The following is a 72,089-nucleotide window of genomic DNA, read 5'->3' as shown; positions in this document are numbered from 1 at the left end:
TTTCTTCACATAATTTATGGAAAATTTATGTTGATGAGGAAAATAACGATGGAATTTTTTTAGGGTTTGATTGTTCTCTGCGGCTGATGTTTCTGAACAGTGATCTCTGCCTTGGGAATTGTGTATTGAATGCTTATATATGTTAATTTAATTAGGGTTTTCTCATTTTGTTTGCAGGCCTATTCTGAAATTCTCTATTGGGCTTTTGCAACCTCTGATTTTCTGTTCTTAATGAACCGTGATTTTGTTATGATGTAACTACGATGAAAATCTTTTACCGAGCTTCTGATATAGTGAAGTAATTTTCTCTTTTATACCTCCTTTTATGAACAAAAACTAAGTTTTGTGATTTGCAATAGGAATGTTTTTTAGGCCCATGATTAATTTGTGACATGTGATTGATTTGTGACATGTGATTCTCAACGAGATGGAATAGTATTGAATGTTACATAGACTACAATTTAAATCTAATGAAATTTAGTACTGTGATAAATTCTGATGAATTTTTGTTGAATCAAGAATCCATCTGCACATTTTCAAAAACTGTTTCCCCACATCATTTACTCATCAATTTTTCCTATCATAAGGAAACCTTTCTTTGTTGCGATTCATATAATTTGGAGTATGTATCAGCTTATAATTTAGCAACTATTGTTTAGTTTAGGCATTCTTATGAACAACTGAATAAATAAAAAATTAAATTAATATTTGGATTGATGCTGAGTTTTTCTTGGGGAACAGTAGTTACCCAGTGCATACTTCCATAGTGGTAGAATTAAAAACAGAATTGTCATAAACAATATATAAGGGACTATGGTTTTGACACAATCATAGTAAACTATAATCTTCTTTAATATTCTTGATCAAACTGTGACAAGTACTATGGGTCAGCAGCACAACTTGAATATCTTCCTCACGATTATTCCAATCAGTCCAGAGGGACTGCATTCAAAATTGTTCAGGGTCACAATTTCTGTTTAGGGGTAGTATATTGATTTTCAATTTTCACTTTCGAATCTCTAATATAATTTTTATATTTCAGGATTTACCTTCTTTGAGTTGATCTCTTCATGTTGGTTCTTGCTTCACGATGATTGTCAATGTTAGATCTGAAGGGTTGTTGTTACTTTTATTTGAATAAGGGTAAGTTTCTGTGCTTTTTTTCTCTCATCAATTTATGTTCAATTTTTAGTGGTGTATTGAGTTAGAGTTTTTGATTATTTGTGTGTTGGCATTGTAATATATTGTTATTGTTATCTATTTTTTTAATGGTCTAAATATTTTGTGAGATTTGGGCAAGCCATGATGATTATCACGTACTTTGCAAAATTGTTCAGGGTCACAATTTCTATTTAATGTTTAATGTAATGGCAAGCCAATCTTGGATAGTTCCTTTTCTGCGTTTTTTAGTGTAGTATTCATCATTATTTACGTGTTGGCACTTTAACATTCATTGTATAGGAATGTAAATATGTATAACTGTTGTGTGGCTCTTTTGAGTTGTTATATACGTTGTCAATTGCGGCATAGTGGGCATTGGCCGTTGTTGGAAGTGTTTAGATAGCAGTTTGCTGTACTAGCCATTGTTGAGCCTTGATTGAAGATAAATGTTCCGAAAAAATATTTGTTTATACAGTATAATTTAGAATGTAGATATGTATAAACAATTTTGAATATTGATAACTACAATTTCTGTTTGGTTATTCTTTTCTAAATTTATGAATTGTTTTCCTTTGTCTTATATTTCCAGGTTTTAGTAGATGCCTTTGAGAAGAAGTAGACGTCAACTTTAGAGGTCGAGTATATGAATATTCAAAAAGATAGAGACAAAGCCATTGAGAAGCTCATAGAATGAGGTAAATTCAACTTCTTCTGCCATGGATTTCATTACATGAAAAAATGGTATTTGGAGGAAGAAAAAAAACATCTAGCATGCTGCTATGTGTCAAAAGAATGACAAAGGTGTGTGGTTCAGAATTTGAGAGAAAAGAACATGCATGTATAAAGGTGTAGAGTAGAAAAAAAAGTTTATTATAGCTTTATTTTTTATACTTTCATGAATGATTATATAGACAAGTAAGAATTGTATTTGTTAGCATACATATAATGTATGACGACTATTATAGCTGGTGGCTCCAAAAAAAGTTTATTATAGCTTTATTTTTTATACTTTCATGAATGATTATATAGACAAGTAAGAATTGTATTTGTTAGCATACATATAATGTATGACGACTATTATAGCTGGTGGCTCCAAAATAGATGTTTAATTCTATTGACTATTATCAATCATTATTCAAGTTCTATCTCTTCGTAGTGTAAGCACATATTGATCTTGATGTGTTTAGATATATTAGTTTTAATATAAAGATTATTAAAATTGTTCTTTTGTTTAATTCATTTTGCCAATATTTTTATTTTTAAATTATTTTTAATTTAAGATACAATATTTCTTAAAATAATATATAAAAATTTGAAATATATATTACTGATGTACAACAATTTTGCTAAAATAGTTTTATTTTTCTTTCTATCTTTTCAGTTTTTGTTACATTTTAAAAACAAATGTGCGGAATATTAATAGAATCCATACATTTATAATACAATTTTTTTTTTAAATTATAGGCATGCCCGACAGGCTGAACCTATTTTTCTAAAGGGCCAATAAAATATTTACTCAAATTGAATAGAAATTATAGGTCATATATTTAATGACTTCTAGGTTATTTGCATTCCAAAGATTTGAATATGTTTAATGACTCTGAGTTATTTTTTCAAAGACTAATCTCAATTTGTTTATAATTAAAATTCAAAATTTTTTAAACAACTAACTTATAAAATAAAATACAAGAATAGTAAATCATTAAGAAATATTTGACAAAAATAAGAAATTAATTGATTTAGTACTGTAATATTTTAACATTTTTACGATGAGTTTTTTTATATATATATATATAGAAATGGTGTATTTGTTGTATTTATAGTGGTCTTAAATGTTAAGAAGTGCAAAAACAAAATTTTATTATTCTTTTTGCAAAAACAAAAATTTGAATGTTTTGAATATTTTAAATTTTTTTAACCAGTCAGTAATTAAAGTCCCAAATGCTTCTTCTGACGAATTAAATAACGATAAAATATGTTGTATACGTTAATTTATTCAAATTAATTTATTCCAATTACTTTATTCAAATTATTTTATTCAAATTACTTTTTAATATTTAATTTTATATTTTGATTTGGTCTTAACAATATGCAAATCATATTTACACTTATTAATATATAAACTAGCCTATGATTTAAAATATCTTGACTTTTAATAATTATAAGTATAATATATTTATTTTGGGAAAGATAATATATTTATTTTTAACGATGAAAATTTGTTTTTATATTTAAAAAATTAGATCATTTAATACCTGTTACCAAATCAAATAAATATAATCACATATATTATATTTATTTATTATTTATAACAATGTACAATCCATGTGAATACACCGGTAGATGAATACTCATGGTAGATTAAATTAATATTTATATGAAAATTATAATTTCAAATATTTTTTCTTTTTAATTTGCGTATCTTTTATATATATTTATTAACCATCGTTATATATTTATTTATTATTTATAAATTAAATTCATTCTCACAATCATTATGATTATTTTTAAAACATATCATTAATATTTAATTAATATATGATCATAAAATCATATAATATCAATAGAATCCATAAATTTACAATTCAGAAAAACTTAAAAATTATAGGCATGTCCGACGTGCCGAACCTATTTTTCTAACGGGCCGACAAAATTTTTACTTAAATTGAACAAATATTATATATCATATGTTGTAACGGGCCGACAAAATATAGGTTTTTTAATCCATATATTAATTTTTTTAATTTTTTGAAATATTTAACTCAATTTGTTTATAATTAAAAATCAAAATTTTTTAAACAACTAACTTATAAAATAAAATACAAGAATATGAAATCAAAGTGAAATTTTTTTAAACACTTTAAAATTAATGTTATGTTTCTATGACATTCAGAATTTCAAATATTATATTTTTTTAACCATCAAAGCACTATATTTATTTAATATTTCTGACAATATTGTGCGACCTGTACGAATACACGTGTAGATGACTAATCAGTTATTTTATTTATTTTTAAACTAAACTATACATTTTTTTACGGGTCGAGATTACTTAATTTATATATCTTTTATATACTTTCTTAACCATCACTATACTATATTTATTTATTATTTACAATGATATTGCGTGATCCGTATAAATGCATGGGTAAATGACTACTTAATTATATATAATTTATATACTTTTATTAATCATATATTATATTTATTTATTATTCATTATTACATTTGCGCGACCCGTGCGAACGCACGGGTAGATGACTGCTTAATTATTTCATTTATTTTTTCTACTAAAGTATATATTTCTAACTAAATTAAATTAATATTTATATAACAATTATAATTTCAAATTTTTTTCTTTTTAATTTGCGTATCTTTTGTATATATTTATTAACCATCTTTATATATTTATTTATTATTTATAAATTAAATTCATTCTCACAATCATTATGATTATTTTTAAAACATATCATTAATATTTAATTAATATATGATCATAAAATCATATAATATCAATAGAATTCATAAATTTACAATTCAGAAAAACTTAAAAATTATAGGCATGTCCGACGTGCCGAACCTATTTTTCTAACGGGCCGACAAAATATTTACTTAAATTGAACAAATATTATATATCATATGTTGTAACGGGCCGACAAAATATAGGTTTTTTAATCCATATATTAATTTTTTTAAATTTTTTGAAATATTTAACTCAATTTGTTTATAATTAAAAATCAAATTTTTTTAAACAACTAACTTATAAAATAAAATACAAGAATATGAAATCAAAGTGAAATTTTTTTAAACACTTTAAAATTAATGTTATGTTTCTATGACATTCAGAATTTCAAATATTATATTTTTTTAACCATCAAAGCACTATATTTATTTAATATTTCTGACAATATTGTGCGACCTGTACGAATACACGTGTAGATGACTAATTAGTTATTTTATTTATTTTTAAACTAAACTATACATTTTTTTACGGGTCGAGATTACTTAATTTATATATCTTTTATATACTTTCTTAACCATCACTATACTATATTTATTTATTATTTATAATGATATTGCGTGATCCGTATAAATGCATGGGTAAATGACTACTTAATTATATATATTTTATATACTTTTATTAATCATATATTATATTTATTTATTATTCATTATTACATTTGCGCGACCCATGCGAACGCACGGGTAGATGACTGCTTAATTATTTCATTTATTTTTTCTACTAAAGTATATATTTCTAACTAAATTAAATTAATATTTATATAACAATTATAATTTCAAATTTTTTTCTTTTTAATTTGTGTATCTTTTGTATATATTTATTAACCATCTTTATATATTTATTTATTATTTATAAATTAAATTCATTCTCACAATCATTATGATTATTTTTAAAATATATCATTAATATTTAATTAATATATGATCATAAAATCATATAATATCAATAGAATCCATAAATTTACAATTCAGAAAAACTTAAAAATTATAGGCATGTCCGACGTGCCGAACCTATTTTTCTAACGGGCCGACAAAATATTTAATTAAATTGAACAAATATTATATATCATATGTTGTAACGGGCCGACAAAATATAGGTTTTTTAATCCATATATTAAATTTTTTAATTTTTTGAAATATTTAACTCAATTTGTTTATAATTAAAAATCAAATTTTTTTAAACAACTAACTTATAAAATAAAATACAAGAATATGAAATCAAAGTGAAATTTTTTTAAACACTTTAAAATTAATGTTATGTTTCTATGACATTCAGAATTTCAAATATTATATTTTTTTAACCATCAAAGCACTATATTTATTTAATATTTCTGACAATATTGTGCGACCTGTACGAATACACGTGTAGATGACTAATTAATTATTTTATTTATTTTTAAACTAAACTATACATTTTTTTACGGGTCGAGATTACTTAATTTATATATCTTTTATATACTTTCTTAACCATCACTATACTATATTTATTTATTATTTATAATGATATTGCGTGATCCGTATAAATGCATAGGTAAATGACTACTTAATTATATATATTTTATATACTTTTATTAATCATATATTATATTTATTTATTATTCATAATTACATTTGCGCGACCCGTGCGAACGCACGGGTAGATGACTGCTTAATTATTTCATTTATTTTTTCTACTAAAGTGTATATTTCTAACTAAATTAAATTAATATTTATATAACAATTATAATTTCAAATTTTTTTCTTTTTAATTTGTGTATCTTTTGTATATATTTATTAACTATCTTTATATATTTATTTATTATTTATATCGACTTTGCGTGACCCGTGCGAACGCACGGGTCCTTTACTAGTTAATAATGAAAATAATAATCATTTTAATATACGACAATAATACTACTTGTCAAAAATTAATTCCTATTAATCCTAATAAAGAAGTCTAATCTAATATTTCTAATTTCTAAAAAAAAACCTAATAGTGAAAATAACTAATAAAATTGAACTAATAAAAAAAAAACTAAAAATCTAATAATGAGAAATATGTCCACAGTGAAAAATAGAGTAAAAAATAATGTCAACAGTGTAGTTCGAACTCAAGACCTTTGAGGCTAGTAACTCCTTAAACATACTACATTGCCAATTGTGCTATTCAATTTGTTCAAAATAAAGATGCACTTGAAAACATGTGAGGTGTCAAGCAAAATTTGTTTATTATTTAAAATATACAAATAATTCAAAGTTACTGTTACATATATTTTTTTTTAATAAAAATTATTGTTAAAATGTTAGTAAAATTGAATAAAACTTATAAGATCAAAGTTAAAAATAATATAAATGTTAGAAATAAGGCAGACAAATTTTGGGGTATGACAGTTTGTACTAGACCCGACATAGCTTACGCAGTCAGTCTTGTAAGCAGGTACATGCTGAATCCTGGAAAGGCTCACTGGCAAGCATTGAAGTGGATTTTAAGGTACATAAATGGGTCTCTGAATAGAGTCCTAATTTATGGTGGAGCCTTGGGTGAAGATAGTAAAGCAGTAATAGAAGGATATGTCGACTCTGATTATGCAGGTTGTATGGATTCCAGAAAATTTATTTCTGGATATGTTTTCACTATGTTTGGCACTGCAATTAGTTGGAAAGCAACACTTCAGAAGGTTGTTGCTCTATCAACCACTGAAGCGGAGTATATTGCCCTAACTGAAGCTGTGAAAGAAGCATTGTGGCTTGAAGGTTTTGCGAAGGAGCTGAAACTTCAAGGTCGAGGTATCACTGTTAAATGTGATAGTCAAAGTGCAATACACCTGTCGAAGAATTCAGCCTATCATGAGCGAACGAAACACATTGATGTGAGGCTGCATTTCGTCAGAGGAGAAATCGAACGTGGAGAAGTCCAAGTGCTGAAGGTTTCGACTGAAGACAATGCTGCTGATATGATCACCAAGACATTGCCGAGTTGCAAGTTTTTCCACTGTATGCAGTTGATAAAGCTGCATGAAGAAAGTTAGTTTGTTCCTTGACGTTGTAGAGTTAGGTCCAAGGTGGAGATTTGTGAGATATTGGATCGAACTCTAGTATTGTCGAAGGGTAGCTTCTTGGTTCGACAGTTCGACAGAGTTAAGCATGAAGTCGAATGATTGTTCACATGCTGGTGTCGAAGATGGGTCTAGCATGCAGATGTCGAAGATGCTAGGGTTGTTAGCATGTTAAATTAGGTTTTAGTGTTTAAACCCTAATTTGTTAAGTTAGCTTGTTTATTAAGTTGGCTTGTGTAATGGGCCTTGCTGAAAAAGCCCATTAGTTAGTATGTTAGGTTTTATTATAAATAGCATACTAGTCTCTCATCATTGCTAAGCTGCAAATCCTAATTTAGGGTGAGAGAGGTTATTTGTTATTCTTGTAAACTTGTAATCTTGTTCTAAGAGAAAGTGAAAGAATAACAGTTATAACCAATTATTGTGTTCCTCTTCTTCCGTGTCCTTTATTCTTCCTTGTTTTAAACTTTGTTCTTGGCATTGAATTCACAACAGAGACAAATAAAACTAAGTAAGAAAATAAACTTCATTTCTTTTCATTGATATCTCAAATATGTCAAAGACACTACATTATATAGTGTCACTAATGGATAATCTAACAAAAGACCTAAACACTAAAAGCCCACTTAAATGATAATTGAAAAGCCCAAATAAAACATAAAAAGATTATAACTAATAAATTAACTTAAATAATATATTTCTACCCTCTATCATTGCTGACGGGTTCACTTGAACCTTGTCCTCAAGGTTCTAATAAAAAGTAAATTTTGTTATTTTTTTATTTGAAAATTATTTTTAAAGACAACTAAATTTTTTTTCCAGTTGGCAAGCACTAGTTTTAAGAGAGAGAGAAAACATGCCCTTGTGTTGTGTGATGATTGAGACACATGAGGAAACGTGGTGATGTTGGGTAGGTGAGAGCATCCACATCCATACTACTCAAGTTAGTGGTATAAATGGACCCTACTTAATTTATTATATTTTTTTATACTTTTACCACATCACTAAATTTTCCAAACAACCATACCACTCACTTAAAACTCCAAATTGGGACCCACTACTCTCACAATTTTTCAAAACTACGGTGGTATTCTGTAGAAATGATGGTTTAGAAGTTTGGTCCATTTAAATTTAAATAATAATATATTCTGACACTTATGGTATAAAAAAAGGAAAAACACCACCGATGTGGGTGCTCTGAGGACGTGAGGTAATGGATAGGTGAGGTAGTGGGTTAGAAACAACAGTATCCCAAAATTGAAATGCATAGGAGGGACATATCATATAGTCTTTTTTCCTAAATCCATAACAACACACAACTTTTTCTTTCTTTCAGATATCATCTCTATTCCGTCTTTTTCATTTTTTCTGCTGTGTTTGAGATGAAATTCAAATCATTGACATGTTTTACCCATAATATTTGCAGGCTCTGATAGTTTCATCGATTGAGACAGTAAACCTGGTGGTTTTGCCGGTGGTCTTTGCAATTCTGATAGTTTCTCCGGTGACGAAAAAAGTGAGTTTTTGAACTTTAACTGAACAAGTAACACCGAAGACGTTTGTTTCTTTTCGTTTTGAATTGATTCCGGAGACACTGTCGGAGATCTTGCCAAGGATATCGTCGGAGATCTCGTCGGAGATGCTGTCGGAGTTGTTGCCGGAGATGATTTCTGATTAGAAAATATTCCAATTCCTTCTTGTTCTTCTGCCGGACGTATTGGGGAAAACGACGACGGAAAAGTAACCGGAGACAACATCACAAACTCCGCCGGAGATGACTTCAGATCTGGAAAAATTTTGATTCCTTCTTTTTCTTCTCTATGTCTCTGAACAACATATTTTTCTTTCAATTTTTCTTGTGTTTTTTTGAATGAATCTGAAATATTTTGAATCTGCAATTTCAACTCTTCTCTATATTTGTTTTCGATTTTCTGAGTTTCTATTAAGTATTGTCTTAGAGTTTCTAACTCATGAACAATTTCTGGTTGTGAAAAGAAATCTTGAGGTTGAAGTGGAGCAGAAACTATATGTTGTTGTTGGTATGGAGTGTATGGAGTGAATGTTGAAAATGGAGGATTTATATGTTGTTGTTGGTATGGAGTGTATGGAGTGAATGTTGAAAATGGAGGATTTAAGGATGCAGGATATGAGTATATGGGTGGTGGATATGGGTTAGATGATATAGGTGTTGTGGTTGAAACAATGGGATAATAAGGATAGATTGGAGGAATGCTCCATTGATGAAATGTGGGTGTGAAGTTGGAATACTCCATGGGAGAGATCGAGTGCAAGAATGAAAGCACCAATGTTAAGAAGCTAGAACTACACCCTAACAAACTAAGGAAAAGCTGTAAAATAAAAGAGACAAATAAAACTAAGTAAGAAAATAAACTTCATTTCTCTTCATTGATATCTCAAATGTGTCAAAGACACTACATTATATAGTGTCACTAATGGATAATCTAACAAAAGACCTAAACACTAAAAGCCCACTTAAATGATAATTGAAAACCCAAATAAAACATAAAAAGATTATAACGAATAAATTAACTTAAATAATATATTTCTACTCTCTATCAAGAATTCAGTTGCACAAAGTGATGCAAGCTTTGTCTTGTTCTGTTTGGCATGTAGGTTTTGGACAGAGTGGTAGAGCAGCAAGAGTGTTGCAGAGATGGAAAAAGGATCTCGTGAAAAAAAGATTTTTGTTCTTGTCTTTTTTTGTCTTTTTTTTTCTTTTTTGTATTTTTTGTTGACTTGTGTATTATGGGCTTCCCACAAAAAATGGGCCTAGACTAAAGAAAAAGAACTCTCTCTTTTTTTTACTCAAACCTAAGAATAAAAATTAAAAAAAAAAATAAAAGGAAAAAGGTAATACAAATAAACCATTTTAAATCTTAACAAAAATTCAATCTAAATTTATAAATTGAATTAATATTAAAATTCAAAATCATAAAAGGTTAGTAACAAGTGAATGAAAAATATTATTAAATCATAAAATCGAATGCGTAAAATGAACATATGCATATATTTTTTGATATTATTTTCTCAACTGGATGTAAAATGTAAATGGACAAATGATGCTATATAATTTTATTTCTATGCAAAATGAAAAGTTAAGGCAAAAATTGGGGTACGACAGTCATGTCATTCGAGTTGCACGTGTACCATCCATAAGAGAGGAGGATGCCGAAGCACATCATTTAAGATTTTCGACTTTGAAGGGTGGATAGTGACCTTGAAATACTTTAGGATACAAAAGTTAAGCATAGAACAGTTTAAGACTTTGTTAGTGTGATTACCTGAGAGAGGGACATTAGTAGAGATTGAGGGAATTCAGGTTTCCTAGTGAATGATCTTATCTTCAAATCTTCTTTGGCTTGTAACCCCCCAAATAATATTGATGATGTGAATAATGCAACAAGAAAAATTAATCTGACCTTGGGGAGAACAATCCATATCCAACAATTTCCAGCAAGAATTAATGTTGTTGATAGGAAAGTGAATGTTGCAAGTGTTTGAGAACCAGCTCCATAAGTTGCAGAAAATTTGCATTCAAAAAAAGTGTGTGGAGGATTCCATATTTTAATGGCAAAATGAGCACATAAAAGGGATAGCCAATCCTCTCTTAGCCAAGTTATCATAAGTAGGCAATATATTATGATTCAGTCTCTAGATGGGGTAATGTCTTTGAGGGAGGAAATGTTAGGGCACTAATAGAACTTGTTCCACAAGGAAACTGATTTAGGTTTATAAAAAAAGTCATAAGTTTGTTTCAAGATGAGGTTGCCAGTGAAAGAACTTGTCCACACTCTTTTATCCTTATAATCATCTAAGGAAATGTGACAAATGGAAATTCCTACGAGAGAGGAAGAAGCATGTGATGAGTGGGAATAAATAGATTAGGGAGTAGTTGGAAAAGAGAAAATAAGAAAAATATAGAGGAAAATAAGTGTAAAAATAAAGGAAGACATGGGGACAGAATACACACTTGGAGAGCTAATTGATAAAAACTCATCTTTGAGGAAAACCAAGAATTTCAACGAACCAAATTTGAACTCTCTTATCATGTCAAACTACCTTATTTTATTTCGGAAAAATTCAAAAGAAAGAAAAATAAAATAAGCATATCAAAAAGTCAAACAGGGATGCCACCAAGCATCAAATTAACATACCTTTTGGCAAAGCTTTAGAGAAAGTATCGGTTTATGCAAAATTCATGAAAATGTCCACTAACCATGAAATGCAAGCCAAAGTATGATGAAAATATTTCTTTAGCATAAGAGTGTACTGCAATCATCTAACGCAAGTATCCACATAAACTGATTGAGTCAAGAGCAAGCATCAATCTGATTTTATGATATTGGATATGCCAGGAGATTCAAAAACACCATTGTTGTTGAGTAGACCTTTTGTAACAACATGCATAGCCTTAATTAGTGTTGATATGATATAATTAATTTAGAGATTCAACAAAGAACAGGTTGTGTTTAATGTGTTTGAAGCCATGAAACATAAAGAGGAAAACCTCAATGATATAGAGTTGACGTAGTTGAAGATGTAGTCGAGGAAGTGTCTCCAAGTGAGTTGCCTTTGTTACCTACTGAATATATTATGGTGAAATCTATTGACACGAATGAGGAAGGACAAGATAAATAAGTCGAGGAATATGTGCATGTCATATCAAAAAGTGAGACTTTGAGTAATCCTGAACCAAGTGTCTTAGTGGCAACAAAAGCTCAAAAATCTAAGATACTTGAAGTGAAAGAGAATCTTCCACAGTTAAAGCCCAATCTCTTGAGAAAACAATCGAAATCACCTGATCAAGTTTGGAGTCTCTTATCTAGTTTGAAAAAAGAGAAACCTACAAGAGTATTGAGAAAGAATAATGGAACACGTGGTTGGAACAAATGTGATCTAAGGGGAAGAAATACGACAAATTTAATGCACAAGACCAAGTTTAATTTCAAACCAATTAGATACACTAATACAAGTTTGAAGTAAGAACTTGGTTAGATAAGTAATCAATCAAGTTAATGACCTTAAATAAGTGTTGTATGTGAGGCAACCCACATATTGATGTTATTTAGTAACTCTTTTATCATCACTGGCTGTCAATGGTTTGATAAGCACAAAGCTCTGAGGAAGATCATGGTTATGAAAGAGTTATTTAAGGACAAATAACAGTGTAAGTTTGGGGTTATGATGACACTTTGTCATCGTGTAAATTTTATAAGCATTTGCACAAGTTTTGATGATTTTTAGTGGTTTATGTTTCAATTTTATGAATAAATATGAAGAAAATTATTAAGTGAAATAAATAATCAAAATGTGGAAAAAGTGAAGAATTGTGAAGAAAAAAAGGTCATTTTCAGCATAATTTGCATCTTGACGTTTGTCTGGTAATTTGATAATGTATAAAGTTTTATAACTCGGTAGGAGGTGAGACTTTTTACAAAAGAAAGCTAACAAAGAAATATAAGCACTGAAAAAATAGTTTGCACGATTTTAAGCATCATGTACACGACGGGGCACGAAATTATGGACACATTTTTAGCGGTTTAAAAGGACAAAAAGTACACTTTTGCAAGGGTTCTGAATTTGCATGACAGAAAGTGACGACCATGAGTTTTCAAGTACAAATTTTTAGAGTATTGGAGAAGCAATTGGAGACATTATTGTTCATTTATTGTCATGTACTCTTCATCTAAACTCATGGTAATGTCTTGCATCACTATAAGTATCTAGATTTCTCTTGATTAGGTATTAGTACATGAACTTAATTTTACTCTGTTCGATCATATAATAATTTGATTTTCTAGAACAATCTGCATGGCCTTCATCCACTATTCTAGAGCAGTCTTCTTGGTCGTCATATGTGCGATGAATTTCTTCATAGCTGATGCTAAATTTGCATCAACCATGTTGGCTCGTGATACCAAATTATTATGGTCCTTTATCTTGGATTGTGTTGACACAATCCTAAATGCGGTAGAAGCTTTACTTCAACCTAGGATGAAGGCAGAAGCAGACTCATCCTTGATAGAGTCTCTTCCTTTAAATAGGATTACAGTAGAATAAGAATCCCTAATAAAATTATATCAATGACTACTTTTTCCTAAAATTATTATCATTTAAATTTAAATGTTAAAATTATTATTTAATAAGTAGATTTTATTATGACCCCTAAATTCTATCATAAAAATACTAAAATTTAAAAAATCTGAAATACTAACTTACTAAAAATAAATAAAACAATAAATCATAATTAGCATAACTATTAATAAGTAGAAATAGAGGTCCATATTACCGTCCCCAGCCTAGTGGTTGAGGTATTTATAGAGGTTACTTGAGCTTGGATCCTTGTATCCATGAAACGACTAGTCTGCTCTCTCTTGGACCGTGGAGCTGTTATTTTCCCTTCTTCTTCATGAGAATGTGGCTTTCCCTATTTGATTGAACTTCCATACTGTTAACTAAGACACGTCAATCCCAATGTTTCGTGAGTGGACAACAAATGGTTTTATTTAAGACCACCATAAGACGAATGATTTGATCAGAGGACAAACACTACAAATAATAGGTGAATGATTCGATCAAGGGGCGTGTAAAAGAGTTACTTCGGACAATATGTTGCATCACATGTCCTCGACAAGCTTTATACTATTTGTCTCTTGAGGAGTCTTTACAAATATACCAATACAACTGAAGTCGAAAGAGCCTATATAAATATCATACCATATGCTAACATAGTAGGTTCTTTGATGTATGATACGGTCTGTCCCAGACAAAACATATCATATGCAGTGAGCCTTGTAAGTAGGTACATGGCCAAACATGAAAAGGCGTACTGACAAGCCTTGAAATGAATCCTAACATACACAAAAGGATCTCCGAGTAAAGTTGCTTGTTCATGCATGTTGTAGTCGAAGTCTATTCATGCATGTTATAATCTAAGTCTGTTTATGTTTAATACAACATGCAATTTAATGATGTTGTAAATATGTATGTCATGTAATTATTATCATACATTAGATACCTGTTGACTTATTTAGACTAAATTGCGTGGATTGACTTGGTGAGGACAGCATTGGATTAAATGACACGGAGCTTCTTAATTACTACTTTGTGTTGTACTGTGTAGTTAGTTATAAATAAATGATTATCCTTTAACTACAAAAACTTTTAACATACAGAAAAGAAAAAGAAAAGAGTGAATAAAGAAACAAAGAGAAACAGTTGAAAAAACGAAAGTCAGTAAGAAAGCGAGGATGAGTCGGAGAGGAGATGAAGAATACGATTATCTCTTCAAAGTCGTACTCATCGGCGATTCCGGTGTCGGCAAATCCAATCTTCTTTCCCGATTCACTCGCAACGAGTTTTGTCTCGAATCCAAATCCACCATCGGCGTCGAATTCGCCACTCGCACACTTCAGGTCTCTCTTTCATACCACTATTCATTATCACTAGATCTCAGATCTCGAACTTCTATTTTGTTCAGATTCAAAAAACAGTTACGATTAGTATCTGATGTGTTGGTTAATTGGTTTGCAGGTTGAGGGAAGAACTGTGAAATCTCAGATATGGGACACTGCTGGACAGGAACGTTACAGAGCGATTACGAGCGCCTACTATCGCGGCGCACTCGGAGCTCTTCTTGTATACGATGTCACTAAACCTACTACATTTGAAAATGTTTCTAGATGGCTGAAGGAGCTTCGCGATCATGCTGATGCTAACATTGTGATTATGTTGATTGGCAATAAAACCGATCTCAAGCATCTCCGTGCTGTTAACACGGAAGATGCTCAGAGTTATGCGGAGAGGGAGGGTCTTTCTTTTATCGAGACTTCAGCACTAGAAGCGACTAATGTGGAGAAGGCGTTCCAGACAATTCTCGGGGAGATATACCGGATTATCAGTAAGAAATCGCTGTCGTCTTCCAGTGATTCTGCTGCTGCTGCTGCCAATGTTAAAGAAGGTAAGACCATCGCCATTGGAGGATCCGAAACTGCCGGTACAAATAAGCCCTGCTGTACATCATCTTGAACTTTTTGTTTTTTCATTTTCTTATTATTTTGTTTCTATATTTTGCTCACTATCAAGAATCAAGGTCAGCATTGCTTATTGTTTTTGTGCCTTATCATGCTTTTTCAACTTTGTTTTCAATTCGTATGCGTGATTAGTTGAGTAATCTGTATTATATCAGTTGATTTATTGTTTTTGCATCTGCAACTGATATAGTGCATCTGTTGTTAGTTTGTGGCTATTGTTTAGATAATTTTTGAGCATTTATACATGTGTTTAGGCATTTGTACATGTGTTGGGTTAACACTTATATTTGGCAAGCCTTTGGATGGTTTAGAAGGATTAAACATGATAATTGTCATGTAATATGTTTACCAATGTGGATAATGAGCATAAATCCAGATGTGTTTTGAAATTATGGCACTACAGGAAAAAAAGGCCTCCTGTCACGCCCAGAAAACCGAGGCTATATGCAAAATAACCGTGGCGTAACGCTGAGGCCACGGTTTGGCCACAGAAATCCAACTGTGGAGTATACGGCCGTGGCCTAAAGTAAAGTCCACGGTTTTTTAGTATAGACCACGCCTTTTTTACAACCGTGGCTTTTTTAGGCCACGGTTTAGGTAGCTTGATTAAGGCCGCGGTTTGTATTTGCCATGACTTAAAAACTGTGGCTATATGGTAAAGCCACGGTTTCATTTTAACGTTTACGACACAGTATTAGCCACAGTTCTGTTATGACCACAGATTTAAAACCGTGATTATATGTCAAAATTAAAATCTAATTATACAATAAAACATTAAGCCACAAATTCAAAACAAAAGCGATAAATCTACATCAAGTGACGCTATTGATGACTAATAAGTCTAAAAAATATAAATAAGTTTTGAATTTCCATTGTATTAATCAAACTTTTGTTTTACAGGGTACAATTTATCATAGAAACTCAACTCGAGCATCATATTCACTTATCAGTAAAATATGAGTCATATCTAACCAAAATTAATAAAAAAGACGGTGTTGTAGTGCTTCTCTTCAGTTCTTTGAATGCCGGAGACGGTCCTTTACTGAATGTGTCTTGACTGATGTGGATGATCTCTCTACAAAAGTGTAAAAAGTTTCTGGACACCATTCAGATATAGCAACTTCACTATATAACAAAGATTAAAATGTATTAGCGATAGCTTTATTTCAAGAAGGATTTTGAAGAAAAATTCCACGTGTAGATGAAAAAATGATAAAGGCTAACTATAAAAGATATATTTATAGAAAGGAAGCAATTTACCTCTTTGAATTCAGTCATGGCCAAAAAGAGGACATTTCGCATGGTATGGTACTGTTAAGTTATTAAAGTTAGAGAAAATCAATATAAAAAAATGCAAATGTAACCCCACAGTGAATAAATAAAACCAGTATCATAAAATGTAGCTCTTTTATTAGTATTCCAATTATAACTATATAAGAAAAGGTATCAATAATGAGAAAAGGGAAAACCACAACTCCCTCCATTCAAAAACTTTGGTTGTGTAAGCATTTTAGTTTTGTTTCAAGACTTTAGGTATTTTGAAAAACCTCAAAGCTTTAACTGGTAACAATCCTAATGATGCTGTCAGGAATCTAAGAGCAGCAGCTAACATAATTGTATAGGTGACTCATGCCTTTAAAATTGAAAAAGTTGACAGTATGATTCTTAACATGTGTGCCCTAACCTTAAAGGACCAAAAATCGAGGATAACAAAACAAGTATGTGTTTATAACCAAAAAGTTTAGTCTAAAAAACTTGTCGTTTGTATGGTATTACTAATAGACCAATCAATACATAACTTGGATCCTGGAAGTTTTCAGTATAAACTTCATAAGGAGAAATGGAGTTACCAAAAGCATATTCATTCTTTTGTCCCGTCTCCGAAATCCATGACGAACAAAATAAAGAGCCTGTAATGTCAAAAGCGAACTGAGCTAGCATTCCATGATTAAGCTTTAGAAATTAGAAAGCAGAATCATCAACTACCTGAAAGGGAAGAAGAATATCTAGAAGTCCAAATTTCCATAATAACCTCAAAGAAGCTTCACCAGATCCATATGCTAGCATATAATTCATTTCCATCAGAAGCCTACCCTAAAAGGCAAAAACAGTTAAGGAAGGACACCTAAGCCGCATAATATTATTGTCTATGTAAAGAATAAAGCAGAGAGAAGAAATAACATTTTAAATACCTTATCAAGTCTTAATACTGAATATAAAAGATTTTAATAGAACGGGCAGTTTCACTTGAAAATTGAAAAAGGATGTATAAGTTGACAGTATGATTCAATTCCTAGATTGAAAAAGGTTCAAAATGAAAACAAGCAGAGGATACTATTCACATACTGGTTTTTAGAGTAAGATCCAAAGGAGCCTTCTTGCCAGGTATATGACACTTAGAGAAGGAATAACATTTTAAATACCTTATCAAGTCTTAATACTGAATATAAAAGATTTTAATAGAACGGGCAGTTTCACTTGAAAATTGAAAAAGGATGTATAAGTTGACAGTATGATTCAATTCCTAGATTGTAAAAGGTTCAAAATGAAAACAAGCAGAGGATACTATTCACATACTGGTTTTTAGAGTAAGATCCAAAGGAGCCTTCTTGCCAGGTATATGACACTTAGAGAAGGAACTTCCTGCAATGGTTAGCGCTGAGTCTCCGTGTCTTTGAGATGAATCAGTAGCTACTCCATTATCATCATGTGGTTCAAATGAGGCTAGCCCTTTCAATGCTTTTCCCTATAAATTTTGAGGAATTAACAAATTCATGATATATCCTACAACATTCAAAATGAACATAAAATGAGGAAAAGAGGTTGGTTGCTTCATCTTATACCATGTCAATAACTGCTCTTCCAGAAGATCTATCAACTGAAAGGTCAACAACACTAAGAAAACTAAAGCAAAATCAAATTGAGGCAGCAGATTTCTCAAATTGAAAGATCTATCAACATTAATAGCTGCTCATACTATCTTTTGTAACCTCTCTTGAGGCAGCAGATTTCTCAAAGCTGAAATCAAATTGAGAACAAAATTGAATGAAGATAACATCAATAATTGAATGAAGATAACAACTGAATAAAGTAAATAACAACATTGAGCATGTATACTAACCTTTACATTTTCCTTCCCAGGCGCAACTCTAAACCTCGGCTTCTTGGCAGAAAATACATCATCAAGTCGTGTGTCATTGTATCTCGGGGCCTTAAACAATCCTGGTTTTTTAAATCTATTACTCACCTCAGCAGCTCTACAAACATAAAGTGACAAATCAAGTAAATCCTCAGCAAACTATAAAACAATGAATTGAGTAAGAAGCTATTGAAACTAACTTCGAGGAACCAGCCGAGGTCGACGATTCATCAGTATAGTCCACAAAAATCTCCCGCTTCAACAAGAACCAAATAGCAAAAAGTCCAATCCACATGCAGAAGTTTGAAAAACAAAACACAAAGGCAACAACAACCAACAATAGTATAATTTCACAGTTGAAAAGCATACAGAGGAAGGCAGAAGAGGAGAAAGCAGAATTGCAAAAGGTCAAAAGACCAAGTACCGAACCTGAACATATTCGGAGAAATTCTCATCTCCGTTGGAAATATATTTCGTTCTGCTCTAATTTCAAGATGTTGTTCTCGTACATGATGCCTTATCCCCTTTAAATTGCCATTAGTGATGCTTGTTCATTAGCTTTACCTGTAAGAAATATTTGCAGCCAAATGAGATGAATTCCAAACAGCTTCTATAACAAATTTGACTTAATTATTGTCGTTCCATCCAAAGATCCAGTAGCAAGAATCTGCGTGAAGTATTATCATGGCAGGGTTAAACTAAAGTAGATAACAAATCCGGATTCTCATCAAAATATTAATCATACATACACTGGTGTCCCATGGATCGTAGGATACTGATGTAATAGATCCATACCATTTTCAAGACCCACATATCAGAATATAACAAGTGCAAATTTGAGAAATCGAAACTAGTTAATAATTCATATTTGATAAGAACTAGTTAATAAATAAAAACAATGAAATGAGAAGCTACTTCACAATCACAAGAAACAGTTTTTAGTATTGTTACCTCGAGAACACCGTGTTCATCCTGTACTTTTCGGGATCTAACAATGTTGCTACAACTCTTTTCCGATTTTCAATACCTTCGAATCAAAACCCTAAAGAAGAAAATCAAAACATAATCACTAGCAGCAATGGCTTCCACCAAAATGATAGTTCTCGCAACAACGGAAAAACTCTTCGCCATCATATCTGGAAATGATTTAAATAAAAATATAAACAAATATAAAACTGTTGAATCAAATAGAAAGTGTTGGATAATAAATCTTACATTGGAAGACAGGGATAAGTAAGAATGCAAACCCCTTTGTTCAGCTAGCAGCTCAGCAGGAGGTTCTTCTCCACGAACCTTAGCTCAATCAATTGCATCCTTTTTCCTAGATTCAGCTAGCTCCCATACATTACAAAGCATTCAACCTGAAGATCTCCCATACATTACAAATCTGTTAAAACGAAATAGTAAATTAGAAGGAACAAAATATGATCTACCATCTTTGGAGCACCGACGAGAAACGGAAGAGATTGAGGATCCGTAAGGCGGTCCCACAAACTCTTATCATTACCAATCTTCCGGAGAGAACCGCGGATCCTCTTCAAAACCCTAGCATGGACGTCATTCTCGAAACCAAAATCACTGGGTAGTGGTTCGACATCCGCTGAATCATCGACGGTGTCAGTGGCCTTGACGATGTAACAGGGTACTAGCGGGAGAGGAAGGTTCCCCAAATCTGGCAATGGTAAGAGATAAGAAGAGATTCGGTGGAGGAGGTGAGTGAGGATCTTTGATTTTAGGGTTTGATTCGGTGGAGGAGGTGAGGTTGAATTTAGGGTTTGGAACAAGAAATCTGAATTGTCAAATGAGAGGTTTTTGATTGAAAATTATCTTTTAGGGTTTAGAAGAATAAAATTAGGTTATACTATGACACCTTATTATATTTACTTTTTCAATTTTTTATTTTTTTTAATCTAAAAAAAATTAGAAAAAAATAATAATTATGAGAGGGAAACTAAAAATAAAAAGAGGGAAATTTTGGCGGGTTATATTTTTTTGGGCTTGAGCCACAGTTTGAAGTGAAAATTATAAGGCCGTGGTTTTTCTTTGAGGCGTAAAATATCTTCAGTTTCTTAACCGTGGCAATTGAAGTAAAGGCCACAGTTTCATACTCCGGATTCAGTATTTTATAACATAATTCTACGCTTTGAAAACCCTGGCCAAATCATATATGTGGCCACAGTTTCTGAGCTGTGGAAAATTTTAGCGTGGCCGTAGGCCAAATTTCTAGTAGTGTGGTGTTCACAATATGCTCAAGTGAATTGTAACTATTTTTAGCATATGGATTTAGAGTCATGTGCACTATATTTTATTTTCAAATTTGTGATTTTTATTTTTTATTTTTATTTTAAACTCTAAAACTAAATTTAAGCTTTTAAACTTCTTTCTAAACCAATTCTGTTGGTAGCAGTGCAAGGGACATCAAATACATGGAAATCTAAACTTTAAACTATTATAGAGATAAAATCTGTGCTAGATAGCGTAAATAAAGACAAGTTAAATTAGCAAAAATATTACTCTACATCTTATAACAAAAAAAAAAATTATTCATTTGACTATTTACATTAATCAAGAAAATTGTATAAACTTAGGAAGAAACAATACTTTTACTAATAAAGGGAGGGAGAGAATAATACTTTTAAGAGAAACTGATATTCATTGATTCAAAGTGTTATTTGGCATTTGGTGGTCTTATATACAAATAGAGGTAACTAACTTAGAGTAAAATACTCTAACATAATACCAAATAAATATAAATTAATTTATAATTGAATTTAATTGGACTTTGTCTCTTGTGTAACATTTTTTTGAGAAGTTTTTGTTTAGTTTGTGAGTTAAACTAGTAAAAACTTCCGTTGAATTTGTGAGATTAACTAATCAAAATTTTTGTTTGATTTGTGAGTTTAACAAGATGGAAAAGGTTTTGTTTGGTTCATGAGATTGTCCTGTTAAAATCTTCGTTTGGTTGTTGGGCTCAAACCTGTCTATAAGCTTTGGTTTCAAGATTGTCCTGGTGTAATATTCCGTGTTTGGTTTGGAGGATAGTTGTTGTTAAACTTCTGTTTGGTTGTAAGAAGGTTCGTGGCTATAACATATGAAAACTCTTAAGAAGGTTCGAGGATATATTAGAAACTCTTAAGAAGAAATTCTTGAGCACATGAGTAGGTTGAATGGTTAGACCGAACCTATATAAATTCTAGTGCAATTCTTACAACTATTATCTCTTTATATTTCTATTATTTACTCTATTTTTGTTTCCTTATTTATTTCGCTGCTTATTTTCTATTTGTTTTACAAAATTGTTTAAAATAATTTAATTTATCAAAGAATTTTTAATTGAACATCATTTTCAAACCCGCACAATTTACTTCATTCTTGTATTTGGAGTCACTTGTCCAATAAGTAGCATCAGAACCTGACTCCTGTTATAAGACTAATCATTTTAAGAGGAAGAATGATGACTACAAACACTTATTTTGTTTTTAACAAAGGTCTTTTCATAAATACACCTACACCATTTGATGGTGAAAAGTTTGAACGATGGAAAGCAATAAAGAAATTTTTTATTGAAGCAGATATTTTTAAATGTGGAATTTTATTATAAATGGTCTAATTATTCCTTCTTATTACATTAATAATAAAGTAGTGAATAATCCAAATAATCTCTTTACAGAAGATGATAAGATAAAAGTTAAACTCGTTTTGAAAGTTAAGTACTTGATGATGAGTGCTCTAAGCACTAGAGATTGCCTTTTTTATTTTAATTTTATTTCACCGAAGGAAGTATGAGACAATCTTGAAATGATCCATGGAGACTTCCATAAGATCAAACAAGAGATAATTGTGGATCTATATGCTTGCAGGTATTATGAAGATGATTCAAAATGGTGAAGTTCATGTATAAGCAAAGCTGCAAGTCAATTAAGTAGTTGTTTAGTTTTGATGATGACAACACTTAATATCAAATGATATCCAGTGAAGTCAATATCTGTGGAAGATAGCTCAAGTGGTCAAAGATGATTAAGATAATTGAATAAGATATCCTCTTGAATCAAGTTTCGTGCTTGAAGATCAAGACATATATTTGAAATCAACATTATGGTCAAACGACATTCAAGTGAAGACTTCTATCTTTAGGATCAATCTTGGTTTATATTCTCAACTCTCAGATGATGGTATTCAATATTGAGATATCTTAAGCCTTACTAAAAAGAATCAATGCTCTTGTATGATGCTAAAGTCAAAGATAATGATACCAATACATGAAGCTTCAAATTTGTGAAAGAGAGGAAGTGTGAAAGCTCATCTGGTCGTGTTTGTCTGAGTGACCGGTGTTTTGTAAAAACACCCGGGCATTTCTGAAAATATTATGGCTAAATCACTCACACTAAAAAAATTGATAAGCCTTTCACTTTTTATTTAAACCATCTAAAAATGTTTTTACAACCTAGACATATGATTAAGGGAGAGTCTAATTGATTGGAAGTTGTTTCTAACTGAATAATTGATTAGATTAACGGTCTAATGCTTGGTTGAGTCTTAATGTTTTGTAACAAAAATAAAATTGAAGATACGATATGATTCGGTTTTTCGTCCTCAACACACATCCATCCCTCGATTTCTTTGAAACAACACAAATTTCATATAATTTCAGAATTTGTGCCAACACCCTAAGTGCTCAAAGTTAAATTAAATGGCTACCAAGCATGATTTAACGCAATTAAGTTGGGGTTATCAATCAGCATGATGAGAGCTGCCCAGTGTTAACAAGAAGTTGAAGAAAAAAATGCAATAGATTACAAACCCAAAGCTAATCCGGGGATCTCTCTCTCTCTCTCTCTCTCTCTCTCTCTCTCTCTCTCTCTCTCTCTCTCCCTCCCTCTCTCTCTCCCTCCCATTCATTTGAAGTTCTAATTAGCTTATGATGTAGAGCTTTGTGGATTATTTTTGCAACATTTTATTCAATTATTTATTCCTCCCTTGAAGCTTTGGTTTAAGTTGGTTTTATAATGATGAGAGATGAAAATTTTGGTAGAAATTAGGAGGGAAAGATAGTGAAGTCAGAGTTGAAGTTCATTAGAAAAAACTATTAGGATTTGGACTGAGTTTTTGTGATTCCTGTGTACTTTGTAAGGTTGAATTGTAGCCTTTGATTATTGGACAATATTTTTCAACAAACACAAATGTTTCCTCCTCTTACATTTGGAGTCACTTGATCAATAGAAACTCTACCAAAAAAGACCACTAAGGAACAGACTTAACTATCGATTAAATAAATAATGATATACAATATAATTACTATAGAACATACTACTTCAGAATACATTGCCACGAAATATTATCAGCAGATTTCGTGGATTGGGGGTGACCTTCCTGGGATATAGTTGAAAGGGATGGATCATTAGAATACCATCTTGACCAAAAGAGATAGTTGAGGAAGTTTTGGAAACTGAGTGCAGCTAGTAACCAGTAGAAAAGGTCTAGTGTGTCTTTGTTGATATTGTTGTCATGAAGCCAACCACCAACACCATCACCACCTTTACTTGAAGTGATTTTATTCACCAATGAAACCAATACTGAGCTGAAATAAAATCGAAACGAATAGGAGCAATATGTAATTGAAGTCAGGAATGTCTGCATCCCTTTCAACGACTGTGTGTAGAAGAACTCAAATAGTCCAACTGCAGTAAACATCTCTGACATGCCAAATATAATGAACTGTGGCGCAATCCAAAATATCGACAAAGTTTCGTTCATATTCAAAGCTGCATCCCTTCTCTTTTCTCCATAATAGCTGCGGATACCATAAAAAATGTAACCAGAAACAAGCTGTAATACGGTGAACTGACTTTTATTTGAAAATGTTGCGGATAGCAAGAGTCGCCACCGACTTTTATTTTATCCAAACAAATTCGGAAAGGCAAAAAGAAACAGAAAAAAAACCTTTTAAAAGAAATCTAAGTTCGGGGGGTAATTTATGCAAAGGGAAGGTGTAAGGCACCCTTTGCATCCATGGTTTTCCATGGGCTCTTAATTGCTTTGCTTGCTCGTTTGTTTAGAAAATGTAGATGAAAGAAATAGGGACTTTAGCTTGTGAATAAGCGTTGCCCTTTTGAAAAATTATGAGAAAGAATATAATAAAAGGTTTGAGCATTGCAAGGCAATTAGGGGCAATTACCTTAAACTCAGATGATAGGTCTCTTTTTGCCTTTCAGAATGAAAGGGTTTATCCTTGCCATAAGAGGGCAGGAAGCCTTTCGTTTGGAGGTTGAAGGGTCATCGAAGCATCCTTTGCCAAAAGACTGTCCCATGCCATAGAGAGGCAGGTAGTCTAAGGCAAGGATCAGAATAAGCCTTTTCGTTAGGCAGCCAGAAGATACCTCAGCCTTTTTCCGTAGGCAACTTCCGAGGGTCGAGGTCATTTGTGTATCGAAGGCAGCATCATTAGGGTCGTGACCTTTTTATCGAGGCAACATGGCTGAGGTATCCTCGAATTCGAGGGACGTGGCTTATTCTGCAAAAACACAAAGGCAACAGGCAACAAGGCAACAAGGCAACAGAGAGGTTACCCAAAAAGGGTGCGTGTGTGCAACAATCACGTGATTATATTCAGATTTTTATCTTTTAATTAGTTATTCTAATTCAGTTCAAGGCTTGCACTCCCTAAGATTACTAACCACGCAGTATATAATAATATAAAGCAATAAAGGGAAGGGGAAAATGAAACCAGCGGAGGAGAGGGGATTTGTAACCAGCGGATATAAAATAATAGGTCTGAACAAGTAATAATTAAATAGGGTTGAGGTTTTAGGATTACCGACTATTCGAGCTTTGGCAATTGGCGAACCCTGGAAAGAAAGAAACATGGCAAACAATAAAAAAAAAAAGGGGTGAGTGCATTGTCAAGTTCGAAGGCAAACTTCATTAACCACAAAGAAAGTAGAATAATAAATTAAAGGTAGAAATAGAGATAAGGTACTTAGCTTGGCCTTTGCCTGACAGGGTTGAGGGCAAGGTTTGCCAGAAGCATCGACTCTAACCATTATTAGGAATGAGCAAAGAAACAAATAAGGCGTGAGTGTATAGGCAGTTCATTGATATTTAATTTTATCCCTAATTTATTAAGGAAAAATAAAATAAAAAAAAAATAACGATTATTTGAATTAGATACGAGATAATACTTAGCTTTTGAATTTGATTTGATATGGTTGCTAAGGTGCCTTTAGAGTTTATCCTGAAAAAGGCAAGGCAGAAGGGATGAAAGCAAAACAAACCCTAATATCAAAATAATCTAGATATAATTTAAATTAAATTAGAATTAAATTACTTAACTTCGAGGTTTGTTGAAGGCGCGTAGTCGGAAGGCGTTTGAAAAGATAACCCTGAAAAAGGCACAGAAGAAGAAGATTTTAGTGTATTGGAATGTTCGTAATAAACCCTGATTAGGTATGATTTTAATAAGAAAATATGAATAATTTAATTAATTATTGGTCTCGCGACCTAACTAATTAAATCAGGATAAGAAAATAAAATCGAATGTGAATTTTTTGAAACAAATAAGAATTTTTGAATAACCATAAGTAATCAAATACAATTAAATAAATAAATAAGTGAATAAGAAAAGTAAAATAAATATTATATATTAATAAATAAATATAGTAAAGAAAACAAGTATTATAAATATTTAAATAACTAAATAAATAAGTATATAAAATAAATAAATAAATATTTATTTATTATAAAAAAGTTTTTGAAATAAAAATATAATAGCTTTTATTTTATTAGGGAAGAAAGAAAGAAAGGATTTCAAACAATAAATATATATATTATAAACTAAATAAATAGGCTGTATAATTAAAATTAAAAAAAAAATTCTAAAATACTTAACTTCTGATCAGGTGTGACACGCGTGTGCATTCCATGGTGCGCCTGCAGGCTCAGATCCATTGGATTGACTGGATGATCAGATGGAAGGCTGCGATGATGAGGGAGCACCATAGCGCGCACCGAATCCCAGGGTACAAAACTCTTCAACGCGCCTTTTCTGTTTGAAATCAGCCAATCCCAGGACGACACGAGGTCATTCCCAACCTCCAGCCGTCGTATTAGGTCTGTAAATGGTCTATGGCTACAGACGCGTTCGTAGCTACAAAGTGCTTCATGCGAATACCTGCAAACATACCTAAAAATATTTCGCGAGGCCATGGATGATCTCGTCTCGGTCTCACGAATCCAACCATGGCCTTAATTCGGCGTGAAAGTCCCTGCACAGAGAAACCCTAAAACGAAGCCCTAATCTCCTACAATGGCATATCTCGATACGAATGTGCAAACAATACACAAACTATACAGAAACTTTAAGCACAACATACCAAACATTATGATGCAATCAAAACATGCATATGAGCCATGGATTAGAGTAATCGAGCCAATTTTCAGATGAACAAACCGTGAGTCATTACCTTGTATTCTTGGGATTCTGAGACTCGATTTTGATTGCAAAAGCTTCCTTAGATGTTCAGGTATAGTTTGCAATCAACAGGATCGTTTGAATCGGTCTGCAATTGAGAATTGAAGTTTTGATTTTTCTTGAATTTGAAGACTCGGATTAGGGCTCTTGGACTACAAAAATTCCTCCCCTAATGATCTGTTCCACTTGTGTATATATACTAGAAGGATTTAGGTCAACAATTATAGAAGGAATCGAATTGAATCAAAGATTGCCATTAGGGAAAATTTGATTGAGAATTTTGTTCAAGAAGTTTCCAAATTTGGTTCTAATCTCAATCTTTTCTCTTTTCACTTATTTTGCACGAAAATATATATATAAATGAGCATGATTGTGATTTGGATTTGATTCAAAACAAAATTTTTTTCAAATCTTTTTAATTTTCCTTAATTTTATTGAATTTTAAGTGAATAAAATTCTTATAAATTAATTAAAATCAAATAAATTCGTGGCAAATCATTTATAGGTTCTAGATGGATTATGAATCAAAATTGAATCAAAGTTTCTTAGGCCCATTTGCAAAAATATTTGGATTCCTTCACATTTTTCCTTCCAAAATAACCTAACTTTGACAAGGTCTATCTCCTTCAATTTTTGAGGTATGGAAGTGTTCTAAGACATTTTGGAAACCTTAGAGAGTCCTCTAACCAATATCTTTGGTCTCACATCAAAATCTTTTTCCATTCTTATTTTATGCCCTTTTGAAAAAAGTATCTTTTTGTTGACTTTTGAAAAGGACCTATAATGTATGAAGCCATATCTCTCAAACCATCGACCTATGGGCTCTGATTCTTGGACCATTGGATAGAGGAATTAATTCCCTTCAAAATGAGCTTTGGTGGGAATTTTTCTGATGAAGTATGAATATTTGGTGAATTTTCAAAGTTTGGTTGCCTTTTTTAGTTCATGCCCAAAATAGTAACTCTTGACTTTTGACTTCTCTGATCTTTCCTTGCATCATCATGATCAACCCTTGATCAAATGATGGTTTTAGGGTTATGAGGATGTTGTTGACCAAATATCTTGAGTTTTGACTATATATTGACTTGAAATGACTGTTTTGCCCTTGAGAGTCGACTGTTGACCTAATCATGATTTGAGGGACCCAACTTGTTCTGTTTGACTTGAAACTTTGCACAGAGATTCTTTGGGATGTTGGTGACCCTATGGAGCCACCTTGAGCCATTGATTCAATGATTTCCTTTTAACTGACCTAAACCCTAGTTCAGAGCCTTGTATAGGGGAGTGTGTTTTAGGAGCATTGTGTTTTGATTTGGTTTTGTGCAGGAGAAGAGTATGGGCAAATTTTGGGGTATGACACAAGCCAATTCCTATTCTCTACAAAGGTGAGATTCCTGACTCACGACTTGTTATTTTTCTTACAAATGGGACAAATAAAGTATCATGGAGAGGGACTATAACAATGAGCAAAACAAATGGAATCGCCTGAAGTGATGCTGAAGGGATATGAAATGATTTTGTGATATGTTTGTCCATGGCACTTCCTTGCTGGACTGAGAATGTTTGGAGTTGTGCCAAGACAGTGTTGATAATTATAGTGCATGCAAAAATGGGAATAACATATAGTAATATTTTTGCTTGTTCAACTTGTTCAATATTGCACAATCTCCAAGGGCTTTCCTTTGTGTTGTTCCCCTCTTCTTGTAGACAAGCCTTCTCTAAAAACCTCAACTTATTGCTATTTTGTCCACAAATTTCTAATTTGGTAGATGGAAATTCTTGTTTCTTTTCAGAATTGCAGCCACACAAACCTGATCATATTATCATATAAGGGTCCTTCATAGTTATATAAGATAATAACAAATGAGATATAAAATACATACTTGAACAATCGGGACAAAGATGGTTGGTTGTGGAGGCTTGTTCTTATAATATGGAGTAGCAGCATTAGTGCTCAATGAGGGTGACTCGTAGAGTTTATCCGTTATTTTGGGTCGTGTCGGTCATGCTCTGATCTTGTAACACTGTGGGAACGCTAGTATAGAGTCTTGATTATAACTCTATCTATTTTTTTGTATTTATTTTATGGGATATTGCATAGATGATGTTATGCTTATCCGTTAAAGAATGTTCCGCTGTGTAGAAATATGATGATGATAATTTGATAATTTGTTCCTAAGTGTGGCAAGACCATTGACTTATGATAAATTGATTTATTTTAATTGTGGCACCCTTGTTTAAATGTTTTACTCTGAATTTTATATAATTATTGTGGGGTTTAGAAGGGTGTTACAATTATAGTATGGGATGTAATCGTTGAAATGCTTGAGAAATTCTTATTCTGTTGCAATATGCATATTGATGAAACATGAAGTTTTCAAATTGTGTTATAATGTGATCAGTGCATGTTTGTGTGTTTTGTATTGGGTTTTCATTGCTATGGAAACACCATGTGACGCCCTTTTAATTATATGCATGTTATTACTCTAAGAATTTATATGTTATTTTGGGGTTAGAAAATGGGTGTTACACTTGTCACGTGACCGGTTTGTCTTGGAAAATGAAAGAATTCAATGTCTTTGTAAAAAAAACAATGACTAATTCATTAGGTTCATTTTCTACTTAAAAACGTGTAAAGAAAAATAGGGTGAAATAAAGATAATTTTTAACTATTCTCAAGGATATGTCTCAATGCTCGAGGTTATGGTCAAATATAAACTGATATGATATAAGTGACTTAAGTCAAATCATATACTCTTATTTTAGAACCCGTGACTTAATGTTCTTCGAGTTAGGAGCCCAGTAGATTTTTGACTGAAGATGTTTCTGATCAGGACATCTTCTAACTTATAGAAGTATCATTTTAAAAAAATGCTAGCTTTTGTAAGATATATATCTTATTTTCTATAGAAGACAGGAAAAACACATATATTCAAGATTCATTCTGGACAAAACGTCATTCTGAGGTGTTTCAAAATGAATAGAGTTTTGTCTTCAGCTAAGGGTTTTGTGAAAATATCATCCCATTGATGGTCTGTATCTATAAATTTTAAAAGAAGGTTCCATTTCTAAACACGGTCTCTTATAAAGTGATGCTTGATTTCTATGTGTTTAGCTCTTTAATGTAAAATAGAATTCTTACTTAAGCAAATAGCAGCTGTATTATCATAAAAGATAGGGATATTGCTTACATATATATATGGCATATCATATGAGAATGATTTTTTTATATGAGAATGTGAGAATGAATCTGAACCATTGAATTTTAAAATAAATGGTGGAGATTATGGGTGAATCTTTTTTTCTCTCTCCTATATCATTTATTTCAAAATGTAGGAGAGAGAAAAAAAAAGATTCACCCATAATCTCCACCATTTATTTTAAAATTCAATGGTTCAGATTCATTCTCACATTCTCATATAAAAAAGTCATTCTCATATGATATGCCCTCATATATATATATATATATATATATATATATATATATATATATATATATATATATATATATATATATATATATATATATATATATATATATATATATATATATATATATATATATATATATATGAGAATGACATATTTATATGAGAATGTGAGAATGAATCTGAATCATTGGATTTTAAAATAAATTATTGGAGATTATGGCATACATGATTAACGTTGTTTCCCAGAATTTACTTCAGAGGCTATGTCATCTTCTTCGATCTCTATTTCAATTCCTTCGCTTGTCACAGATGGCGCTACGTATTGCATCGATAAACCTTTTGCTAGATTTCGATTTTCAGCAAGAACATCAACCCACAGTTTCCGATCTTCAATCTTTCTTGGTTCAGGTCATGCTATCGTATCCGAATTACTTCCACATAGGGTTTTTGTTTCTTCGTCTTCAACGAAAACCGTATATGTATCATCCCCTTCCCCTTGACTCAAGGCTTCAAATTGCTTTGTAACAAGATTCTCCTTCACCGGTGTCGAGTTCTCCGGTGCCAGTGGTATAGGTTGGTTCACCGGCGACGGTGGCACCACTCTTGGCGGCCTCCCTCGTCCCCGTTTCCCGCGCATACCAATCTTTTTTCTTTAGAATTTTTAATAAAAGTGGCAATATTAAACTATAAAATTTTATACGATATATGATAATAAAAAATAATTATTAGGAAAATTATATTTTTTAGTCTCGTATGTTAACCTTGAGGTTCATTTTGGTCCATTAACTTCAAAAAGTTATCATTTTAGTCTTTTTTGTCATATTAGTGACTGATTTAACGTTTTTTTTTAGCTTTTCATCAATAATTAGGCGAAAAGGACCAGTATGATACGTTTTGAAAAGTTGAGGGATCAATATAAAACTTTTTTATGTTAAGGGACCAAAATGAATTCTGAAGTTAACATAGAGGATCAAAAAGAGTATTTTTCCTAATTATTAATATATTAGACCAAGTTGCGACAAAACAAGATATAATAAATTTCCGTCACAATATTGACGCCATATTATTTCGTCTTAAATTTGCGATAGAAACATCAATCTGTCTCAATCTAGGGATAGAATATCAATTTCGTCTCAGAAAAATTAATATACATTTATTAAACTATTTGTGACAAAATCGTGGCAAATTCCGTCACGCTTTAATTATTTTTGGACGAAAAATACTTTCGTCACAAAATTTCATCTTAATTTGATTTTTTTTTTCTTGTAGTTATTTTGTGACAATGCTAGTGCCATCTATCTATCAGGTAATGTTGTGCAGCATCAGCGTACCAAGCATATTAAGATGGACATTCATTTTGTTCGGGAAAAGGTAGCTCAAGGTCAAGCACAAATTCTTCATGTTCCATCCAAACATCATAATGCAGACATTTTCACCAAGGGTTCCTCGTACTCTCTTTGATGATTTTCATACTAGTCTAAGTGTATATGAACCTCTCGTTTTGACTGTGAGGATGTGATAGAATAGAATATTGAGTCATAATTTGTATAATGTATCATAATTAGACATATTAGATTATTGATCAGTTAAAATTTGTCATATCATAATGTATCGTAATTAGACAATTCACCTAACGTTATACCTTGATGTATATTTATACTATTTAGATGAAAATGATAAAATGCAAGCATTCCATTATCTTACACAATGTTGCCTTATAAGTCGGCAAGGGTCCATTATAAGGGTGCAACAATGTTGCCTTATCAAGAAAAGGGCTACACAAATCGGGTGGATTATTGTGATTGGAAGTTTATGAAGAATCAAAATCTGCCATGGAAGAAGATCCAAAGAAGACGAGGAATGATAAAAAATTGAGAATTAGGTTTTGCAGAAAAGGAATGATTTTCTTCTGATATCATATTACTGGCATATAACATGAAGTTTGGAAGGAAAACTTGAATTACAAGGTTAAGCATCAAGGTTCGTACATAGATAGTGCGACTGTAGCAGACTGATATAACACATAAAAAGAAAGGGTTAACAAACTTTCTAACTGCTGAACTAAATATTCTAACAGACTTAACCATCTAATAAATAAAGGGTAATGCTAACGAGTGCCCCAGGGGCACTGGTTAAGCATTCCAAATAAAGAAAATATTCAAGGTTCAATGTATTGAATACACAGAATATTCTTTAAAAAAGTTAAACATTTATGTTTTCAATGCATTGAATACATATATTTTAGGTAAAAACATATCTTTTTATTTTATTAAATGATGTTTAACTTACTTTTTTAATCTCTTAACCAGTGCCCCGAGGGCACTCGTTAGCATTACCCATAAATAAATAATGATATCCAACATAGTTGTTATGGAATATTATCATCTACCGATTTTGTGGATTGAGGGTGAACCTCCTGGGATATAGTTGAAAGGGATGTATTATTATTAGAATACCATTTTGACCAAAAGAGATAGTTCAGAAAGTTGAGGAAACTGAGTGCAGCCAGTAACCAATAGAAAAGGTCAAGTTTGTCTTTGTTGATATTGTTGTCATGAAGCCAACCACCAACACCATCACCACCTTTACTTGAAGTGATTTTATTCACCAATGAAACCAATAGTGAGCTTGTATAAAATCCAAATGAGAAGGAGCAATATGTAATTGAGGTAAGGAATGTCTGCATCCCTTTCAACGATTGCGTGTAGAGGAACTCAAATAGTCCAACTGCAGTAAACATCTCCGACATACCAAATATAATGAATTGTGGCGCAATCCAAAATATCGACAAAGTTTGGTTCATATTCAAAGCTGCATCCCTTCTCTTTTTCTCCATAATAGCTGCCGATACCATAGAAAATGTAACCAGAAACAAGCCAACTCCTATTCTCTGCAAAGGTGAGATTCCTGACTTACGACCTGTTATTTTTCTTGCAAAGGGGACAAATAAAGTATCATAGAGAGGGACTATAAGAATGAGCAAAACAAATGGAATGGCCTGAAGTGATGCTGAAGGGATACGAAACGATTTTGTGATATGTGTATCCATGACACTTCCTTGCTGGACTGAGAATGTTTGAAGTTGTGCCAAGACAGTGTTGGAAATGATAGTGCTTGCAAAAATGGGAATAACAGATAGTAATATTTTTGCTTGTTCAACTTGTTGAATACTGCACAATCTCCAAGAGCTTTCCTCCGTGTTGTTCCCCTCTTGTTGTATACAAGCCTTCTCCAAAAACCTCAACTTATTGTTATTGGTAGATGGAAAATTCTTGTTTCTTTTCAGAATTGCAGCCACATAAACCTGATCATATTAATTATCATATGAGGGTCCTTCATAGTTATATAAGACAATAACAAATGAGATATAAAATACATACTTGAACAATCGGGACGAAGATGGTTGGTTGTGGAGGCTTGTTGTTATAATATAGAGTTCCGGTTATGAATGATATGAAACCCATTACCATGGCGACTGCTGATACAGCAAAGCCGACATCCATGCCGAAATGAGTTTGAACCCAAACAATAATTGTTAGACCAATAAGGGCACCTAATGAGAATACAAAATAGGTTGCATTGAAGTAAGTTGAGAGCTTCTTGGATTGAGGATTATATTGGTGTGCTCCGTGAGAAATCATGTTAGGTTTAACACAACCACTTCCTAATGCCACCATGAATAATGCTATGTAGAATATGAAAGCCTCAAACCCCTTTGCTGGGATGCATATTAATTCTTTATTACATGGTAGTGGCTTCAATTGAGGAAAATGAGCTTGTACTGAGAGCAACATGAAACCCTGTTCATGTGCATATGCATGCATAATTAATATTTAAAGCGAAATGAAGGAGGTGAATAATTGGTATATATATATATATATATATATACTTACAGAAATTTCTATAAGGGCGAAGATAACGATGGTGGAAAAGGTGCCAAGAAAAGAGTCGGATAGAAAACCACCGAGGAGTGTGATGAGAAACATGGTACCAACAAAGTTAGTGACAATGTTTGCTGAATCAGGTAAAGAAAAGTGCATCTCGTTCATGAGATAAGTTATGAGGTTGTTTCCAACCGCAGCTATGGCCATTATTTCAAATGTTTGAAGTCCTGAATACATATATAAATATCATTGTAATAAATAAATAAAGGGAAATGCTAACCAGTGCAATGCCCTGAGGACACTCTGGTAGTAAGTAGATTGAAAACGAAAAAGGACATACCAAGAACAAAAGCAGCAGCTCTAGAACCACCGTGATATTTAGGATTGGAGGGTCTGCCTCTCCAATCAACCGTGGTAGAATTCTCAGCATCTTTAGAAAATGAAATATTATTATTATTATTATTATCCATTCTTTTTTATGTCTTGTCTTACTCTTTTCTCTTCTATTGACAATGATGAATTTTGATGCAACTTGTTCCATAATTTATAGTGCCTGAGGGTTGTTATTGTCTTCATTATTAGAGAATGTTGTTTCTTTATGTTGATGTGTTCTTACTTGTTTCTTTCTGGTAATGTTTTATTGTTTCGGTTGTTATATTAGTTGGCTCTATTCCGTTGTTCTTCTATTTTTTTTGTTTTGGAAGTTATGTTTATTTATCATGATATGTAAAATAAATTATTGTAATAATTTTAGATTCACTATTGACCAATATGGACGGTAAATTTTATTAAATTACTATTAAGAAATATATATTTAAAAAATAGTTTAGTTTTTTTATATTGATTGCATTTTTTAATAAAATATAAAGAATGTAATAATTTCAATTCAATAAAAAATAATATATATATATATATATATATATATATATATATATATATATATATATATATATATATATATATATATATATATATATATATATATATATATATATATATATATATATATATATATGTGGGCAATGTGACTTTTGGTGCTGCAGACAAAGGCAAAATTGTGGGCATAGGGAAGTTAGACTCTCACGGTCTCCCTTGTCAAAATGGTGTGTTACTTGTCGAAGGTCTCTCTACTAACCTCATTAGCATTAGTCAACTTTGTGATCAAGATCTATGAATCAACTTCGATTGCATATAATACATTCTCAATGTTAAGAATCATAGTCAGTTGATGAAGGAATCCAAATCAACTGACAAATGCTATATGTGGGTTTCTCACGAGAAAAATCACCCACAATCATGTATGGTCTCAAAGATTCATGAAACTAAGTTATGTCATAGAAGAATTTTTCACAAAAATCTCATAAGTACGAGGAAGATTTTCATTGAAAAAGTTATTATTGTTCTTTCATATTTCAAGATTGAAGAAGGCAAAATTTGTGCTGGCTTTCAAATAGGAAAGCATAACAAGATGTCACATAAGAAGGTCAAACATCTTATTATTACCCGTGTGCATGAACTCCTTCATATGGATCTCATGGGGTCTATGTAAGTTAAAAGTCTATATGGTAAGAAGTGTTTTTTGTCTGTATTGATGATTACTCAAGATACATATGGGTTGAGTTCATTCCCGAAATGTTAGACACCTTCACTACCTTTCAAGACCACGTAGAATTACTTCATTACTAATTCTATCATTTTCACTTTCAAGAGCTTTAACATGATTCTGATATGCTAAAATATATCTGTCTAGATCTTCATTTTTTACTAAGTGTTATTAAATTTGGTTGGCATATTTTTGTAGTCAACTATTTAGCAAGATGTCTCGAATGTTGTTGAGACATCTTGGCTCGGTTTTCCAGTGGCATGCTTTTTTGGCATAACCACTACAATATTTTCTATGTAAATAGTTTCATAATTTTACTCATTACATTATGATTTTTGTTTTCATAACCATTATAATATTTTCTATTTAAATAGTGAAAAAAGAAACCAACAACACACTTTTATTTTTACTATGAACTATGCCTACACGATAGACAAAATAATACACTTATGTAACTTTTATATCCACGATGCACCTCCCCTTGAAAATGTAATTAGTAATTTATAAGTTTATTTCGTAGGATCAACATCTCATGTCATATATGCATCTGTGTAGTCGGTCAACTTAGGTCATTTACTTCAAAAGCATAAACTCATTTGGAGGTTCAAACTATGTGTGTTATATATGTTTGTGTGCATACCATTACATGCATTATGCTTGCAACAACCGAAGCATGTGAGACCTTGTGCATCTCCTCCTTTTAAATTTCGCTTGTAGGACTTTGCTTTGAGCTAAGAATAAAGTGACTATCAAGAGGATTAGAAACTAACTTTGCTTTCTCCATATGAATCTGCTTCAATACCTTCTTGATATATTTTTCTTGTGATAACCACAACTATCATTTCTTTTGATCACAATAGATGGACATACCAAGAATATGTCATACAAGTCTCAAGTCTTTCATAGGAAAATATTTCTTTATTTCATTCTTCAACTTATTGATCTTTTCACTACTTTGTCCTACGATAATCATATTGTCGATATACAAAATTATTATGAAGAACTCGTCATCAACAAATATCTGTAGAATTCGTCATTCGGTATTCATGTTTAATCATGAAGAAATCAATCTTCATGTACCATTGACGAGGCGCAAGCTTAAGTCCATATTGTGAGATATTGGATCGAACTCTAGTATTGTCGAAGGGTAGCTTCTTGGTTCGACAGTTCGACAGAGTTAAGCATGAAGTCGAAGGATTGTTCACATGTTGGTGTCGAAGTGTGCATGCTGTAGTCGAAGATGGGTCTAGCATGCAGATGTCGAAGATGCTAGGGCTGTTAGCATGTTAAATTAGGTTTTAGTGTTTAAACCCTAATTTGTTAAGTTAGCCTGTTTATTAAGTTGGCTTGTGTAATGGGTCTTGCTGAAAAAACCCATTAGTTAGTATGTTAGGTTTTATTATAAATAGCATACTAGTCTCTCATCATTGCTAAGCTGCAAATCCTAATTTAGGGTGAGAGAGGTTATTTGTTATTCTTGTAAACTTGTAATCTTGTTTTAAGAGAAAGTAAAAGAATAGCAGTAATAACCAATATTTGTGTTCTCCTCTTCTTCCTTGTCCTTTATTCTTCTCTTGTATTATACTTTGTTCTTGGCATTGAATTCACAACAAATTGGTGCGGTGAGCATGGAGAAGATGCCTTCAACAAAGTATGAGATTGAAAAGTTCACCGGAGTGAATGATTTCGGTCTGTGGCGCTTGAAGATGAAAGCCCTACTGGTTCAGCAGGGTTGTTTGGAAGCGTTGAAGGGAGAGGCAGCCATGAATGCAGAATTGACGGCAGCGGAGAAGACAAATATGATCGAGAAAGCACACACACAATTTTGTTGAGCCTTGGTGATAAGGTTCTCCGGCAGGTATCAAAGGAGACGACGACATCAGGGTTATGGGTGAAACTTGAAAGTTTGTATATGACCAAATCGCTGGTAAATCGACTCTACCTGAAGCAAGCTTTGTATTCATTCAAGATGATTGAAGACAAAGTATTGGCTGAGCAGTTGGATATGTTCAACAAGCTGATTCTTGATCTTGAAAATATTGATGTGAAGATCGATGATGAAGATCAAGCGCTGTTTCTATTGTGTTCTTTGCCTCGATCACATGCTCACTTCAAAGAAACTCTCTTGTATGGAAGGGAGTCCCTGACGTTTGAAGAAGTTCAATCAGCCTTGTACTCTAAGGACTTGAATGAACGAAAGGAGCATAAACCTTTGACTGTTGGCGAAGGTTTGGCCGTTAAAGGAAAACTCTTACGAAAGGATGGTAAGTTCGGCAAGAAGAAAGGCAAAAGACAGTCGAAGACTTACAGTGGCGAAGCATCTGGCATTCGATGCTACCATTGTAAGAAGGAGGGTCACACAAGAAAGCTGTGCCCTGAACGCTTGAAATATCATGGAGGTAAGGATAATGGCAACGCTGCCATTGTTCAAGATGATTTCGAATCATCTGATGTTCTTGTGGTTTCAAGCAGTGACTCTAAGAAGGAGTGGATTATGGATTCAGGTTGCACTTGGCACATGACTCCAAACAAAGACTTGTTCGAGGAATTATGTGATCAAGATGGTGGATCAGTATTGCTGGGAAACAACAAGGCTTGCAAGATTGCAGGTGTTGGATCTGTGAGATTCAAGCTCCATGATGAGTCAATAAGGTTGTTGACTGAAGTCAGGTATGTTCCTGATTTGAAGAGAAATCGGCTATCTCTTGGTGAATTCGACAAGAAAGGATATTTTTTCCAAGGAGAGAAAAGTATCCTAAGAGTCATGAAGGGTTCGAAGGAAGTCTTGAGAGGCGTGAAGAAACAAGGCTTGTATACCCTTGAGGATGAAGTTGTAAGTGGTTCGACAAATGTTGCATCCACGAAACCTTTGTCGAAAACAGAAATCTGGCACATGAGATTGGGCCATGTCAGTGAAAGGGGTCTGGTCGAATTAGGGAAACAAAATCTGCTTGGTGGAGACAAAATCGAAAAGCTGAAGTTTTGTGAACCCTGTGTACTTGGAAAATATTGCAGAGTGAAGTTCAACAAAGGCAAACAAAGAGCACATGGATCCCTTGATTACATCCATGCTGATCTTTGGGGGCCTGCAAGGTGTCCATCACATTCAGGAGCAAGGTATTTTCTATCCATAGTAGATGATTATTCCAGAAAATTATGGGTATTCATCCAGAAGACTAAGGATGAAACTTTTGAGAATTTCAAAAGTTGGAAGAATCTGGTTGAAAATCAGACTGGCAGAAAGGTCAAGAGGTTGAGAACCGACAATGGCCTTGAATTTTGCAATGAGGCATTCGACAGTTTTTGTGTTGCCTCTGGTATTGCAAGGCATAGAACTACTGCAGGTACTCCACAGCAAAATGGTTTGGCTGAAAGGTTTAATCGAACTATTTTGAAGAGAGTCAGATGCATGTTGACTAGTGCGGGATTAACGAAGGTGTTCTGGGCTGAGGCTGTTTCGACAGCAACATATATGATAAACAGATGTCCTTCGACAGCGTTAGATATGAAGACACCTGAAGAAGTTTGGTCGGGACATCCACCAGATCTCGACAAATTGAGAGTATTTGGATGCGTAGCCTATGCTCACATTAGGCAAGACAAGGTCGAACCTAGAGCTCTGAAATGCATGTTCATGGGATACCCTGAAGGAGTCAAAGCTTATAGGCTATGGTGCCTAGAGCCAGGTCACAGGAGGTGTATCACCAGTCGAGATGTAGTTTTCAATGAAGCTGAAATGGCTTTTAAGAAAACTGATGATGTTGGTCGAAGTACAGAAACATCTGACGAAGAGCTGGAACAGGTAGATATGCCTGTTGAGGTGGAGCATGTTGATACTGAATTGCATATCCCAGATGAAGTCGAAGAAGAAGCAGAAGATGCTGAAGTTGAGGAAACTGACGATGACTACCTATTGTCGAGAGATAGGTCGAGAAGAGTCATCAAGCCACCTCAGAGACTTGGATATGCAGATCTTATAGCTTATGCCTTAATCTCTGCAAGTGAGGTTCTAGACGAAGAACCTAGAGACTATAAGGAAGTTATGAGGAGTCGAAATAAGACTGAATGGCTGAAGGCCATGGATGATGAGATGAAATCTCTTCATGATAATCATACTTGGGAACTGATCAAGAAACCTGTCGGGGCAAGGTTAGTCAGCTGTAAATGGATTTTCAAAGTTAAGGAAGGAATTGAAGGAGTGACGTCGAAAAGATACAAGGCAAGGTTAGTTGCAAGGGGTTTCACTCAGAAAGAAGGTGTCGACTTCAATGATGTGTTTTCTCCTGTTGTGAAGCATAGGTCCATTCGAATGTTGCTTGCCATGGTGGCACAGTTCGATCTTGAACTGGAACAGATGGATGTGAAGACTGCGTTCTTGTATGGTGATCTAGATGAAACGATCCTGATGAGGCAACCTGAAGGGTATGTCGAAAAGGGGAAGGAAGATTATGTGTGCAAGTTAAAGAGATCTCTGTATGGGCTGAAACAATCTCCTCGACAGTGGAATAGGAGATTCGACAAGTTCATGGCACGCATAAGTTTCATTAGAAGTCAGTTCGACCACTGCGTTTACTTCAGATTTCGACCTGGTAATTCATTTGTTATTTTGTTGCTTTATGTGGATGATATTCTCATAGCAAGCAACAGTGTTGAAGATGTGATGGGGGTGAAGGCTGAACTCAATAAGGAGTTCGATATGAAGGATCTGGGAGCTGCTTCCAGGATTCTTGGAATTGACATTCGGAGAGATAGAAAGAAGTCGAAGATATGCTTATCTCAAGAGGCATATCTACGGAAGATTCTTGAAAAGTATGGTATGTCGAATTCGAAGCCAGTTGTGACTCCAACAAACCCTCAATTCAAGCTGAGTATTGATCAGTGTCCCAGTACTGATGTCGAAAGAGCCTATATGAATAGCATCCCATATGCTAATATAGTCGGCTCTTTGATGTATGCTATGGTCTGTACTAGACCCGACATAGCATACGCAGTAAGTCTTGTAAGCAGGTACATGGCGAATCCTGGAAAGGCTCACTGGCAAGCATTGAAGTGGATTTTAAGGTACATAAATGGGTCTCTGAATAGAGTCCTAATTTATGGTGGAGCCTTGGGTGAAGATAGTAAAGCAGTAATAGAAGGATATGTCGACTCTGATTATGCAGGTTGTATAGATTCCAGAAAATCTATTTCTGGATATGTTTTCACTATGTTTGGCACTGCAATTAGTTGGAAAGCAACACTTCAGAAGGTTGTTGCTCTATCAACCACTGAAGCGGAGTATATTGCCCTAACTGAAGCTGTGAAAGAAGCATTGCGGCTTGAAGGTTTTGCGAATGAGCTGAAACTTCAAGGTCGAGGTATCACTGTTAAATGTGATAGTCAAAATGCAATACACTTGTCAAAGAATTCAGCCTATCATGAGAGAACTAAGCACATTGATGTGAGGCTGCATTTCGTCAGAGGAGTAATCGAGCGTGGAGAAGTCCAAGTGCTGAAGGTTTCGACTGAAGACAATGCTGCTGATATGATCACCAAGACATTGCCGAGTTGCAAGTTTTTCCACTGTATGCAGTTGAAAAACTTGCATACATGCATTATGCTTGCAACAACTGAAGCATGTGACACCTTGGGCATCTCCTCCTTTTAAATTTCGCTTGTAGGACTTTGCTTTGAGCTAAGAATAAAGTGACAACCAAGAGGATTTGCAACTAACTTTGCTTTCTCCATATGAATCTGCTTCAATGCCTTCTTGATATATTTTTCTTGTGATAACCACAACTATTATTTCTTTTGATCACAATAGATGGACATACCAAGAATATGCCATACAAGTCTCAAGTCTTTCATAGGAAAATATTTCTTTATTTCATTCTTCAACTTATTGATCTTTTCACTATTTTGTCCTACGATAATCATATTGTCAATATACAAAATTATCATGAAGAACTCGTCATCAACAAATATCTTCACAAACATGTAGAAGCCGTCATTCGGTATTCATGTTTAATCATGAAGAAATCAATCTTCATGTACCATTGACGAGGCGCAAGCTTAAGTCCATATAAACATTTTTTGAGCAGACAAACTCAATATTCTTTGCATTTAACTTTGAACCCCTGTGGCTTTTCAATGTAAATTTCTTCTTATAAACCGCCATGTAGAAACACAATCTTCACAGCTCAACATCTAGATTCAAACTTACATCCAAATCAAATATTAGCGGAATAGATGACATCTTTATAAATGGTAACGAAATATAGTCAAAGTCAATATGTTTATTTTAACTGAAGCCTTTCAAGACTAATATTTCCTTGTACTTGGGTCGTGAGCTATTCTCTCTGGTATTCAAGTTGTACACCTGTTTTTATGGTTTTTTTTACCTTTTGGTAAATTTACAAACTTATAACTTAGGTTCTCAAGTAAGAATTTCATTTCTCCTTGCATGACTCCTTATGGTCATTTACTATAGCTTCTTCATAAGACCCTGGTTCTCCCTCATAAGTGAGTATCACATATTATGTTTCATGATATTTGGTTTGTGGTGTATGCGTCATGCCAACCTTCTTAATTATGGCTCTGTAATATCTTGTTCTCCATTCTCATAGTATTCAACCATATCTTTACAGTCACCACCGCCACTTATATTACCATCTATAATTGTATCGTTATCAATTAGAGATTTATTTTAGACATCTCCAATATCTTTTATTACATATCTCTTATACTACTCTAGAAGAGGAATTTGATCAAAGTTGATGGGATATTCTCTATAAATAATTGGCTCAACTCTCTTTTAAATATCTTTAATATTCTGATGTTTAAAGAATACAACATATATGCTTCTAATAATTTTTTCTTGGCATGATACCAATACCTATACCTTAATTCTTCATTTCCTTATCCAAAGAAGATGTTTTCATTTGACTTGGAGTCAAATTTTGATCTCTCGTCTTATGGGACAAGAACAACTGCTCTACAACCAACACCTTCAAATGGTTATAAGATACACTATTACCTATCAAAACTTGTTTGAAACATCACCATTTAACAAAGATGAATGGGATAAGTGGATCAAATACAATCATCAAAGCTTCCCTAAAAAAACTCTTGGGTAACATGGCATGACATCTTTTTCACTTTTTAACAATATTTATCTCCACCCTCTCAACCACTCCTTTGTGCTAAGGAGTCTTCGAAACAAACCTTTCATGCTTTATTTTGGATCGTCTTTCTCTTGTAAAAGGTTTTTGAAATTCTGGTATTTAGATTTCAGATGTCCTAAGAGATGTCGAGACAATAATCTCCAAACAACACACAATGACAAGGTATATAAAAGTGCAGTGCGGAAACTTTAAAGAACACAAGTAATTGTTCACTCAGTTCGGTATCAACAATACCTACTCCGGGGGCTACCAAGCCAGAGATAAGTCCACTATGATAGTATCAATTCGAAGTACTATGCAAACAACCTCCGGTTCACACGTAAATAACCTCTGGTTTAGTGCCTTCTCACTTAATCACTACACGTGCTAACTTCTACCTAAGACTCGCCTAGGTATGAGGCCCTCCTCAATCCCCCTCAATCACAATCGTGATGATCAATTAAAAATATTAGAAGACACACTTCCAAAACGCAATCACTCAATGCTTAAAAGCTTATGAATGAACACAAAACTTACAACTCAATGAAAACACCAAACTCTTCCATCAAGATGATATTAGAGAGGCTCACAATAGACAAGACTGCACAAACCCTAACACAAATTACAATGTAAGTTCCACACAATACTAGGCTTGATGTTTGCTATTTAAAACAATCTTCTAGACTGGACTTGAGCTTCAAATCGCAGCAGGGCACTCCATGAAATACCTCGCAATCTTCTCCATGAAGATATGACTTCAATCATTAGTTTCCTAAATATTCTCCATATTTAGAAATCAATCAAATATCTTAAAAACATATACAGTCTCTTATCCCTAAAATCAAGCGCCACGTAGGATTGCATAATATTCCAAAATATTTCGCACCTGTACAATAAACAAACTTCAACAGATCCAGCTGTAGCTTTAGCAGACGCGATGTCGAATGGTTCCTGCATAAGACATCTTTCTCGACATGTCTCCTTTAGTTGAAGTGAATAGAACATCTTGTTCAACATATTTTCATAAGTTAGTTATACTAAACATAATGTCAATTATAACATAGAGAATTAAAAGTTTCTAATTTTGTCATTAATGTATATGCAAATATTTCTTGCACAACTAATGAAACACACTTTGATATATCCATTGTCAAAAAATTTCAACCGTTTTTTTTTTCCATCAAATTGCAATGATCATTGTACATTCCAATTGGCATTATCCATTTATTTTGCAATGGTGGGTAAAAATCTTTGCAATAGAAGATATCCTCACTTCCAAATGAAGTAGTTTGAAGAGGTTAACTTAATCATTGTTGTTGATGTAGTCGAGATTGATCCGTCCAATGTGAACAACAAAAATTAAATTGTGATGAGCTTAAGCTCTAAATACCACTTGTTAGTTAAATACACCTAATACAAGGTTACTGGATAATTGATTATCCCATGATCATACTTTCCTCAATAATAACAATAATAACATTATAACAACAAGAATATCTTCTTGTATAATCAAGAGAATACAAAGTAGTTATTATAATCTCACTAATACCATGATGATAAAAACTATGAGTATTACGGTGTAGTTTGGATCAATTTTGAGACAAAAATTTATTTAATTTTAAGATAAATTTATTTGTAGTTTGATTTTGGATGATTGGTTAAAAAAGTCATACTCTATCTAATCCCATTTTATATAGTTTAATTTGGATCAATTTTGGGATATCCAAATTAAAAATTATATATTGTTAAAAATTATTTTTTATTTTTGCCTATAATTGATAGTTTATATTTGGTTGGTAATAAAATAATTTTTAGTTTTGTTAACTATAACTATATCTGAAATTAAAAATTATATTTGAGATTAAAAATTATATTCGAAATCCGATACAAATCGGAACCATTTTTTCAAAACAACATCCAAATACATTTAATATTGTTTGATTTGTTGTGATTATTTGATTTTTTGAATTAGTTTGCAGCTTTTATTTAGAATGTTTTGAAATTATACGCCTTAATTAAAACTCTATTTTTGAACTTGTTCTATCAAAACAAAATCTTAGAATGTGTTGTTATAAAATAAAGCATGAAAAATAATTTTATAACAATGAAAAACAGCTAAGAATAAACTAGAATTTGAATTTTTCTCATCATTAATGACTTATCTACAAAAATTATTCATTTAATTTATAAATAAAATAAGCAAATTCGTTTTCTATTCTATCATATTATTAAATATTTGAATAATTATATATTAGTAATTTTTTTTTTCAATCTATTGTTCATATCTCATGCATAAGAGTAGTCACCATAAGAGTCACAGCTATATTATCCATAAGAGTTAATAAATGGTTTTTTTAGCAGTGTCTAAAACATATTCATGTCATAACAGATTATAGAAACAGGGCCTCTCTATTTTACCGTAAGAGTTAAAAAAGAGATGACAATTTACAAGTTCAACCTAACCACAACAGTTGTTATTCTGTGGGATTGGTTGCCCCTTCATCTGAACAGAGTCAGCTGACTTGCTTCCACTTGGTTGGCTTCCCATCCTGCATATTCAAAACAACTCAAACTTAATATTTGTCTTACAATGGAACTCATGTTGTGCAGGAAGAAAGTAATGGAGAAAATATTAGATACTTCTTCTTAATCTCGGCTGCCATAGTTAAGAAAGCTTGTTCCACATTGATCGAGTCTTTAGCACTTGTCTCAAGGAAAGGAATACCGAGCTCGTCTGCAAAAGCCTGTGGTTCGTGATCACCAAGGATATGTCAGATAATCAAAAGTGTTATTCTGCATGACATGTTCGATCAAGACATTAATCATACACATGTTATAATGAAACTGAAAACCAAGTTATAGGCATTTTAATCAAGATAGAAGTACTGGGGCTGTTCATACTATCCGGTCTATAAGCCCAATACTTAACCATAATATGACCCCATTTTACAACATTCTGTTTCTAGCAATAAAGATTTAAAACGGCCCACCCATTCTAAAGTAGCTATGTTATGGAGAGGGGAAGAAGATTGGAAGAAAAACTTGCCAATCACAACAAAGCTAACCAGGAGACACAAATGTGGGTTTTCATTTATCAGATTTGTAATGAAGGCAAGTCTTTAGCTGATTTTGAGCTGAGTGAGTTGAAGTGTTCAATTCATTTTATGTTGGAAAAGTACAAACTTTTTACTAAGAGAATCAACCAATTAGAGGAGGTGTTGCCTCCTAATCCTCCACCGTCACCAATGTCTTATTCTCCACAAAGTGTGATAGATTTTTGGGGTAATCAAAGATGGACAAGTATCATTGCTAGAGACGGGACGAAAGCAATTAGATCAAATGAGTAGTGCTTTGAATTTGATAACAATACAAGTGGCAGTGCCTATGTAACTTTTAGGAAATTTTCCTGGAAGTGATTGCTAAATGTTTCCAGGACATGGTTAAATTGTATTAATTGAAAATACTTGGACATAAAACTACATAAGTATCATTTTTGTGTCAAGTTTCCGAACAATGTACTCGTTAGTTGCAATTAAATGCTTAAATTGCAGATTTGGAGATATACATATATTGAGTGAAAAGCTAAATAGAAAACATTCATTTTGCCAAACTTGTCTCGCGCGGTGGTGCCTCAAGACAATAAAAAAAAAAACGCTTGCACTCACTTCATTACTACATTTATATGTAACAATATTTCCTAGTTATTTACTGATATTATCTACAAATTATTAAGCATGACTTAATTTTCCTTGCCCTGATGCTTTGGATTTAGAGTGGGTTTACACGTTTTATTGCCATTGTCCTGCTCTCCTTAGTGCAGTATCCAAATCATCTAGAAACGAATAAATAGTGTTGATATTGCTAACTAAAATTTTGAAAGATTAAAATAATATCCGTACTTGGTGATTGATTCCACTGTGGGAAATAACATTGTCTATCTACTTTAAAAGTAGTTACACTAACCTAAGGAATAGGGAACACGATCAACTTAATAAAAGGAAACTAGGAAATAGAAAATCGGGATAATATCTTAATTGAATAAGAAGCAATAGATCTAAAAATAGAAAATATTTACCTTGGCAGTCTCTGTGTGAACAACCTTGTTATCGACTAGATCACATTTATTCCCGACAAGAAGCTTGCACACACTGTCATTGGCATACCTATCAATTTCATGTAACCACTGCTTAACATTGTTGAAACTTTCCAAATCAGTAACATCATAAACAATCTGCAGTAATCAGTAAAACTAACAAGAGTTATTCGAGAAGTTAGGTAAAAAAAGATTTAAACAAGAGCGTTATAAATTGAAATTACAATGATTCCGTGTGCTCCTCGATAATAACTGCTTGTTATAGTCCTGAATCGCTCTTGTCCCGCCGTATCCCACTAAACAAAGTTAAACAATAAGTAATTATATTAAAAAAAAAAAAAAAGCAGAATGCATGAAGTTAAGTAGTGAGAGTGAGAACTGAGAAGAGAAGTTACAATTTGGAGTTTGACGGTTTTGCCTTCAAGTTCAACCGTTCTGATTTTCTGTCATAAAAAGTATCAATAATGAGTAACAAGTATATAATTAATTCATCCATAGAAAAGAAAAGGGAGTTAGTTAGTTAGTTACAAAATCGACGCCGATGGTGCTAATGTAGCTGTCGACATAAGAGTCATCCTGAAGAAAAAAAGAAGGAAAAAGTTAGGGTTAGGGGTGAAAAAGTAAAAAAAAAGGAAGAGAGTGTGAAAAGAGGAACGGACGGCGAATCGGAGAAGCAAGCAAGATTTTCCGACGGAGGAGTCACCGATGATAAGAAGCTTAAAGAGGTAATCGCTGAAAATGGATCAACGAAAACCAAATCAAAAATTGAATTGAATGAATGCTATTTATTGTCAATACCTGATTACTTGAAATACCATTCAATTATAATTGATCAGTAACTTACTATTCGTTGCTCATGATGAGATGACGATGTCTTCTTTTCTGCTTTCAATTCAAAAACCTCTTCTTCTCCTCGCCTCTTCAATCTTTACCCTCCTCTCGCCGTTCAATTCAATTATTTTATTATTCTTTTTTCTTTTGATCAAATCAAAAAAGTTAAAGTTAATAGTGCTAGTGCTAGTGTTAGTGTCATCATAAAGAAAAGAACCAAACACTATTGCTTTTTTTCTTTTCATTTAAATACATTTAATTAATCATAATATTTTTATGAATATTGGTTAAAAAAAATTAATATGTTAGATTAGACTTTATCTACATGCTAGTATCTGCCAATTTTTCAGGATAAAAGTTTAGTTTTTTTACCTAAACTAAATTACTAAGTTAATATATGAATGAGAATTCAATTTTGTTTTAAGATCTAACATGAATTTTTAAATGACATCCTATTTATATTCTATTTTATAATAATATATTTAAATATATTAAAATTTGATGTAGCTCAGGATACTTTTTCTGATGCAGTGTAGCACATTAGATTTAAATTCAGGATACTTTTTCTGATGCTGTGTAGCACATTAGATTTAAATTTGAATAAGCAATTATCCAATGCATTAAATGAATGAATGAAATAAATGTAATTTGACAAATGTACAAGGTAATAATACCATGGAAATGAACTCAGAATCTGAAACGAAACAACCCACTATTGACTAGTATATATTAATTTAATAAACCATAAAACTTTTATACAACCAATGGCCATGAATTTCATTTTCTCTATAGACCTTTCTGAAACATGCGAGTTTGTTGGTTAGAGATCTTATACTGTACAATCCCTTCTATGGTAGTTATACCCAATGTGTAGAAAAATACATTGAATCCTTAGGACTTATAGTCACCATCATGTCTGAGTCTCAGCATCAAAATTTTAACAAGTTTCCAAAAGGCATTATGATAGCCACAATCATGTGTATCAAAACTCTTTGATATGTGACTTGCCATATCTCATTTGGTGAACTAGTGTTTCAGATTGCCCAATCTCACTGGCAGCCTTTTTATTCTTGTCCTTGACCAGACGAGCTTTGCGCACAGCTTGTTGGATTTGTCTTTCATGCTCCTTGAGGATCTCTTCAAAATTAGCCTCTGGAGGCAGTAAGGGCCCAGAATAGTTGATGTGCCCATTTTTGGGAGCATTACCCTGCAATCACAAATAAAAGCAACTCATTATTCCAGTCACAGTGAGCATAAAAACTATTAACGAAAAAAGGAACAGTCTCAGGAATTTCACAAACAGATTCCAGTATTATCCTCGTGGCAAGTATATACGAAGGGAAATAATAGACGTTGCTAGGAAATCTTTTGATTAAGACAGTCAACCAGACCACTGTATCAACGTCTATCAAACTCATCATCTTCCATTATATCAAAGAGGGGCATGTAATGTGACTCCAAAACAATAGAACATCTGCACAAATTAAATGTGTTTACAAGTAATTTCTTTACCATGGCACGATCCTTTCCCAATAGATGGAAGTCTTTCTTGCATAAATGTTTGGTTTCATCCAGCATTTGATTGGACTCACCATTGTTCAAATGACTATATCTCAAATCGAAGTGATCTTCTAGCCACTGTGAATTCGAACTACAGTCTCTACTCATATCAAGCTGTGAATCACCTCGAACTGCAACTGAATTAGAAAATCTTGACAACTGTGCAGTGCTACCTTGCCAGCAGGAATTTTGTTTTCTCAGTTTAGAGTGTTTTGATGTAAAGACACGATCAGGGGCTGCAAGAACAGTTTCCTCTTTCAAATTCATATTGCAAGACGATCCATATGCACCTGGATGCCTTAACTGGCCTGAATGAGATAACGTATTATGTGCCACTGCCTTAGCAGATTCGAGATGGAAGCCATAACCTCCTTCCTCTTCAGGATTGTACTTCTCACTGTTGCGTTTTGAATTACACCGCCCTCCTCTCTTCTGCAGGAAAAAAAAAAGAGAAATAATGAATCAGGCAAATTCAAACAGTTCTAGCAAAAAGTTCCATTAACACTTTGTTTATGATTTAATTTACCTCTATTGATGCCTGAAGCTCACCATTTGCGTCAGGTGCTGGTACAACCTTAGACTCTTTAAAACTCCTTCCAGCTAAATCCTGTCCATGTCCTTTATTTGCTGTTCGCCGTCTGTTTTAAATTAAATATTAAAAAAAGCAGTGACACAAACAAGTAAGAAGTACTGCTAAAGAAAAGATTATAGAAACAAATTAGAATAATAGTGTTATCTCAAAATAAAAAGGCCAAAAAATATAGGAAACAAAAACAAACACATGAGTTATAAGTATAGAAAATCAATATCTTCAAGAGAATGCCAGAGGGAGACACGGGAGCCTTTCTATCATATTCTAGTCATTGCACTAACAGTAGCAACATAATTTTTTGCTATTTCTGCAGATAGTGCAAACATCAAATATGACAATCACTTGAATCTATGAAGATAACAAGATTCAAAGAAGGACTACCTTCTAGCTTCCTCTTCACGAAGTTTGGCATCAAACTCCTTACTCGGTGAGTACTTTGGTAAAGTCGATGGATCACAAGGAAGTGGCTTTGATGTGAAGAACTAGACATGAAAAAATGTCCTTGACTAAGAAAAACAGTTGGTAAAAACATGTTGAGTAAATTCACTGAAAAGATAACTTAAAGCTACCTCATTCTGAAGCGCTGAAGATGCAGTTCCTCGATCTTTTGGTTCAATAGCAAGTAGGACCTCCAAGAGACTCAGTGCTGATGAAGGAAAATCCTTGAATGTCTCAGAAAGAATGCGTTTGTAAGGCTGTTGAGGTTTAAAAATTGTCGCATGTGGTAGCTTTGTCTTCTTCCAGTATTCTTCAGAAGGAGATCCACAAAGTTTGAAGATTTTATGCAGTTGCTCCACCTGTAATGATAGATTACCAGATTTTAGTGCCTGCCGCCCAATTAAACCATAGAAGTATAGATATTCCAATTCTAATCAAATAGTTGAATGAAAATAAAAATTAAACAATTCAGTATTTCAAGCAAGACGAAAAAGCACACTGGTTTCTGTCTTTTGCCGATGATTTATAAGACCCTTCTTTACTTGTAAAGTTATAAGCTCTTTTTTCTCATCAGCAACATGGTTGCAGATAATTTTAAGTGGTTACAAAACTTAAAAATGCAATGATTATTTATGTTTCTTTTAATTTTATACCAAATGAATCTGTAAATTTTTCTTCCATTACAAACTAATACAGGAAGTAGATAAGAAGGGCATATTAGTTTGACACTTATTTCATCATAACCGGAACGCTCATGATAACAAAGGCTTCAGTATGTCCAATATGATGTAGAATCTAAATATCTACACTGTTCGGCCCGAAGAAGATATGGGTCCAATTGACACTCTTAGCCGCGGAACCAAAATATGGAGTTGTTATTCTAGAAGGGGGGAGAAGGGATTTCCTAAGAGAGGGGGGCAGAGATCATTACGGGCCAAGGGGAATATAGGGGGTGAGATGATGGGTAGAAAAAAGTAATTGATATTCCATTTTATTATCCTGATAGGGAATTCTTCTCCTCTAATTATAAGGGGTGATTCTTGTAATCAATGACATTCGGCAAACAACACATTCCATTTTACAATAATCTGTTCTACTATGTTTCTAACATATATCCAAAACAAAAGATGAATTTTACCTCAGTTCGTCCAGGCATTATAGGTTTTCCGGCTAACAGTTCTGCAAGAATACAACCAGCACTCCACAAATCCACAGCAACGTCATAGCTTGTAGCTCCAAGCAAAAGTTCAGGTGGCCGGTACCACAAGGTTACTACACGGCTTGTTAAAGGCTGTTCTTGAGATGGCTGAAACAGAGTTGCAAGTCCAAAATCACCAATCTTCAGATTGCCATTATTGTCAAGCAGAAGATTTGAGCCCTTGATGTCACGATGCATAACACCCCGACTGTGACAATGCTCAAGACCGCGAAGAAGCTGTTGCATATAACACTTGATCTGCACCATGACAAAAAAATAAATCAGCCTAATAGAAAAATAAAAAGAACCTGATGCCAGCCAATTCATGAATAAAAAAACTAGACAAGACACCAGACATAAAAGTTAAGAGCTGTAAACAAAATATACTAATGTTTTGTCTTTTTGCTTCAAATAAATTTATCAATCTTTTCTTCCATAAGAAGGTACCTGTGCTTCGGTAAACTTGTTGCGAGGCAATGTCGCAAGGCCAGTAAGATCATGTTCCATATATTCAAAAATAAGGTACAAACTACCCGAAAGCCTTGAAGTAATAATCCCTTCAAGTTTCATGACATTTGGATGATCAAGCTTCCGCAGAAGAATAATTTCCCTCGCCATAAAACGAACACTTTCCGGATCCATATTAGTAAATTTCACCTTCTTCAAAGCAACAATTTTGTTCGTCTCGAGATCACGCGCTCGATAAACACTGCTATAAGTTCCCTGTCCAATCTGCAGAACAATAAATAAAAACACAAATGAATTAGCAATGCATTATATTATATCATATCAATAGCAGAAAAAAAAATGCATTGAAATGAGAATTGGCATTGCCTTATCTAATTTGTGAAAAGAGTCTGCTCTACGAGGAACCCAACCGACGATGGCTTCACCGGCAACGGCAGTGAGCCAAGAAGGCCAACCTTCGACAACAATCGACGGCCTTTCGCCATTGCTCTTGACACTCAAGCTTCTGATTATCTTCTTAATGTCTTCTTCTGATCCTGTTCCTTCTCTCGTAATATGAATTTCTTTTTCTTTCTCTCCTTCATCGGATGAATCACGATACGCGTTTGATATGAGGTGTGTAGTTGCAGCATCATTTTCCCTGCTATTCACAACCAAACGCTTAGATGATTTCCTATTCTTAGTCTTCAATTCTCTGCGATTTTCGGCGACGAAATCATCACTTGATTTTCCCTTGGAGCATATGCAACCCATAACATTAATCAATCAAAATAGTATGAAATTAATGAAATGCAGGTAAGGTGTTTGTGGAAATGATTGATAGATAGATCGGTAATGAAATGAAATAGAAATATTGGAAATTTTGAAAGGGGAAAAAAAGGTGTAGATGAAGTGTTTGTGTTATGGCTGGATCCAGAAAAAAAGAGTTGGAAAAAAAACTGAAAGAATGATGAAAAGGAAGAAGAGAAAGTGTTTGTTTGTTGTGAGTATAGCAGCAGTGATGCAAAAGAGGGCATTGAAGATCGCAATCTTTGTTAACAAGTAACTGTAAGGGTGTGTTGTTCTCTGCTGTGCCTTACCGTATACGAACGGAACTACGTTAAAAAAAATTTCAATTTCACGTCCAAATACGTAAATTGGTTTTTGAATTATGTTTAACTGAAAACTTAATTTAGTTATTGACAAAAACATAACAGTTCATTTCAGCTTAATTTGTAACCAAATGACATGAATCCTATTTATTTATAGAATACATATACCAGACAAGATAATATCAATACAAATTATTACACTATGATTATTCATAATACTTCCTTTTAAATGTTAGTTTAGGATATGTTTTGGTAAAAATTTGTTAGAAATAATTAATTGCTAAAAAATCTAGTAAATGAAAAAGAAAATCTAGTAAAAAAAAAAAAAGTACAATATTTTTTATAATTTAATTTATTTTTATTTTAACTAAACAATTATTTTTCGACAATGAAAAACATTCTTTTGTAGTAGTTGATTAAACATTTTAATTGAGAGTGACTTTGTGAAAAGGCCGCAAACTTATCACAAGAAAGAATTTGTTGGATCCTTATATCACTATTTTTTTTTAATGATTCTGAGTGAAAAAGAACTTTGCAGAAATGTGTTTTATTTTATCTCCTTTAATGTAATCAATTTTCAATTGAGCAGTATATGCAGTATTATCCTCATACTAATCGTTATTGTATTTATATTTTTGGAAGAAGGCCACAAGTCTCGTGTAGTGCTAAAAGTTCTGCATGATTTAATGAAGTTGTTCTTATGGTTTGTTTTACAGATAGCCATGAAATATTGTACCACCACAAATAAACAAATAACATGTATATTATTTACCATTATCTCATATAGTAGCATGCATCTACATAACCTATTAATTCTAATTTGGATACTTTATAATAAAGCAAACTCATGTCCATTATACACGTAAGCTAACAGGGTATATGTTTGACTATGTTCCAATGTCCTCGTATAGGTAAAAAAATTATATCTTGTTAATAGATTGACAATAAATGGTATATTATGACGTGTATAATTATCAGGCTACATCCGCGATCCAATCACACTAATATATGATACTTTAGAACCAAGTAATTCTTCATCCTTTTCTCGAGACCTGAAATGATATTTATCCACGTCTAATGATCTAACAACTATTGGAGTAGATAATGGATGATAATTGTCCATACAGAAACGCGTTAAGACATTTTCTATATAAGTTTTTTATGTACAAATATTTTATTGTCTAAATGCTTAATTTTTAAACCTAAACATACTTTGCATTTCCTAGATCATTCACTCATACTCTTTCTTTAAGCAACTTAAAGCTTTTGAAAACTCTTCAGGAGTTTCAATAATATTTATGTCATTCATATAGACAGTTATTATATCAAATTGTTTTTTAAATATTTTCATAAAAATACAAGGAGAGATAGACTTGCTTGTATTTCCTTCTCTTAGCAAATATTAACTGAGACGATTATACCACATGTGCCCAAAATGTTTTAGCGTGTTGAGATACTTGTTCAATGTGATGGAGTAGCTTTCTTGATATCTAAAGTTATGTTCCTCGAGTATATTAAACCCTTTAGTTAGTTTCCTGTAAATATCACTATCAAGTGAGCCATATAAATAATTTTTGGCTCGAGCTCTTTAAGACCCAACGGAAGTTATCCTAGTTCATAGTTCCTCAAACATGAGGCCTAAAAGGGTAGTGTGATTACGTTAAGAAATTCCAGTTCATATTCCCTTAACTATGAGACTTGGAATGGTGATGTGATTAAGATAAGACATCCCGGCTCAATGTGAGAATATACTAGACCAGTCTAGATTGACTTTTAATCATATTTATCAAACTCAATTTAAGTATTATTCGGTGCAGAACATAAAATAAGTAGTAGATTAGTGAATTCCATCTTGGAAGGCCTTTGGCACGATGGTGTAACTCTGCAATGATCGGAGAGGGATGTACCTACAAAGTTAATATATCAATGCCCAAGCTAGAGAGAATGAGCTTACAAGTATGTAATGGGTCGTACCTTGGTATGACACAGAGTCATACTTACAAGAATGGTCGTTAGAACCATCCCCATTGGACACGGTGCAACGTACAGGGGACTGTTGAATGGACACAAACATTTGAGATGGGAGTGACACCTTGCTTTAGTGTGGGGCTCCCTAGCAATAATACATTTGTTCGCCTTTCTTGAGTGGGTGAGGTATTTGAGTTTGGCCTTTGTGTTGGGAAGATCTTATTAGGACGTTTGTCCAGCCTCTAACAGTTGCCCCCAAGTTCATGCTATTAGGCATGAAGCCATGATTGTTGTTGTGGAAATGCTAAGGTCGACCTCGAGGAAAGTTTTGTTCTTGAAGTGCAAGATTCAATGGAAGAGCTCTCTAGGCAGAGGGGAAGTTTGTTGAAGTTCAGTAGGAGTTGGTGGCTTTGAGAACATGCACATTAAATGTTCTTCTTGTCACTAAAATGTTATTTTAGGGAAGACATCCATGTGAATATACGCAACTAAGGTAAGGAGGTGACGCCCTAAGGGAGATCGAATGCACTCAAGCACCGTTATAGAATCAAGGTTGCACCTCGCTAGTTGATCGTGGCTTTTGATATTTCCTTGATTCTCGACTTTAGATCTCGGTGCCCCTGATTCCCTATAAATTGGATTAGTGAAGTCAATTACTCTTTTTGTTTTCCTTGCTCCAAAGTGCTAATTCTTTTTGTTTTCCTTGCAGTTTTTTGTATTCCTATCATCTTTATGTGTTCTTCAATCCTCATTCCTACTTGCAGGATATTTCTCGAGTCTTCATGATTTTACCTCTCCATTATTCGAAACTTGCAAACATTCAAGGTACCCAATTGTTTATGTTTGTTTTTTTAGATATGGACAATATAGAAACTCATGTATTTACTCATAAACTTTGTCAATGACGATGATTTTAGTTATGCATCCTCTCAAACTAAGACAAAATTGATAAACTGGCCAAGTTAGGCACTTGACAATAAAAAGTTTTTAAAAGTTAAGGGCGTGCAGCAGTTAAAAGTCAAGAAATAGAACTTGCTGAAGTGAAGGATCCCATTGAAAGTAGAAGCCCAAATCTAGAAATTAATATTGCTCAAGAGGAAGAGGAGAAAGATATTTCACTGGGATTTACATCAAAATAGTTTAATATTAATCTTATTTACATATATAAAGAGTTACACAAAAGAAAATGAATTAAAAATTTAATATTTCGGTAAAAGAAAAAATATTTAATAATTTCAATTAAATACTATATAATTATTCGAAGATGTTTAATAGATGTTATTTTTATAAGAAAATGGGTGATGCACTAACAGTATAAAATATTTTTACACGGTCAATTAATCATCACCCATGTATTCAATTGAACCATTTTTTTATTTAAAAAAAAAACTTATTAACATGGCACATTTATTAACTCTATTTTTATTGTTATTTTTTTTCTTTTTAACTTAGATGGTCAATTTTTATTAGATCGTACACATTTTAAACATTTAATTATGGAAAAATAAAAAAGTATAAGACTCACGATAAAAATTGATAGTCATGCTTGACAAGTTGCTTGCATTGTGGTATTGATATGAAATTCATGGGGAAGACTACATGTTAAATTAATGTAGCACATCATTGCATTTTCTTGAGCTCAATAATGATATTATTACAAAATTAACTTAATTAATTATTAGTCTTGACAAAAATATTATTAATCATTAGTGTCTTCTTAATAAAATAATAAATAAATAAATAATAACTTAAAAGTAGGGCCAATTTAAAAGTAGAGCTTATATTTTCTTTTTATAAATTAGGTATTATTTATCAACAACGATAAAGAATAATCTCTTAAATCGAGGATTCTAATAAAAGATAAAATTTAATTATTATTATTTTAATAAAGAATAAAGTTTTATTTTTATAAATAAATGTAAACCAAAATGGTTATATCTTAAAAGTAGATGTGAAAATATAATATTTAGATGCTACGTCATATCCAACTCAATTTATTTGTTAGTGAAGTAAGTTTTTCAACATATTTAAATATTTTTAGACTTTTAAAAGGGTAGATCAAATCTTAAAAATATGTCTATAAAGAGATAATATGTCACACTCTAATTTAATAATTTCAAAATAGACCAAACTTAGGTCTTATATAGCCTATGATATTAGCCCAACTCAAAAGACTAATTCATCAAACTAACTTGTTAGGTCTTACAAATAAAAAGTCACAATCCTTGCATAGATAATGTGTGTTTATAGATGATAATTATTATGAGACATTAAACTAATAGTATCCTTGCATACGATACTAACTCTTAGTAGATGTTTGTCGTCGCTATATTTAATCGAGGGAGCATTAGAAAATACTATAATATATACAAACAAAACGTCAAAACTTGAGCACACATGTATAAATTTTTGTAACACTTTTGTCAAAAATAAATTATGATTTTTTTATAATATTTTAATCTTATTTTTATAAATTCTTTTAAGATAATTTATAAAAACAAACAATATAAATTCACTTTATCTTTTCTTATAAAAATAGTATATGCAAGCTTAATTAGAAGAGTTTATCTAATAAACACTTGTCCTATAAACTCTAAATAAGTTGTTTGTCCTTTTTACTCATTCAATCCAGAACTCAAGGAGCCTTTTGATTTCATAATACTTGCCGAAACTAAGAAAACACATGAGGTGTCAATTCCTTAACAAACACACAAGCTCATGGAACCTTTCAATTTTAAAATACTTGAAAAAGTTCTAAATTTTTTTAGAAAACATTGAGTCCAACTTCAATTCACACACTAAACTCTTCAATTTATAACTATTTTCCAATCTAATTGACACTAAATTCTTCAATCTACAACTATTTTCCACTGTGCTTGTAACTTACATTCTCATAGTTTTCAGTCGTCCCGAAGACCAGATCTTTTGTGTCTCGAGCTTTTCCTTGAGTAATGTTGCGTTTCCATCTCTCCTCTATCTTTGTCAGATTTATCAATTACACAGTCCTCGTCCATGCTCATGTGTCTAGACTCCTTCATTTGCCTACTGTGGTGCCTTTTTCTATGTCGATCCTCATTTGATCCAGCCTCATAAGTCTGATGCCGCCTACTATCCTTGTTTCGCTTTTGCGAGTTCATTTCTTTGCTGTCATATTGCTTTTCATTGTCCTCAGTCATGGTATCCCAATCCACATCAGAATACTCTTCATGGCCTCTATTTTTGTCAGGCTCATCAGTTACATTATTGTTGTCTCTGCCCTGATGTCTTGATCCTTTCCTTTGGCTACTTCGGTGCCTTCTTCTATTACTATCCTCATCAGATCCAGCCTCATAAGTACAGTCCCTACTATCCCAATCCGACATTCGTGAGTTCCTTCTTTTTCTATCATGCTGCTTTTCATGGTCCCTGTTTACAGTTGCTCTATCCACCTCAGAATACTCATCACGCCTTCCGCTACTGTCATCTTTAATCGTATTAAATGAGCTTTTCCTTCTGTGTTCATGATATTTTTCCCTATCTTTCTCTTCTAACCATTCCATGTCAGAATCAATATCAGGAGTTCTGTTCCTGCGCTTCCTTTTATGGTTGCCTTTAAAGTCGGTATTCCACTCCTCGGCATGAGTTCTTTGTTTTGTTTCATCTTCATGTTTTCTTCTATCAGAACGACCACCATTAGATTGATTTATCTCTCTAGACTTAGATCTTCTTGAGTGATACCTAAATAAAGATTATAGTACTAATTAGATATGCAAAAGACTAACTTCATTAAACAAAAATTTGGTAAAAAAAAAACGTCATCAAACAAAATATGACATCTTAAATCAAGACACATTTGAATAACTGAAATTACAATCTGAAAAAAGCCATTCGAAGTTGTATTTTCTCGGCAGACAAATTTTATTTCCAGTAAAACTAATTTTTTCCTTTGGGGTATGTTTGGGAGTTGGGTTTTAAAGGGTTTTGAAGGGAAATACATTGCAGGACTATGTTTATATGTTGACATATATTTCAGGTTTAAAAAAATTGAATGAATGACACGATAGACGATCATATAATATTTCAATAACTCTTTTTTACAAAATTGAATGAATGACACGATAAACATTCTATAGTTTTTAATTTAGAAATGGGAAAAAAAAAATCTTCCCGTCCCGTCCCATTCCTGCCATAACTCAACTCTCAAACACAGCCTTAATGCAGCAAGTGAAAAAACAAAGTTGTATAGCGAAGACTTCTGATTTTTTAGTTGGCTGAAATTTTTAGATGGTTTGATATTTGAGTTTTATTTACTTCAAGGAAGACCAAGTAAGGATTTTAAGGGTTTTGTCGAAATCGTGGCTGCATAACACGGTCACATCACAAGATTTTGCCCCACAAATTCTTCACCATGATCCTTGAAAGGATAATAAATACTACTACTCTTGATAGAAGTTAACCATGTTTGCTCTTGAGCTTTTTATCTTTAAAACACTAATAGTAAACAATGATTTTCCTCCAACATGCGAAAAATAACAACAATTCCTTTAAACTTACGCGTATTCACATAGGTTCTCAATTCCAATAACCAACTCAAAGCATACCTGTCAGAATCTGTTTCTGAGACATTGTTGGAGTGCTTCAGTGCACTAGATTTGTCATGAATCCTCGGGATCTCATAATCATCAGAATGACCAAATAAAGCAACCATCTCGTCAACCCAAAATTTTGGGGGTGGTCTGTCAGAATCTGCCCAGTCATAGTCTCCACCGGGATTACGGAAACAGTGGATAAAATTGCAGGCTGTTCCACGAGAACAAGTCTGTTAAGATGTACAAGAAAAGAATATCATCAATCTATGGGCATGATTTGTAGACAAAAAATATTTTGCAACAGTTTATTTGTTATAAAGCTTAAACTTGAAACTCGCCAAGAGCAAAAGTCATAAGATTTGCACAAATGACTGGGAGCCCATGGCTAGATCCAAAAGATAAAATAAAAGATAGACATTATATTATTCTATACCTCGTAGCGTGATTTCTTATACTCGCCACATATAGCAACCTTCCATCTTGTTAAATTAACAAATTTACATCTGACCTGCCATAAGCCAAAGCCAGGTAAAAATTTGAACCATGCCAGGAAGTTTCAAGTATTCTGTACATTAAACCTAAAAATATTTCTATCTACCAACTTAGAAATCAAATATGTCATATGGCTTTCCTTAGATATAAAATCAATTACAGGACATAAGACAAAATCAGGAAATTAGTCGTGATTGAACACTATAGAGATGAAGCCTCAAGCAAATTTCTAAAGACACATGAATCAATTTCACACTTAGAGCTCATACATAGTGAACAATGTCAGGAAGTTTCAAGTATTCTGCACATTAAACCTAAAACTTTCGATCTACCAACTTAAAAATAAATATTTCTTATGGCTTTTCTTAAATATAAAGCTACAGAACATAAATACAAAATCAGGAAACTAGTCGTGATTGAACACGAGAGATGAAGTCTCAAGCAAATTTCTAAAGATACATGAATCACTTTCATACTTAGAGCTCTCATACATAGTGATCAATCCTAGATCAAAATACAGAACAACAAATCCCAAAAAAACAAACCGAGCAGTAGATTGTAAGAAAAGAACAGAGACCAAACAATGCTGCGAGATAGTGATACATGAAGTTGGAGGGCAGGGGATTGTAGAAAACCACCAGAGTTGGCAGGAAAAGATGCAAGCAAGCACTGGCGGAAATGAAACAGGCAAGGATCTTTGTTGCATTGGTGGAAATGAAACAGGCAAGGGTTTGCGTTAATTGGAATTCCCTTTTTTTCTCAGACAGAAACAAAACATGGTAAACAGGTGTTTTTGCCCATGTGAAAGATAGCAGTTTCGGTGTCCATTTTTTCTGCAACGCTATTGACTCGACTGTAACTGCCACTATTGAAAAAACCATGACACTGCCTATGGAAGGAAACTTGGAGCAACCAAAGGCCACTCCATAGTGCCCCTCCACTGAAACAAGAAATTGGCAACTATGCTTTCATAAAACTCATCCAATCATACCAGCAACATTCAAGATATTCATCTGGCACAAACAAGACAGGAATGCAATACCTGTTTCCCAGCGAAATAGCGACCATTAATTGCGTTATAAGCAAGCAGAGCAGAATCCAACAACTTGTACTGTACATAGACATTTCCTCGCAAGTGAAATGAACCATTTCTACACACCTGAGAAGGATATATAGATAATAGGTTTAGTACCATGAGATGCAAGTAATTGTACATGAAAGATGCAGTGAAATCAGAGAAAGGGGCATCAATCTTCTATTTGCTTCACAAAAAGGAAAAAGTGTTATCCCCTCTTTGGATCGCTACTCACTTCTAAAAGTCCTTGAAATTTATTTTATTTAGCAAAAATGTTGGTCATATGTGTACAATAAGAAAGGAGTACAAGAACAAGATGAGACATTTATATAGAAATGCCTGTGTAAGTTCTCCAATTTATTTGTTCTTATCCCACTCTATATAGCAAGATATAAATATAAATCATCATCATTTGTTAATGCTTGCAATGTTTCATGTAGAACATAAAAAATTTCATTCCCAGATATTGAAAACTAAGTTAGCCTAAACTAAAGCCCAAACTATTTGAGAAACATGTAAATGTATTTACATAAATGTATAGTGGTAAAAAGGAACCTTGAAGTTCACAATTTCTCCAAACTTCAGGAACTCTGTATGAACATCCTCATAAAACTCTTCGAAACAACGTTGAATCTCCTCATCTGTATACTGAAAAGGGGGGGTTAACAAGTCAAACAAAATCTTAGGTATTTAAATATAATATAACATGTACAAGTACAACGTGCCAGTGCAATCATATGCATAAATGTTGGTGTTGGTGTATAAAAAGGGGATCCACTTTGCCAAGGGTAAATTTTCGACTTGCCCCCATATAAAAACCTTTTGTATGTAAACATGTAACAAATCTAGCCATTGAATTGTTGGATATAATCTATATGATCATGCATACCAAACTGTTCTAAATAAATCCAAAGGTTGAAGTTACTTGTGCATCATACACTACATGCCTCTTTAGTGAAGTATAACCAGTCTTCAAATTGTATGAAATGTTGTAGGCTTAATCTACTTAATAAAAGCTATCAGACAAATTATATCGAGAGCCCAATGCACCAAGCCACAGTTAAGGCTTTGCCAACCTGCCCTGCAACTACTTAAGGAATGATAAGCATCGATAGTGCAATTTAACATTGACTTGTGTGTTATGCTTTTAAGATAATAACAAAAAAAAAGTTATTTAATATTGAAGTAATTTTTTTCCTTATTATATTTAATTTGTATTGATAATACTACTACCATTTGGTGAAAACCAATACAGTATTATATATTAACCCTCAAAAAGTCTCATCTGGTATGAAATGCAACAGGAGATTTACTTATGCTAAATGAGAATATAGGATGCATCCATACAATAATTCAAGAACCAACAAAAAATGAAAACATAATGCACGGCATGATTTGTAAAATAGACTTCCGATTTTTTTTTTCAACTAACATAATGCACGCAAATGTTGGCAAAGTCATGCATAAAATAAAACACTCCCTCTTCCCACAAAAAAACTAAAAACTTCACAATGGCAACATATTTTGAGAAACACTAACTCTATCCACGTTTTTTAGGTTTTGCTGCCGAAATCTCAAACCCTTTGAATGTCATGACCATTAGTCTGCATCATAGCTCCTCAAGCCATGAACGGGATATTGCCTGATAACTACTTATGGTTAAGGAACAAGGACATGTAATTTTTGTAAGAAATAATTTTGTAATTTTAAAATGACATTGAGTGTACAGTATAATAAATAACTAATGAATCTGCTTTAAAATGTTGTGTTGACACAATATTATTTTGAATCCGACATGAAAACAAAGGATAAAATGTTAGAAATGTATGATGGCAATGGTAGAGCTAAACAAGAAGTCAGACATTGAAATAAAAACAAGGAAAAAGGGAAAATAATATTTGACATCTCAATCCCAAGCTCAGCAAATTAGGATACAACAGCTAGTATGTTTAAGTTGAAGTAAGCAAAGCCAAAATCAGAAGCCTCAACCAAGTTGAAGGAGCCTCCCAATCTCCGATAATTATATAGTCAAAAGACCAGAAGAAATATCTATAAGTTGAAATGTATGATGGCAATGGTAGAGCTAAACAAGAAGTCAGACATTGAAATAAAAACAAGGAAAAAGGGAAAATAATATTTGACATCTCAATCCCAAGCTCAGCAAATTAGGATACAACAGCTAGTATGTTTAAGTTGAAGTAAGCAAAGCCAAAATCAGAAGCCTCAACCAAGTTGAAGGAGCCTCCCAATCTCCGATAATTATATAGTCAAAAGACCAGAAGAAATATCTATAAGTTGAAGGAGTGAATATAATAGAGTCCCTCTCCATTTTACAAGGACAAAAATGAGAGGAAGCAACTGCAGAAAGATATCAGCAATTAAGGAAAAAGAAACCATAAGGTAGCAAGTTTGCAATAATTAAAATGAGAAAATGTAAGGTCGAAGTTAAAGATTAGATATAGAGTAAGCAGACGTAATTAATCAATTATAATAAAAGTGGATAATGGTAGATATGAGAAACAGGAGTAGGATACTCAGGAATGAACAGACCTCAAGGCCTTCATCTTGTTCCCAAGCAAGGCCAGGACCATTATACATATTTTTGATGACAAAGGTGCAGGACTTATCGGGGTAGAAATGAACCCTGCTACAACGATCACCAAATCTACACACTCCCGTTTTAAGATGAAAAGGACAATGAGCTTTATCCTGCCACAACCAAAAAAGGACAGTGAGTTAGCGAACTATCCAGCACCGACACCCTCCAAACAAAGATGTATCCGATATACCAACATGTGTTATTACATTCAATTATTAATTCAGTATTTTCAAATTATTACTCGTGGCCGCGTGTCATTATCCGGTGTAAACAGTGCTTCATAGTGTAGCTATAATTCCTTCCTATTATTATTTTCTACTAAAACTGCTTCGCAATAATAATAAACCAAAAGGATGGAGGAGAATGATTGAATGAAATTACCAGTTCAGTTCCGAAATTAGGTATTTGTTGAGCAACATTCTCTATAACCGCTGAATTGGAGCGAGAAGAGCGAGATTGAGAGGGAGATTCCGGTGGAAAGGGATTTGATGTAGGTCTATTATTATCAGTACCAGCGCCATCATCATCACGATCATGATCATGCTCCTATGAATAATAACAGTAATTGATTGAATCGAGCAATGAATCTAATAAGGAACTAGAAAACAAATTGAGAATTACATAACCTACCTGGTGGTGGAGGAGGAAATTAGGGTTCGGCTTTTTCTTCTTGATGATTATTTCATTTCCTAGCCAAATAATCTCCGGAGGACCGTCTTCATCTTCTTCTTCTGCTTCTTCTTCTTCAACGACGTCGTTATTATCAGTGCTATCGTGTTGTTGTTGTTGAGATTTTTCCTGCTCGAGAAGTTGAGCTTCTTGTTGTTTGATGATCCAGGCCTTCTCCCTCTCTTCGAAAGCGATCCTATCCCTTTCGATTCTCTCGGCCTCTTGCTGCTCCAAAAGCATCCTCTTCCTCTGCTCTTCGGGATCGTTGAGACGCGCTTCTTCCTCTAATCGCTCCATCTCTGCAATCTCCTTCCTTCTCTCCTTTCGCTTCATTTTCTTCATTGCCTTTCGCTTCTCCTTTCGACTCTCCATCTCCAAATTCAATTTCTCTTTCCCTTCTTCCATAATTCTCAATCCTTCATTCATCTTTGCGTCCCTATACCTAGCTAGGGCTGTTTTTGGAACTCCGGATCTCAGAACCGGACCGGAAACCAGACCGGTAGAACCGGAGCCGAAATATTACTCGGTCTGAGAATAAATAATTTTTCTATCCGATACAAAAAAAATATTATATCGGATATTTATTAGATATTTTTGTCAGATATCCGAAATAACATTCTGATTTCGGTAAAAAGACTGCCATTACTATATTAGAAAAAACAGGAATACTTAGAAGAAGAAGTAGCTCATTGTATTTTATTAATAGGATTAAGATCTATAAAAGTTTCAACTAAAAATGTAATTGTAAGTTTAAGTCTATCTATAATATTAGAGAACCATCTTGTCACTGTTACTGTGATTAAATACATTTTAATTGTATAAAATTTAGTGTGAAGAGAAAATTGTAAAATGTGACAGTCTAAATCTTGAAGGAATTTCTCATTGAGTTTATGGTGTCATTATATATAAACCTCTTATAATTTATCATTTTATGTCAATAAACAGCTAAACAATGAGAGCAGAAATTTCTCATTGAATTTAACAAAATGGTCAAAAACCATTCATAATCTATTCAAAAATAAATTCCAACAAACAACTCATCAATAACTAACACTTTATAATCATTAATAGTTTCTAAACAATTAATCTAAAAGTTTCTCTATGCCTCTCCTAGAACTAGAATTACATAGAGTGTGATTCAGTAAAGTTCTCAATGGTGTCTTGTATAAAAGGTTTCCATGAAGCCTTAATTTATTATTCTTGATATGATTTGATGAAAGTTCAAAATATACACAACTTTGATTCCAGCAGCTACTTGTGTGGATTCAAGCTAGGGAATAGCCCCAAAATATACTCTGGCATGAAATCATGTCTTGTTAGGATCCCAACAATTGGAGGCCTCTGCACAATCCATAACATATACATTATTCAACTTTAACTAACAAAGAAAAAAAAAATGTAAGCACGGACTCTAGACACTGACACAAACACTGGACCCGACACCAATATTGACACATCGACACTATTAATAATTTGAAATAAATAAATAAAATAAACGCAATCATAAATGTTGGTGTTGTATCAGTGTCTACACCGACACAAAAGAATTGAAATTATTGCAAAAAGAGAAAGACTTACTCCTGGTATCTTGGGCACAACTAGCAAGTGTCTGAGTCCAAGTTCCCTAAAAAGAAGAGCAGCTTTTGCAAGAGACATTGTTTCAACAACAGTATATGGAGATTTGTTAGTTATTGGATGAAGATCAACAAACATTTCCATATCCTCTTGAGATATTTCTAAATCTTCCAGAGTTATCCCTCTCCCTAAACCCGGTTTCGCGAAATCACTTGCCTTCAACTTATTAATAATGGTAGACCTTGTCATAACTCTCTTCCTAGTGAACAATGTCTTGTGCTTGAGAAGTACTAGCAGATGAGACCTCAACACCAAACCGCATAACTCGGGAGCATCGGTTAAAGGCGGCTCGTCGATCACAGGAAAGCCGTGATGTCCTGTCACTTTTAATGCATGGACAATGTTACCAACTTTCTCGATTCCGCAGAAAGTAAAGAGTGGACAGGATACAACATCGCCTGCGACTAAATTCTTCATGTATGGCTCTGCATGTGCCTCCATGAAAGGAAGTCCTTTCAACATCACAATCTGATCATAAACACCTTTGTTGAAACAATCCGCCACTGTTTTAGAAACAAGGAGAACCAGCATAACTAATGGGAGCATCAACAAGTTGTTAGTGAGTTCGAGAAGTATGACGCAGAGAGAAACTGTCATTCTCATGGTGCCACCGAGGAAAGATGCAGCTCCGAGGAGAGCGAAATAGCCTGCATCGAGATCCGTGAATGGATTTAACACGGTCCCTACTAGACGCCCGTATGAAGCTCCTGCAAGTATGACAGGAATGAAGAGACCAGAGGGAATGGCAACACCGTATGTGACAATTCCAAGCAAGTATATCGCCACGAAGAAAATTATGAGACTTGATAATTGAAATGCAGCGTTGGAAGATTCAGAGCTATCGATGAATAGTTTGCGGATGGCATCGTCGTTGGTAGTGAAAAGGAGAGAGCTGAGATCGTTGAAGTGGTTTGGTGGACACTGAAAACTGTCATAGTGTAACGAAAAGCCCGCGGATGATGAGTTCGGGCACTCTCCTGGACATGGCACACACTTTGATAGCAACGGTAGCCCAAATCGAATACAAGAGGTCATAAACGAGATAACCATCACTAGTAGAATTTTGAATATAGGACCTTTCCTGCAATTCAATTAAGTTATTCAAATTCTGCTACGCTATAGTGCTATAACCGCTATTTAACAATACTATACAAAACTAGTAATTGTAAAGGAAATTGTATATACATTGGACATACCCATTTATGGTGGTGTAAGTGCGAAGGACTTTGTCGACAAGATAATTGTACAAGCTTCCCATGAGACCACCAATGACTCCAAGAAATATAACTGCGAGTAGGTCGGGTGTGGTGTAGGCCGGCTCTAATGAATTGACATCAAACATGATGAGTCCTCCTTCTCCAAATAGACCACATTTGCCTCCTCCTTGATGGCAAAATTGGGTAAGACCCCTAAAAACAACTGCTACAACCGCTGTGGTGAAAAACGTGCGCCACAGAAGAGCGCTCCTCCACCACGAAGCTGCTTCTTCGAGCGCGAAAAGGACTCCTCCAACGGGGGCACGGAAGGCAGCTGCAACACCTGCAGCTGCACCGCACGTGATCAAATCCCTTCGATCTCTATCGTTTTTGAAGTATCTGAGCCATCTCCAAGTGAGTCTATATTTACGAGAACCACCTTGTCCGAGTAAATTAGCAATGCAAGCACCTGTATGTACCATAGGTCCTTCTTTCCCCACAATAAAACCACCAGCAACTCCTAAAATCGAACCAAATATCTGTTCACCACTTCAAACCATTATTATCATCCATATATATTCTAATAGACTTTCCATTATATATAATACTAATACAGATTATACAGAAATAAAAGGCGAACCGACAACAAACTGCGTCCAGTCCTTTTAAAATAAAATTTAGAAGTAATTAATAACGAGGTACCTTGACAAAGAGGGTAGATGGAGCCAATATAGAATGTGCATCAATGCCATTGAGGTATGCCTTGACCTCTGGTATACCGGAACCTGCGGCTGCAGGGGCAATGTAAGCACAGAGAGCTGCGGCGCCAACCCCTAAAATCATGTTACAGCCAAAGTAGACTGCAAATGCTTGATGATACTTTTGCTTGAGCATGAGATTATTAGTTAGTAGAAGTTTGAAACCAGCAATATTTTCAACTCCAAGGTTGTTAAAGAAGCCAACAAGTCCTGTAATTAAACCAATAAGAAGTGCAAGGGTCCACTTGAGAGTAACATATTGGTATATCTCAACCTTTGTTCTTGACCTCCAGTCCTGCTTCAATAGATCATTCTCAATCATCCTGCATAGTCCATGCCACCATTAATAATGTACTAGCTAAATATTAATGAATTATACATGAAAACAATCACTTTTAAAACCATGATACATTAACATGGTTTCTAAGAATGATTCAATCTTGTCATATTCTTTTATTTTAGTTTGAATATTTTTTCACAAATATTATTGATTTATAAATATCATTCACTTGCTTAAATTAAAATTAAAAAATAATTATAAATAAATAATGTCATCAAAGATTAAATTTTACATAAGTAAATTATACTCATCTAACCATTCTTACATGCCATCCATCCAAATTTTAATAAATTTTGTCGGCCCTGTGTGCAAGGTCTCAAATTTTGAAAGGTTCAAATTTTTTTATTAATATTATTATAAATACAAAAAATACTATAATAAAAATTCAATAAATTAAAAAAATACTATGATAAAAACTCAAAATATACAAAATTATGAGATTGATAAAAAAATATTATAATTAAATTTATTTTTGTTTAATATATAATAATATTTTAGATATGTCGTTTTTAATTATTATGATTGTATTTTTTTAATTTAGACATATTTTTTAAAGTAGAACGGAGAATCTGAATTGATTAGGCCGACCTTACTATAAATAATTAATATTAATATTTTTTTTACTATCTTAACCTTTTCAATTTCTAATTAATACTTATATAATATCAAAAATAAACAAAAATCAAAATGTATTTCATTAAAATTTGGACCAGATACATTTTTTTTTTACGTATAGATTTAAGATCGGATAAAGTATTTTATTAAATTGATTCAAAATTTAAGATCGGATAAAATCACTATGCTTATATCAATATGTGGTTTTTTTTTTTAGTCCGGTTCGAGGGCGAGTTCTGGCATCAAGTGGTTTCATCCCCTCCCGATCGCAGTTGGGGGGATCGAACCGTGGTTGGTTCTCCCTACCAAGTCCAGCGCCAATCACCACTGGACCAACTAACGATTGGTAATATGTGGTTCTTTAGTTTTCAAAAGCTTAAGAGTAAAATTCATACACACTATATACATACTATAAAAGATGTAGTGATACTTAAATTTCTGACGTGGCGTATTAAATATTCTCCTCATCTTTATCTTATGAGTTTCATTGCACTAATATATAAGGTAATCAAAATCCAGAATTTAAGCAAATTTATTTCATATTCAAAATAATATTTATATCTATAATCCAAATTTTCTATTTAATTGTAACATAAAAAGTTACATGAACAAAGTCAAATTAATAAAATGTAAAAAAATAACTCAAAAAAATGTGAAATTTTTTCAACAAGTTTATTTGAATTCACTGAAAACACTGCCAGTCAAACTAAAAAAATTTGGATTTTTTTTTCCGAGAACTTGGAATTCGCAATTTTAACAATATTGCTTACTACTACAAAGAAGTAATTTGAATTAAAAACAAGCATGTGACCCACCCAGTTATGAAAACTTGATTAGATTTTGATTTTCTGAGAGATGGAAGATAAAATAAAAATAGATTTTGATGAGAAAGGTTAGGAATTGATTTATAATAATGAATATATGATATGAAAGATAAGAAGAGAGTTATGGAAGGAAATGAACTAAAAACATTAAGGAGAATAGTTACTGACTCGTAATCAAGACTTTGAATTGGAGATTTATTGGCTCCAACGATGGCGAGTTGAGAAGATACATTGGTTCTCCGTCGAACCAGCAACGGTTGTTTCTGATCATCATCACCGTCGTCATGGTCGCCGTCGCCGCCAATCTCAATTCTTTCATCTGCTTCGTCTGCCTCCCACTGATGATCCATGATTTGATGATATTATTATTGTGACAAGAACAACACTCTCATATATCTTTTTGTCTATTCACTTCTCTCTGCATGGAATCTAATCTAATACTCCCACCGTCCTGTACTGTCACTTTTATACCAGTTTTTCATTTATGCTTCTAAAATTTACAGGTCGTCCGAACATTTTATAATGAGAAATAAGATAAACAAATATCAACTATTGATTTCATCAAAAGAGAGAAATTAATTACCACTAAATATTTACCTCTCTTACATTCATTTAACTCCATTATCAAGGTTAAGTTAAAGTCACTAATATTTTAACTTTTTAAATATATTAATTTAAAATAAAATATTTCACTCTTTTTCATATTCTATTACCACTATTATGTTAATATCTTCACATTATAGTTTATACTTAATGTATAGAATTATATATTCATTTTGTAACTAAAATGTTTTGTACTTATCTATATTTAATATAAAAGGAATAATTAATTTTTTTGTATATTTTTTTCAATGATATCATTTCTTTTAATTATTATTTTTAGAAATATTATTTTATATTTTTATTAAAATGTTATAAAAAATTCAATATTTTATTACAATAGAAACAATCATCCTCCAACAGGAATAATATCAATGAAATTTATTTTAACTTTATCTCTTAAAAATATTTAATTGCAGTATATGTAAAAATAATTATAATTAAACATCTTAGATTTAATTGTAATTATTAAATATTTTGATAATTTGTAGGCTTTTTTTTTCATTTTTGTGTGAATATGATGAAAAATAGATTTAGGCGGTATATGAATATGTAGAAGAAAAGATTTATAGATTTAGTGGTAAGAACAATAAGGATATAGTTGTTTTAACTTTAAAAAAATATATATATTTTCAAAATAAGTTTTATAAAAATATTTTAAAAAAATTCAATGCATTCATTATAAATTAAAAAATCAATTTTGCCATCTTATAACATAAATATCCATTATTGAAAATGAAAATATAATCAAAATTATAATTTTAAATATATATATATATATATATATATATATATATATATATATATATATATATATATATATATATATATATATATATATATATATCAGAAATAATTTTTTATAAAAAAAAATTAAAATATTTTCTAATTTAAGTGTTTTTTTTTTAAATTTTGATATTCAAAAAAATAAATAAATAAACATTTTAAGAAAAAAGATTTAAACAAATTTTTTATTAGAAGTTTTTTTTTAAAAACAATTATTTCTAAATTCTTTAAATAAAAATATGTAATATTATAAAA

The 72,089-nt window shown here is 32.9% G+C and overlaps 5 protein-coding genes, 1 long non-coding RNA gene and 1 pseudogene across 7 annotated transcripts in view; 2 read left to right on the top strand and 5 right to left on the bottom strand.

Annotated features, from left to right (window-relative positions):
- Nucleotides 1-1,145, top strand: part of LOC131625834 (uncharacterized) — a 1,735-nt gene extending 590 nt beyond the window's left edge. The window contains exons 2-3 of the long non-coding RNA XR_009290966.1: nt 178-298; nt 1,043-1,145. This is a non-coding gene — a long non-coding RNA (uncharacterized LOC131625834). The remainder of the gene's footprint in view (nt 1-177; nt 299-1,042) is intronic.
- Nucleotides 1,146-14,904: 13,759 nt separating this feature from the next.
- Nucleotides 14,905-23,156, top strand: LOC131645204 (ras-related protein RABA2a). Of its 2 annotated transcripts, XM_058915872.1 has the most exons (3): nt 14,905-15,154; nt 15,273-15,699; nt 22,772-23,156. In XM_058915872.1, exons 1-3 carry the CDS (start codon nt 14,990-14,992, stop codon nt 22,810-22,812), a joined length of 633 nt encoding a protein of 210 aa, XP_058771855.1. In that variant the 5' UTR covers nt 14,905-14,989; the 3' UTR covers nt 22,813-23,156. The 2 variants fall into 2 exon arrangements, with proteins under 2 accessions (XP_058771855.1, XP_058771854.1); XM_058915871.1 differs by lacking the exon at nt 22,772-23,156 and having other exon boundaries at nt 14,906-15,154; nt 15,273-15,957.
- Nucleotides 23,157-24,218: 1,062 nt separating this feature from the next.
- On the bottom strand, nt 24,219-31,446 carry LOC131599240 (protein NRT1/ PTR FAMILY 4.4-like; annotated as a pseudogene).
- A 1,731-nt stretch (nt 31,447-33,177) lies between these two features.
- Nucleotides 33,178-35,163, bottom strand: LOC131599229 (protein NRT1/ PTR FAMILY 4.4-like). Its single transcript, XM_058871668.1, has 4 exons — nt 35,034-35,163; nt 34,703-34,920; nt 34,190-34,609; nt 33,178-34,113 (listed from the first exon to the last, which is right to left on the bottom strand). The coding sequence occupies exons 1-4, from the start codon at nt 35,161-35,163 to the stop codon at nt 33,178-33,180; spliced, it is 1,704 nt and encodes a 567-aa protein (XP_058727651.1).
- Nucleotides 35,164-45,740: 10,577 nt separating this feature from the next.
- LOC131645203 (ras-related protein RABD1) lies at nt 45,741-48,536 on the bottom strand. The gene is made up of 8 exons (XM_058915870.1): nt 48,376-48,536; nt 48,191-48,263; nt 48,060-48,107; nt 47,927-47,974; nt 47,756-47,827; nt 47,514-47,669; nt 46,079-46,182; nt 45,741-45,987 (listed from the first exon to the last, which is right to left on the bottom strand). The coding sequence occupies exons 1-8, from the start codon at nt 48,387-48,389 to the stop codon at nt 45,897-45,899; spliced, it is 606 nt and encodes a 201-aa protein (XP_058771853.1). The 5' UTR covers nt 48,390-48,536; the 3' UTR covers nt 45,741-45,896.
- Nucleotides 48,537-48,957: 421 nt separating this feature from the next.
- On the bottom strand, nt 48,958-65,705 carry LOC131599220 (uncharacterized). The gene is made up of 16 exons (XM_058871660.1): nt 65,042-65,705; nt 64,793-64,957; nt 64,363-64,521; nt 62,368-62,460; nt 61,780-61,896; nt 60,679-60,753; nt 60,258-60,475; nt 58,581-59,394; nt 52,985-53,377; nt 52,598-52,882; nt 52,091-52,408; nt 51,084-51,311; nt 50,896-50,996; nt 50,449-50,560; nt 49,875-50,354; nt 48,958-49,569 (listed from the first exon to the last, which is right to left on the bottom strand). Exons 1-16 carry the CDS (start codon nt 65,504-65,506, stop codon nt 49,345-49,347), a joined length of 4,248 nt encoding a protein of 1,415 aa, XP_058727643.1. The 5' UTR covers nt 65,507-65,705; the 3' UTR covers nt 48,958-49,344.
- Nucleotides 65,706-66,005: 300 nt separating this feature from the next.
- Nucleotides 66,006-70,925, bottom strand: LOC131625824 (chloride channel protein CLC-c-like). The gene is made up of 5 exons (XM_058896653.1): nt 70,617-70,925; nt 68,614-68,992; nt 67,912-68,450; nt 66,659-67,796; nt 66,006-66,421 (listed from the first exon to the last, which is right to left on the bottom strand). The coding sequence occupies exons 1-5, from the start codon at nt 70,796-70,798 to the stop codon at nt 66,332-66,334; spliced, it is 2,328 nt and encodes a 775-aa protein (XP_058752636.1). The 5' UTR covers nt 70,799-70,925; the 3' UTR covers nt 66,006-66,331.
- Nucleotides 70,926-72,089: the final 1,164 nt, after the last annotated feature.

Source organism: Vicia villosa, linkage group LG1 (genome assembly GCF_029867415.1).
Source record: "Vicia villosa cultivar HV-30 ecotype Madison, WI linkage group LG1, Vvil1.0, whole genome shotgun sequence".
Taxonomy (NCBI): domain Eukaryota; kingdom Viridiplantae; phylum Streptophyta; class Magnoliopsida; order Fabales; family Fabaceae; genus Vicia; species Vicia villosa.
Note: the sequence above shows the minus strand (reverse complement) of the source record. Positions and strands in the feature narration are given on the sequence as shown.

What these genes read in the sequence shown, in the direction of transcription:
- LOC131645203 (XM_058915870.1), bottom strand. An exon ending in GCACCATCGGCGTCGATTTT is followed by an intron (nt 47,975 to 48,059) that starts GTAACTAACTAA and finishes TTTTTATGACAG; the next exon opens with AAAATCAGAACGGTTGAACT. An exon ending in GCAGCCGAGATTAAGAAGAA is followed by an intron (nt 45,988 to 46,078) that starts GTATCTAATATT and finishes TTGAATATGCAG; the next exon opens with GATGGGAAGCCAACCAAGTG.
- LOC131645204 (XM_058915871.1), top strand. Translation starts at nt 14,990, where the DNA reads ATGAGTCGGAGAGGAGATGAAGAATACGATTATCTCTTCAAAGTCGTA. An exon ending in TCGCCACTCGCACACTTCAG is followed by an intron (nt 15,155 to 15,272) that starts GTCTCTCTTTCA and finishes ATTGGTTTGCAG; the next exon opens with GTTGAGGGAAGAACTGTGAA.
- LOC131599229 (XM_058871668.1), bottom strand. Translation starts at nt 35,163, where the DNA reads ATGGATAATAATAATAATAATAATATTTCATTTTCTAAAGATGCTGAG. An exon ending in TCGCCCTTATAGAAATTTCT is followed by an intron (nt 34,610 to 34,702) that starts GTAAGTATATAT and finishes GCACATGAACAG; the next exon opens with GGTTTCATGTTGCTCTCAGT. An exon ending in TCTTCGTCCCGATTGTTCAA is followed by an intron (nt 34,114 to 34,189) that starts GTATGTATTTTA and finishes TAATATGATCAG; the next exon opens with GTTTATGTGGCTGCAATTCT.
- LOC131625824 (XM_058896653.1), bottom strand. Translation starts at nt 70,798, where the DNA reads ATGGATCATCAGTGGGAGGCAGACGAAGCAGATGAAAGAATTGAGATT. An exon ending in ACTTACACCACCATAAATGG is followed by an intron (nt 67,797 to 67,911) that starts GTATGTCCAATG and finishes ATTGAATTGCAG; the next exon opens with GAAAGGTCCTATATTCAAAA. An exon ending in TTGTGCCCAAGATACCAGGA is followed by an intron (nt 66,422 to 66,658) that starts GTAAGTCTTTCT and finishes TGGATTGTGCAG; the next exon opens with AGGCCTCCAATTGTTGGGAT.
- LOC131599220 (XM_058871660.1), bottom strand. Translation starts at nt 65,506, where the DNA reads ATGAATGAAGGATTGAGAATTATGGAAGAAGGGAAAGAGAAATTGAAT. An exon ending in AACAAGATGAAGGCCTTGAG is followed by an intron (nt 62,461 to 64,362) that starts GTCTGTTCATTC and finishes CCCCCTTTTCAG; the next exon opens with TATACAGATGAGGAGATTCA. An exon ending in CTTCAGCGCTTCAGAATGAG is followed by an intron (nt 50,997 to 51,083) that starts GTAGCTTTAAGT and finishes TTTCATGTCTAG; the next exon opens with TTCTTCACATCAAAGCCACT.